The sequence below is a fragment of the Aulonocara sp. 'chitande type north' Nkhata Bay genome, linkage group LG3 (assembly GCF_057382095.1).
Source record: "Aulonocara sp. 'chitande type north' Nkhata Bay isolate Kocher_YH1m ecotype deep benthic linkage group LG3, A_spYH_male_GT1.1, whole genome shotgun sequence".
Lineage (NCBI taxonomy): Eukaryota > Metazoa > Chordata > Actinopteri > Cichliformes > Cichlidae > Aulonocara > Aulonocara sp. 'chitande type north' Nkhata Bay.
This window is the reverse complement of record NC_141346.1, coordinates 25,832,546-25,895,639: the sequence shown is the minus strand read 5'-3', so window position 1 is coordinate 25,895,639 and position 63,094 is coordinate 25,832,546. Positions and strand designations below refer to the sequence as shown.

At 41.8% G+C, this 63,094-nt stretch overlaps 3 protein-coding genes and 1 pseudogene across 7 annotated transcripts; 1 reads left to right on the top strand and 3 right to left on the bottom strand.

Moving 5' to 3' along the window:
- Positions 1 to 2,412: 2,412 nt before the first annotated feature.
- Positions 2,413 to 4,089, bottom strand: LOC147334808 (tripartite motif-containing protein 16-like). Of its 5 annotated transcripts, none has more exons than XM_086287420.1 (3): positions 3,348 to 4,089; positions 3,155 to 3,221; positions 2,413 to 3,037 (listed from the first exon to the last, which is right to left on the bottom strand). In XM_086287420.1, the coding sequence occupies exons 1-3, from the start codon at positions 4,087 to 4,089 to the stop codon at positions 2,413 to 2,415; spliced, it is 1,434 nt and encodes a 477-aa protein (XP_086143546.1). The 5 variants fall into 5 exon arrangements, with proteins under 5 accessions (XP_086143546.1, XP_086143545.1, XP_086143542.1 ...); XM_086287419.1 differs by having other exon boundaries at positions 2,413 to 3,548; positions 3,621 to 3,919; positions 4,055 to 4,089; XM_086287416.1 differs by having other exon boundaries at positions 2,413 to 3,548; positions 3,621 to 4,089.
- A 26,259-nt stretch (positions 4,090 to 30,348) lies between these two features.
- On the top strand, positions 30,349 to 31,609 carry LOC147334807 (tripartite motif-containing protein 16-like protein; annotated as a pseudogene).
- A 6,214-nt stretch (positions 31,610 to 37,823) lies between these two features.
- On the bottom strand, positions 37,824 to 40,363 carry LOC147334806 (tripartite motif-containing protein 16-like). The gene has a single exon (XM_086275298.1). The coding sequence runs from the start codon at positions 40,330 to 40,332 to the stop codon at positions 38,665 to 38,667; it is 1,668 nt and encodes a 555-aa protein (XP_086131424.1). The 5' UTR covers positions 40,333 to 40,363; the 3' UTR covers positions 37,824 to 38,664.
- A 4,791-nt stretch (positions 40,364 to 45,154) lies between these two features.
- On the bottom strand, positions 45,155 to 58,918 carry LOC147334805 (uncharacterized). The gene is made up of 7 exons (XM_086275285.1): positions 58,870 to 58,918; positions 51,110 to 51,291; positions 50,676 to 50,901; positions 50,515 to 50,581; positions 49,964 to 50,107; positions 49,020 to 49,169; positions 45,155 to 48,203 (listed from the first exon to the last, which is right to left on the bottom strand). The coding sequence occupies exons 2-7, from the start codon at positions 51,241 to 51,243 to the stop codon at positions 48,070 to 48,072; spliced, it is 855 nt and encodes a 284-aa protein (XP_086131411.1). The 5' UTR covers positions 51,244 to 51,291; positions 58,870 to 58,918; the 3' UTR covers positions 45,155 to 48,069.
- Positions 58,919 to 63,094: the final 4,176 nt, after the last annotated feature.

Genomic DNA, 63,094 nt, shown 5'->3' with positions numbered 1-63,094 from the left:
TTGTTTATGTTTTGCACTTGTTGACTTGTAAAAGCCTATATGACATATTTTATTTCATAATTCATTAACCGCACAGAGAAGGCATCATTTAAATATGTTAAATATGTTTCTTTAAGCAAGTTCTTCATAACTGCGCTAAGTGTCCTCTTTTTTGGAAATCAAAATATGGTCACCCTAGACTATAATCATAACACAGAAAAGCGCTATTAGATTAATAAATCAGGAGGAGTATAGGGCTCACACAAATGCACTCTTTATTAAGCTGCAAACTATAAAATTCCAGGATCTGGTGAAGTTTAAAACAGTGCAAATAATATATAAGGCAAGGAAAATGATGCTCCCAATCGAAATAAGTAAATGGTTCTTAGAGAGGGAAGGGAGGTATAATTTTTGAGGGAAGTGGAATTTAAAAATACAAAGAGTAAGAACAACATGAAAAAGGATGTCTATTTCACTAGCGAAGTTAAATTCTGGAATGAGTTAAATGAAGAAATAAAGGTCAGTAATGGGGCCAGCCCATTTCCCAGCTGCACTTGTTTGTTGAATCTTTGGCCACAGCAAAACTCACGACTACCTGCCAGTGCTGAAGAGATCTTCTATAAAGCCAATGGCCATTTCTTTTACAGATGGCAGGTCTTGGTCCGCTTCCAGAGTGTGTCTGTTTATTATGAAGAAGAACTGAACAAGAATCTGCCTGGTTTTGTTTTCTTCACGATTGCTTAGACCAGTGGTTCCCAAACTTTTTTTGCCCCCCTTTGTTTTACAAGAAAAATGTTCGCCCCCCCCGCATGCGCGCACGCACATATCCTCCAACCACACACACCCATATTTTGCTCCATTGCGGTTTATTTCACACCTCAAACATTTAGTAAACAATTAAGCAAATAAAAGTAATCTGCAATAAATGACAGGCAGTAATAAAATACACTACTAACTCTTTTACGCTACGTCCACACCTACACGGGTAGGTGGGTAAACGGGTTGCGTTTACGTGTGGACGAGGAATACAGAGTTCGTCATGCAACATCAAAGGTATGTGCCTTCTTTCACGTCACGTTGTGCGCCACGTTATTGTTTACATGAGATGAATTGCAGAATGGCAGATAGAGACAAAATACTGTTAATCTGACTATCTGCAGGTTTCACACACTTACATTTACACACGCAGTTACTGTCCCTCCATTTACAAAGGCAGAGGCATCACGGTGTGACTATTTTAAGTGTAGTTGGGTTTTTTCCTTGTGTAATAATATTCAACAATGCAATCAAATCAAAAAATGCCTCTCTGTGCAAAATGGGTTTAAAAACATAAACAGCTGTGGGATACTGTTTGTCTGTGACTTGAACCGGGGAACAAATCGTGGCAGGATCAGCCTGATATTATTTGTATCCCACTGTAACTTTACTGTATAAAGAGCTAACATCTCCAAAATGTCAGGAGTAGTTAGTCATTACAACAAGTGTTCGTGAACTAAAAATCAAGAATGTGGGATACTGTTTGTCCGTGATTTGAAGAGCCCAGCGAAAACCAATTCTGCAGGGGAGAACTACCTTGGCACTTGTGCAGGTGAAACCAAAGGGCAGACATGCTTCACCATATTTTCTAGTCTTTGGCTTAGAATGAAGTTGGTTTGGAAACATATTCAGCCTCCTGTTTTGCGTTTGTGTAGGCGCCCTGTGCTAGCAGTGTCCAAGCGTTTTGTTTTTTTGCCCCCCTTTTCATACCCCCCCCCCCCCCCCGCCATGGCTTTGCATCAGATTTGTGGAGACGCTCTGCCTGCCAGACACAGCTCAGGGCAAAGAAACATGTCTATTTTCCACAATATACAGGCCTGTGTTATTTAGTTTTTATATTTACATGTATAAATGATCGAGTGTGATCAAACTTTACATCTAGAAAAATGACGTTAAATGTCATCACTTACATGTTACATTTTAAAGGTTCAAACCTCAAAGACATTAAGTTTACAGTCATATATGATCAAGAAAATCAACAATCTTCACATTTCAGAAACTGGAACCAGCTTTAAATGTGACTAAAATAATGATAAAACAATCAATTCTCTAATCATTGACTAACTGATGAATCACTGCAGCTCCAATATATTGTTGCATTTGACAACCCACTACAGCAACTACAGAATAAAAGCACTAACCAGACTGATGACAGATTTCAAACATGCTGAATATGAAGAGTAGTATCATTTAAACTCACATGATTATCAGCCATAAGAACAAATTCAGATTTATATTGATGTAAGGTATATAAATGTAAGTACAGTTTGAATCAGTGCAATATTATTTTCACACATCAATGGACCACTGAACTTCTCAGCTTCTAAAATGTAAAGCCTCATTTAGAAACTACACAAGTACATATAATGGTCAGGGATCAACATGAACCTGTCTTCTCTATTTGACTTTAATCAACTCTGCAGTGGCTCCAGCTGAAGGATAAAAACAAAGTCCAGCATAGAGCGGCTGAGTGAATGTGGTCTGGACTCTGTGGAGGAGAGTCATGGTTTCAGAGACGCTGTAGAAAGACAGAATACCTACTCTGTGATCCAGGTACACTCCTACTCTGGAGGACCGAGGACCTGAGAGGTCAGTTTGGAGATTGTTGTGCCAAAATGTATAACTGCTTGTGTCACAATCTAATGCCCAAGATTTTTCATTATATCCAAAAAAACATTCATTGCCAAACCCTGCTCTGCTGATATTCTTGTATACAACTGCTACATAAACTCCTCCCCCTCTCCACTCCACCTCCCAGTAACAACGTCCAGTCAGACTCTCTCTACTCAGGACCTGTAGACATCCAGTGAATCTCTCTGGATGATCAGAATAAGACTGTTGTTGCTTCATAAATGTTACTTTTCTGTTCCCCTCAGATAATAACAGACGTCTGTTTGCTGTGTTTGGATCCAGTGTGATTTCATGTGAATATTGTAAGAATCCAGCTCTGGTCTTTGGCTCTGCTGGTGACAGTAAAACATCCTCTTCAGTGACTGTCAGTGAGATGTTTGTCCATTCCTCTCTCAGAATGTCCTGTAGTTTATCTCTGGTCTCTGACACAGCTGCTGTCACATCCTCAAAGTAGCTCAGAGGACGAATATTGATGCTGGATGAGTGTGTAGACTCACTGAGTGCTGACAGTGAGGGGTAGTTGTGTAGAAACTGGTTGTGATCCTCTGTGTGTGAGAGCTGCTCCAGCTCGCCGTCTTTCCTCTTCAGCTCAGCGATCTCCTGCTCCAGCTTCTCCTGAAGCTCTTTGACTCGACTCACTTCAGTTTCCTGCTGGGATCTGACCTGCTGCTTCACATCAGAGCTTCTTTTCTGGATGAGACGGATCAGCTCAGTGAACATCTTCTCACTGTCCTCCACTGCTTTATCAGCAGAGCCATTGATGGCCTCCACCTCCTGTTGAAGCAGCTTCACATCTTTCTCTCGCTCCTGGATTCTCTGCTGGATGTTTAGTCGTCTCACCTCGAGCTCCTTCTGCTTCTCAGTCCTTTCTGCTGCAGCTGGGACTGTTTCATGGCCTTTATGTTCATCCATTGTGCAGAGATAACAGATACTCTGCTGATCAGTACGACAGAAAATCTTCATCACCTCATCATGACGAGAGCAGATGTTCTCCTGGAGCTTCTTGAAGGGGGCCACCAGCTTGTGTTTCTTTAATGGAGCTGCATCATAGTGAGGTTGGAGGTGTTTCTCACAGTAAGAGGCTGGACAAGATAAACAGGACTTGATGGCTTTCAGCTTCCTCCCAGTGCAGACATCACAGGCCACATCTTCAGGTCCAGCATAGCAGTGATCAGCTGGAGCAGCTTGGAGTCCAGTCTTCTTCAGCTCCTCCACCAACTCAGCTAACATGGTGTTTTTCTCCAGGACAGGCCTTGGTATGAAAGTCTTCCTGCACTGAGGGCAGCTGTGGATTCCCTTCTTGTCCTCTTCGTCAAAGTGGGTTTCAATACAGTTCCTGCAGTAGCTGTGTCCACAGGCTGTAGTCACCGGATTTATCAGTAGATCCAAACAGATGGAACAAGAGAAGGTTTCTCGGTCCAGCTGAACTCCTTTCTGTGCCATTTCTCCTCTCAGTGTCAGTGACTGTGTGAGTTTCTCTTCCGTATAACTGAGACTAGTCTGAGCTCTGATCTCAACAAAATCTTCAGTAAATGGAGCCTATCAGATCCTACATGTCACCACATGTTGGTTACACCAATTGTAAGCGCCAGACGTCTGCTTTATATTTTTATTTACAATTGAGTTTATGTTTGTTTTATAATTCATAGATTCATTACATAAGTCATCTTTTCAGGATTAATAAATGTGAAAATATATGTGTTTACATAAAGTAATTTTAAGTCACTGTTTTGGGATTGGAACCTAAAAGAGGGAAGGGGAGGAGCATGGACAGAGAGGTTTCGGAGTCTCATGGTTTTCTGACCGTGTGCACAGGTAGTTCTGGATAACTGCTATTTTTCTGGAACTTTCATGCTTATTTAGGAAGGAGTTCATTGTTACATCTTCAGTTTGTAATAAATAAACAGTCTTCAAATCATAATGCAACTGGAAGCATTTCTTTTGGAAACCAGGAACACGCGTCAGCCATAGACTCCCTTTTTTTGAACTTGGTTTATTGGAAATTACCCTACATTTAGTCAGAAAACCCTCTTGCTCCTTTTTTGGGAAAAGAAATACTGAAAAGGATCATGCTTAGCAACGAATGGCCGTGCACTGTGGATTGACGGTAATAGCCTACTTGGAGGAAGAATCACGGTAAGCAGTGAAAACAAGCTTTGCTACTGTGGAAATTTGTCATAATGCATGAGAGTGATGAAGAACTAGTGTGTGGAAAAAGAGAATTAAAAAATGACAGAAAAGGCTGTCGAGGAAAAGCTGCACAGGTTGACCCAGTCTAGAAAGGCTAAGCTAGGCCACCTAACTAGCCAAGCTAATCAGCTCGAACAGCTAATGGAAGATGATGCTAACGTGAATGCTGTTAAGCAGAAATTGCGTTTAGACTACCAAGATTCATTTGGAGAACTGTGTAAGATAAATGATAGTTTGAGTATTAATGCATGAGGAAGAATTCAAGGTTCAAGGTTCCTTATTTGTCACATGCATAGTTATACAAGTATAACTATGGGGCGACCGTGGCTCAGGGGGTTGGGAAGCGTATCTGTAACCTGAAGGTCGCCGGTTCGATCCCCGGGCTCTCTGTCCTGGTCGTTGTGTCCTTGGGCAAGACACTTTACCCTACCGCCTACTGGTGTTGGCCAGAGGGGCCGATGGCGCGATATGGCAGCCTCGCTTCTGTCAGTCTGCCCCAGGGCAGCTGTGGCTACAACCGTAGCTTGCCTCCACCAGTGTGTGAATGCGAGAATGAATGAATAGTGGTATTGTAAAGCGCTTTGGGTGCCTTGAAAAGCGCTATATAAATCCAATCCATTATTATTATTATTATTATAACACACAGTGAAATGTAGCCTGACACGCTCCTCGACATGTGCAAAAATTGGGGGGGGGGGGGGGGGGGCTGTAGAGGAAGAACATTATATATATATATATATGTATATATATATATATATATATATATATATATATATATATATATATATATATATTAGGGGTGCAACGATACACAAAATTCACGGTTCGGTTCGGTTCGATACTTTGGTGTCACGGTTCGATATTTTTTCGATACAAAAAAAATGTTCATGCCTTTTTAATTTGTCATTTATTAAAATTATAAATATATATTTTAACTCAAAAGTACAGTTTTCACTCACATAAGCTCAGCGATTCTCTGCGCGATCAACCTCTCACATGTTTAAGCTTGCTGCGGGAGATTTCACTTGTCATGTTTGCATAGTAAGCTAACGATTAATAAGACGATGTCAGAGGAATTGGTGCACAAATTATCATCACTCACAGATCAGTGCTGTCGCTCTCTATACACAGTTCGCGCGATTGCAAAGTGAAAGCAAAAAAATAAGCGCAAATTCAAACGTGATTGCAATATGTCACATATTGACAGTGGCTCACCGATGCCAATGACATAATTACCCAGCTACATTTCTGAAAGAATGCAAAAGCATTGACATATATTTTTCCTTCCTACGGGCAGGGCAGCGATAGATTTTGGTAGCCCGACTGAAAAAAAATCGCTAGCCCCGGGACGTCGGGCTAGCGATATTGCGAGCCCTGTATCTGATTGAGGAATCACTCATTGGAAAAGAGAGTTTATTACAGAGAAATGTCTCTTTCCAAAATAAAAGCTATACTATCCGCTTCTTCTGGGCTATATTCTCAGCAGCATATTAAACAGCTGTCTAAATGACTCGGCTAAAGTTAGTAGCATGCTTGCTTGTTTTTTTTCTGCTTCCACTTGTCTTTGCACTAGGATGATGTCGGCGTAAATGTGCAGTCATATTCGTTGTGTTCCCACTAGTGCTTTCAGGTTAATCTCGTTGAAATGACCTTAACGCCACAGCACGGCAAATCTCCGTTAACGAGCTACCGCCGATCGCCCCGTGCATGGGGCTAGACGGCCAACACGTTAACGAGCTAACTGCGCTAACACACTAATTCCCACCCATGTAATTGAGCATTGCGTGGCACATCCAACATACTGTTTTACTTTAGTCCATGACTCGCTTACCTTCAGGGTCATACGTCACATGAAAACCAAAATAATTCCAAACGCCAGATCTGAATGAGGGTGGGGGAGGTCCATGTTACAAGGAGAGCTTAACTTCTGTCTCGCTAGCTTGCCCTGCGCTCTTCCTTCTGACGATGCTGTCTGTGTTGAGCGCTCAGTGAATCTGCGTTCGACTACTCCGCCTAGGCTGCACTGTCGAGCCTAGGCGGAGTAGTCGAACGCAGATTCACTGAGCGCTCAACACAGACAGCATCGTCAGAAGGAAAGTTGATAAAATAAATAACAAATGTTGTATTGTTCGATACATATGCGTACCGAACCGAAAGCACTGTATCGAACGGTTCAATATCGATACGAATATCGTTGCACCCCTAATATATATATATATAGTATATAGTATATACATTGGGTGAATGTGCAGTAGTAGCAGCAAGCAGGTGAATTCTGTACATTAATAAGAATAGACATCTGACTATTTTACAGGATAGACAATATAAACATATTTAAAATTAAAGGAATTTGAAATGTACATTGTGCCTTTTTTTAGTGTCTGGAAGAGAGTCCTGTCTCAGTCAATTATAGATGATGTGAAATGATGTGAGCGGGCGGGTGTGTGTGTTTAGGGCACGGATGGCTTGGGGATAGAAGCTCCTCTTGAGTCTCTCTGTCCTTGCCCGGAAGATGCGGAACATTCTACCAGATTGCAGAAGTTGGAACAGTTTGTTGCCAGGATGGGACGGGTCCTTCAGTATCTGCGCTGCTCTAGTCCGGCATCTCCTGGTGTAGGTGTCCTGAAGCGGGGGGAGAGCAATCCTGCAGCAGCGTTCTGCTGTACGGATCACTCTCTGGAGAGCTTTTTGGTCCTTCACACAGCTGTTCCCAAACCACGATGTCATGTTCTGTGTGAGGATGCTCTCCACAGCGCCTGTATAGAAAATCCTGAGGATCTTTGGAGAGACCCTGAACTTCCTCAGTTGTCGTAGGTGATACAGGCGCTGCCTAGCCTTTTTGGTCTGGACCTGAATGTGGGCAGCCCATGTCAGCTCTGAGGAGATGTGGACACCAAGATACTTGAAGGACTGCACCCTCTCCACTGGAGCTCCATTGATGATAATGGGCTTGTAGTCTCTGTGCTGACCCCTTCTGAAGTCCACCACCAGCTCCTTGGTCTTGCCGACGTTCAGCTGGAGGTGGTTGTCCTGGCACCATGATGCCAGATTCTTCACTTCATCCATGTAGGCCGTCTCATCGTTGTTGGAGATGGCACCCAACACCACTGTGTCGTCAGCAAACTTCACAATGGTGTTGGAGCCATGGGTGGCCACACAGTCTGAAGTGTAGAGGGAGTAGAGCAGTGGCGAGAGGACACATTCCTGAGGTGCTCCTGTGTTGATGGTGATGCTGTTGGAGAAGCACCTGCCCACCCTCACCACCTGAGTTCTGCCAGTGAGGAAGTCCAACACCCATGCACACAGACGGCTGTTAAGTCCCAGATCCCTCAGCTTTGTGAACAGTCTGCAGGGCACTATTGTGTTAAACGCTGAACTGTAATCAACAAACAGCATTCGCACATAGTTACCCTGTTTCTTGTCCACGTGGCTGAGAGTGGTGTGTAGGACGTGGGCGATGGCATCCTCTGTGGATCTGTTGGATCTGTAGGTGAACTGCAGCGGATCTGTGGTGTCTGGGATGGAGGAGGAGATGATGTTCTTCAGCAGCCTCTCAAACACCTTCATTACTACCGAGGTCAGTGCAACTGGCCGGTAATCGTTCAGGGATGAGGGTTTGCTGTTCTTGGGCACAGGGATGATGGTGGATCTTTTGAAGCATGTGGGGACCACAGACTTCGCCAGGGACTCGTTGAAGATGTAAGTGAACACACCTGCTAGCTGGTCAGCACAGCAGCGCAGCAGACGGCCGGTGATGCCGTCTGGCCCCGCCGCTTTCCTTGTGTTCACTCTCCTCAATGTCGCTCGGACGTCATGCTCCGCGATGCTGGTCACCGGTCTCTCGCTGATGACGTCACTGTCCTCGGTAGTCAGGTGGTAGATAGCATTAGCCGCCTGGCTAACCTCGAAACGGGCGTAGAACTGATTCAGCTCGTTGGTGAATGCTGAGTCGGCGTTGATCGGCGCAGTGTCCCTGGCTTTGTAGTCCGTAATGGTGCGTAGACCGTGCCACATACTCCGTGTGTCGCCCTGGTGGAAGCGGTACTCCACACGTTCCCGGTACCGCGTTTGGCATCTCTCACCGCGTGCCGCACGCCGTATGAGGCCGCTTTGTAGGCGCTCATATCGCCAGTGGCGAGACCCGCGTTGTAGGAGGCGGTCCTGGCGTTGACTGCAGTGCGGATCGATCTGTCCATCCACGGTTTCTGGTTTGGGAATGTGGTGACTCTCGCAGTGGGGATAATCTCCTCCGAATTTGAAAAGGACCAAAGTTCTTGGTATGAACCTAATGCTAGTCGTATTCGTGGATTCATGCAACATGTGGAAACGTGGGTTAAAGCAGCTGAGGAGCGCACAGAACAAGCTAGACAGTGTGATGCAGACATCCAGCCTTCCGACAGTGTTTCTGTGATGTCCGCTGCATTAAGCAGTAAAAGCAGGAGGCGCAGGTCAGCCGTTGGGAGCCAAGTGTTCACTGCTTCCTCAGTACGCCTCAAAGCTGAAATGGCGAGAGCCACATTGCTTGCACAAGCAACTGCTCTCAAACAAAAACAAGAGCTTGAACGACAGAAAACTGAGTTGAAAGCAAAAAGAGAGCAGCTTGATCTGCAAACTGCTATTGCCGCCTCTGATGCTAAATTAAAGGTATTAGAGAATTTTGAAAATGAGCGCTCGTCGCATGTGAGTCCTGCATACCCAACGACTATTGATTCTGGATTCATACCATTACCTGTAAGTCAAACTCCAGTCACCAACACAGAAAATGGTTATGGGGAATTCATGCCTTTACAAAATCACCCTATTGGTACGCAGCAGTCTAGAGTGGATTTTGCAGCAGATGAGCAAGCAGTTGAAACACTCTGTACTGTTATGACACGTCAGAATAATATAACTGAGCTGATGGTGAAACAACAAAAAATGATGACATTGCCACCTTTAGACATCCCTACCTTCAGTGGTGATCCTCTAGATTACAATACATTTGTAAGCGCCTTTGAGCACGGAGTAGAGTCTCACACTGAAAGGCCTAAGGACCGCCTCTACTTCTTAGAGCAGTTCACTAATGGACAGCCGAAAGAGCTAATAAAGAGCTGCCTTCATATGAAGCCAGATGTAGGCTATAACAAGGCTAAACAGCTCGTTAAAGAGCACTTTGGAAATGACTGCAAAATTGCTGTAGCCTACATGAACAAAGTCTCAAACTGGGCACCTATCAAGCCAGAAGATGCAGAAGCCTTAAATGCGTTTAAACTCTTTCTGACAGCTTGCTGTAACACCATGGCTGAAGTGAGTTACATGGAGGAACTTGATAATGTCGCAAGCCTGAAAGCCATTGTAGCAAAACTTCCATACAAGTTACGTGAAAGGTGGAGAACTGTTGTGTGTGGTATGCAAGAGCGAGGCGACAGAAGAGTCAAGTTCAAGGATTTGGTGGAGTTTGTTAATAAACAAGCCAAAATTGCACTTCACCCTGTTTTTGGTGACATAAAGGATAGCACCACTGCTAAACCATTCACCATTAAACAAAACAGTAACAAGGATCAGAAAAGGGTTGTAATGAAGAAGTCATTCACCACCAGTGCCACACCATTGGACATTCAGGAGAAAGACACAAAGCCAATGGAAAACACAAATTATGTGAAACCCACTCCACAGGCATGTCTGTTCTGTAATGGTGGGCACATCATAGACCTGTGTGGTAAGTTTAAGGGCAAGCCACACAACGAAAAGCTGGAATTTTTGAAAGGCAAAGGACTGTGTTTTAGCTGTTTGAAGCAAGGTCACATGAGCAAACTTTGTAAGAAAAAGGTGAGCTGTGAAGTATGTTCTCTTGCTCATCATACATTGTTGCATATCAAGAAAAGGGACACAGATGCTGACACAGAGAAGAAAACTAAGAACAGTGAAAGTCAAACGATCTTAAGTGCCTTTGTGCAGAGTCTGAGGATTGTGGGCCAACTGGGGCCGGGGAAGATGACTACACACTTGCAATAGTTCCTGTACAGGTCAAAGCCAAAAAGGGAAGTGTAGTAGTGCAGACTTACGCCTTCTTGGACCCAGGAAGCTCTGCCACATTCTGTACAGAGACATTAATGGACAAATTGAAGATCACTGGAAGGAAAACTGACATACTACTGAAAACTATGAATGAAGAGAAACCTGTCTGTACTCATGTAGTGTCAGGCTTGGAGGTCAGTAGTTTATCTGGTGACGACTTTATTGATCTGCCAGATGTCTTCACACAAAGGACAATACCTGTAGGAAAAGAAAACATACCCCTACAGAAGGATCTCGAAAAGTGGCCTTACCTTAAAGAAGTAAAACTGCCTCGAATTGAGACTGACATTGGATTGCTTATCGGAGCAAATGTACCTAAAGCAATGGAGCCATGGGAGGTTGTAAGCAGTGTAGGTAATGGACCGTATGCTGTAAGAACCAAGCTAGGTTGGACTGTGAATGGACCTTTGAGAGAAACTGGCTGTCATGCAGACAAGAGAAACCCAGCCAAGGCTAATGCAAACCGCATATCAGTGAGCCGTTTAGAGAACCTGTGGCTTCAACAGTTCATGGTGGATTTTCCAGAGGGAGGAAAACATGATGAAGTGGAAATGTCAAGAGAGGACCATTAGTTTATGGACATGGTCATGGAATCTGCAAAACTGATGGATGGCCACAATACAATATGTCTACCTCTGAAGAACAGATTGGTCACCATGCCAAATAATCGCTCAGTCGCTGAACAATGAGCACATAACATGAGGCTTAAATTTCTCAGGAATGACTGCTTCCGACAAGAGTACACAGACTTCATGGAAGACCTTCTTAAAAAGGGCTATGCAGTACAACTGTCAAATGATGAACTGGCGCACAAAGAAGGAAACGTGTGGTATATACCCCATCACGCCGTGTACCACCCTGTGAAGCAGAAATTAAGAGTTGTGTTCGACTGTGCAGCATCCTATCAGGGCACATCCCTGAATGATCAACTTCTTCAGGGTCCAGATTTGACAAGCAGTCTCATTGGTGTTGTCATACGATTTAGACAGGAACCTGTTGCAATTATGGCAGACGTTGAAGCAATGTTTCACCAGGTGAAGGTGCCCGACGGTGACTCTGACTTACTCAGGTTCCTCTGGTGGACAGGTGGCGACTGCAATCAAGCTTTGACTGAGCACAAGATGACTGTGCATTTGTTTGGGGCCACATCCTCACCCAGTTGCGCCAATTTTGCTTTGAGGAAGTGTGCTGAAGACCAGAGTAGGCAGTTCAGAGCTGAAGTTGTTCAAACAGTCCTGCAGAACTTTTACGTTGATGACTGTCTCAAGTCTGTCGCTACGGAGGAGGCAGCTATATCAGTGTGTCAAGATCTAATGAAAATCTGTGCCAACGGAGGCTTCCATCTCAACAAATGGGTGAGCAACCGAAGGAAGGTGCTTGACTCCATCCCAAAGTCTGAACTGGCAGCAGAAATGAAAACCCTGGACCTGGATCATGGCAAACTTCCACTTGAGAGGGCCCTTGGTCTCAATTGGTGTGTTGAGTCAGACACATTCAGATTTAAGATCAACATCAAAGATCGCCCATTCACAAGAAGAGGACGCCAGCAGTCTTGCCAGCAAAGATTATCCTGCAGGAATTGTGCAGATTGAAGATCGGGTGGGATGACGACTTACCTGAGCACATAAAGAGGCGGTGGACTGACTGGTTAACCAGCCTTCCTGCTTTGGAACACTTCTCAGTTGCAAGATGTTTCAAGCCCAAAGATTTTGGAAATGATGTATTTGCACAACTACATCACTTTGCAGACGCAAGTGAGGATGCATATGGCTCAGTCAGCTACCTACTCATGCGTAACACGAGCAATGAGACACAATGTGTATTTATGATGGGCAAGTCCAGAGTGGCGCCTCTCAGGCCTCCTACCATACCCCGTCTGGAATTGACTGCTGCTACAGTAGCCATTAGGATGGATAGTGTCCTGAGAAGAGAGCTACAACTGGACCTTGCAGAATCAGTTTTTTGGACAGACAGTACGGTGGTGCTCCAGTATCTCCGGAATGAGACCACGCGTTTTCGTATGTTTGTGGCAAACAGAGTTGCAGCTATCCTGAAAGGCTCTGATGTGAAACAGTGGAAACACATCAGCACAGACAAGAATCCTGCTGACTGCGCCTCAAGAGGGCAAAGAGTAGATGAATTTATGAAGAACAGAACGTGGGTGTCTGGGCCAGATTTTCTTCGCAGTCCAGTGGAGTTTTGGCCTAACACTCCACTGAATTGTTCGGAAATCACTTCTGGTGATCCTGAGATCAAGAGAGCCACAGTAAAGAAGATAGAGGTGGAGGAAAATGTTGCTCCATTCAAGAGACTGATAAATTACTTCTCATCATGGACAAAGTTGAAAAGAGCGGTGGCGTGGTTCCTGAAACTTAAAGCCTTACTTTGGAGTCTCTGTCAAAAACGTAAAGAGCAATGCGTAACCAGTGTGGAGAATAGCTTAGACAATGATCGACAGCTGAGGCAAAGTCAGATTGACAGTTTCAGGACAAGCTTTAAGCCTACACAAATTTCAGTGGAACACCTGAATCAAGCAGAGCTCGATATAATCAGATTTTGCCAGAAGGAGAAATTCTCGGATGAGGTTTCAGCTCTACACAAGGGACAAAGTGTGAAGCGCAATAGCCACTTATACAAACTGAACCCTGTACTACAGGAAGATCTGTTGAGAGTTGGTGGGAAAACTGAGCTGGGCAGCTATGCCGGAAATTGCTAAGCAGCCTATTATCCTGTCTAGAGACTTTTACATTTCTGACTTAGTCCTCCAACAGATACATAAAGAAACGGCATGGAGGGCTCAATCACATGCTCTCTGAATTGCGACAGAAGTTTTGGATCCCAAGTGCCAACACAGCCATTAGAAAGATCATCACAAAGTGTGTGACATGTCGTCGCTTGCATGGGAGAGTTGGGAAACAACTGATGGCTGATCTTCCACAAGAGCGAGTGTTGCCAGATGATCCACCCTTCACCCGGGTTGGTGTAGACTACTTCGGCCCATTCGAAGTAAGACGTGGAAGAACCATCTTAAAAAGATACGGTGTTATATTCACTTGTTTAGCGGTTTGTGCAGTGCACATAGAGCTGGTCTCATCATTAGACACAGATTCATGCATAAATGCAATCTGGTGCTTCATAGCACGGAGAGGACAAGTGAAGGAGATTCGCTCAGATAATGGGACGAATTTTGGTGCTGCCAGTCGTGAGCTGAAGGAAGCAATCACTGACTGGAACACTTCACCGTTTCAGCATCTATTTCAACAGCATGGAATTAAGTGGACATTTAACCCTCCCACTGCTTCACATCATGGCGGAGCATGGGAGAGGTTGATAAGATCAATACGAAAAGTGTTGAATTCTACTGTGAGAGAACAAGTTCTGGAAGAAGAATGCCTTCATACAGTCTTATGTGAGGCAGAGTCGATCATCAACAGCCGACCAATCACCAGGGCATCAAGCGACCCAAATGATTTGGAGGCTCTGACACCTAATCATCTTTTGTTGTTGAAAACAAAACCTTCATTGCCTCCAGGATTGTTTGACCAGAATGACCTCTACTCACGACGTAGATGGAAACAGGTGCAGTATATGTCCAATCTATTTTGGAAGAGATGGATTAAAGAACACCTACCTCAAGTTCAAGAACGTCAGCGGTGGGCCACAGCATCAAGAAACTTTGCAGAAGGAGATGTCGTTCTTCTTGTGGACGACTGTGCACCACGAAACTCATGAATTATGGGAAAGATCATCAAAACAGTTCCAGACAAGAAGGGTCTCGTTTGCCGAGTCCGGATAAAGACAAAGACTAATGTTTTGGACAGACCCATCACCAAGATTTGTCTGCTTGGGGAATCTAAAGGGGCTAGTGGTAAAGACTAAGCCCCTACGATAAGCCATGTGCTAGCAACCTCTGGCTCTTTCCTTCTTTCTCTCTTTCCTTCTTTTCTTTCTTATTCTTTTTCATCTGTTCTTTTGGAAATGAAGAGAAACCATCCTTAATATACTTTGCAAAGCTGATTGGCAAAGTATTGGACAATTCATTTGTCTATAAATAACATTTTGTCATATGTTTAAACATTGGATATGTCTAAACGTGGTTCATATTAAGTTTGTAAAGTTAAAAAACGTGGTAATTGTTCTAAGGCAATACATTATTAGAACAATTAGGGGCCGGTAATGTAAGCGCCAGACATCTGCTTTATATTTTTATTTACGATTGAGTTCATGTTTGTTTTATAATTCATAGATTCATTACATAAGTCATCTTTTCAGGATTAATAAATGTGAAAATATATGTGTTTCCATAAAGTAATTTTAAGTCACTGTTTTGGGATTGGAACCTAAAAGAGGGAAGGGGAGGAGCATGGACAGAGAGGTTAGGAGTTTCACGGTTTTCTGACTGTGTGCACAGGTAGTTCTGGATAACTGCTATTTTTTGGAACTTTCATGCTTATTTAGGAAGGAGTTCATTGTTACATCTTCAGTTTGTAATAAATAAACAGTCTTCAAATCATAATGCAACTGGAAGCATTTCTTTTGGAAACCAGGAACACGCGTCAGCCATAGACTCCGCTTTTTTGAACTTGGTTTATTGGAAATTACCCTACACCAATGTTCAAAGTGAAGATCTGAAGTGGAGGGAACGAGGAAACACATGGACAGAGAGGAGGTGCTGTGTTTAAGAGCAGGAAGAAGAGGGAGGGTTATCAGGCTGTGGTTCACAGAGGAGCAGTTTGAGAGCGATACAGCAGTTTTTTGTTTTTGACGCTGTCACCGGTACGAGATTTCGGAATGGCACCACTTACCTCAACATCCAGTTGTGAAAGCTGCATCAACCTGAGCCAAAAAGTGATCGAGCTGGAACAAAGGATATCCACGCTATACCAAATCCGGGGGGCTGAACCGGAATGAAAATGTCTGGAGCACACTAAGAGATATTTGGAGATTGTTTGAGAACTGGATATCAGCTCGTCTCACAGTTGCTATCCAGGCTTGACGCCTTCTTTTGGTAACATCCGATACATAAGCTTCCTCATGTTGCTTCCAGGTGGAGAAACAATGACAAGATAGCCCATTTTCAAGCTTATTCCCTTGCTGGTCATGCAATCTAACACAGCAAGAATGAACCATAGCTGGTGTTATCGTGCTATCGCTCCTCTTTCGCTAGCGCTTTGTTTGGCCCAGAAATATGGCGCCTCAAACAAAAATCCTGGCCACGCCAACTCCCGTGACATTACGCTCCAAAACCCTATCTGTTACTCCCTAAAAGCAGGTATCATATACTTTTCTTGCTCTGTTGTTGCCTCTGTTGTCTTTTGAATGTTTATCTCGGGAATAGAAGACAGCCTTCTCTCAGGACAACATACTGATCTTTGAAAGACCCTCACCAACCACTAATGTTACATCCACCAGGTATTACACAACAACCATTTCTTTGTCAAGCAGGAAAAATGTGAGTTTCACATTTATAGTGAAATTTCCAGGGTTCATTGCTGAAAAATGTCAGACAAGTGCTGACTGAAGGCAAGCACACTACCAGGACACTGCTCCAATGATTTCTGAGATTTGCACATTTCTATTGACTGTTTATAGGGACTATAAAGCTTTCTTCAAAGGGTGGCCTTCCTCTCTCGTAGAGATCGGGTGAAGAGTGCAGTCATTCAAGAGGGCTTCACTATACACTTTATACACATCTCCGTACAATTTTTCTATACATATTTCTGTACATTGTTACCTGAATATACGAACTTCAGTTTCTTATGTATATAGGGACACTTTGTGTCTTCCTTTTATATTTCATATTGTCCTTTCTACAAGAGCTGTGTAACACCCAAATTTCTCATCCGTGGGATAATAAAGGTTTACTCTATTCTTTTCTATTCAGAGTATAGCTGCTACACCTCCACACTGAAAGGAGCCAGTTGAGGTGGTTTTGTCATAATCCAGCTGTGTGCAGACAGGAGAGGACCCAGATACAGACTCATGGAAAGGTAATCTTCATTGTGTGTGTGTGTGTGTGTGTGTGTGTGTGTGTGTGTGTGTGTGTGTGTGTGTGCGTGTGTGTGTGTGTGTGTGTGTATGAGGGATTAAAACATCTAATAAAGTCAGGGAAAAGCTCTCAGCCTGACTCGCAGAGAGTAAAACTCAACATCAAAACATCCGGCTGGGACTCATTAAACTGTGAGGGTTTGTAGAAGATGCAGCACACACACACACACACACACACACACACACACAGAGAATCATGTTTTCATATCCTTGTGGGGACATCTAACTGACATAATGCTTTCACTAGCTGCTTATCCTAATGCCTAACCCAGTGTTTCCCAACCACTGTGCCGCAGCACACAGGTGTGCCGTGGAAGATTATCTGGTTTCACCTGATTGGTACTCTAAGCGACCAGCGTGAGTAATGGGAAGAACAATTACATTCTCTTCCACTAGAGGGCGGTACAATTACCAGCTCTAATTATATGAGTTGCCAACTGCCAGTAAAACAGAGGAAGACAAAGAAGAAATTACATAATAGTTATGCTGTGGGTGAGACAACACAGCACGTAATAACAATAGATAAATATTTGAAGAGAAAAAGTAGTCGGTCTGACCTGGGTCCTGGAGAAAATTCTGACCCAGATGAAGACCCTAGCATGAGTAGTGGTCAGAAGCAAGCAAAAAAGGCATTCAGGGAACAAACTGAGCCAAATCTGCTAAGCCACGTGTGTGTGGAAGATATTATTGAAATGCTTTTTGTGACATTTTTGTTTGGTGGTGAGCTGTGTGATTTTTTGTCCTGGAATTTATGATGAAGCTAACAGAACAGTAAGTGTTGCTTTAAATCGGGGGGTATTCAACAAAAAAGAAAAGACTTCTTACTTCTTAATGCAAAGGTTCAGATGATCATTATTCTAAATATTTAATTACTTTAAATGTTTTTATTTTAATAAAGACACAATTACTAATTCTACTGAAAAGTGTGTACTTTTAATATATATTGTATTATACATATTATATCTATATTTTAAATATAGAAATAAGAAAAATCATTAGAAAAAGTTGTTATTATTGGTATTATTAGTATTATTGCATATTAATGATGTATGTATTAATGTATGTATGTATATGTATATGTATATGTATTAATGATGAAGGAACTGACCTTACAAGTCACATAATCAACTTTTTGGTAAAAGGTTAATGTGGCAGTTCAACAGTTTAACCTGCGGAGGGAGCCAGAGAAGCTGTTTTGAAGTCAACATTACCAGGCAAAGGGCGAAGGGGGGGGGGGAGACTGTTGCCATAGTAACTGAATCTACTAAAGTCAGTAAGTGTTTGTCTTAATTAAATCACTTAGCTGTTCTTAGCTGTTAGTGTTCATCTTCAGGCACTGAATTCACTCACAACAGCCATCATATGGCTGACAGTGGTTTGATCCACTTCCTTTCTCTTTGATCTTAAAGTGATTCTCATGTGAAAATGTTGTATTAAATATTACAGCAAAAATAAACATCTTACTGTCTGATATAACGCTTGGTTTGGCCTCTGGGGATAGTTTCCATGAATTGTGTCCACTTTGACTTGTTGTAATTAAAGTGGAATTCTTTGTTGAACTTTCTTAAATTTCTTCTTTGAACACAGTGTTATCTGATTGTATTTACAGGCAGCATTTCACTTTCATTCGTCTGCTACAGTCACCACAGGTTTGAAAAGTTTTAATAAAAATCTACACAAACACATAAACATAATTAATTAGTACAGTAAAAGCCTGAAAATTCAGTTAAATTCCTAAAAAACAAGCAGTATTATCCAGGAACCTTTAAATGGTCTTCAGATCCCCAGGCCTGTATAAAACGCCATGAGGCAACTGCTGTTGTGTTCATTCACTAATTAGAAAATTTTATTGAATTGATTAATGATTATTAAATAAACAATCAGTATGCTTTTCTCACATAATATCTCAAAATGGTTACATCCATGAAATACTTGGCAGGTATTCTGTCTTCTGTCTTTCTACAGCTGAACCATGACTCTCCAGAGTCCAGCTCACATGCACTCAGCTGCTCTATTAATGAATAGAATAGAATAGAATAGAATAGAATAGAATAGAATAGAATAGAATAAACCTTCATTATCCCACGGATGAGAAATTTCAGGAAACACAAGGTGGTCCTATAAACATAAAAAACCAAAGTTTGTATATACAGGTAACAATGTACAGAATATGTATAGAAACATTGAAAAAAATTGTATGGAGATATGTATAAAATGTACAGGAAACAAAGAAGCTGGTGAGTAAGATGACCAAAAGAATGTTAAGCTGCATTAAAGAGTCTGACAGCTGCTGGTAAGAATGAACTGTGGTAGCGCTCCTTCAATCAATCAATCAATCAATCTTTATTTATAAAGCACTTTTCATACAGAGAAAATGTAGCACAAAGTGCTTTACATAGTTAAAAGCAGCCCACCCCACCCTCCAACTCACTCCCCACACTCTCAATACACATATATCCCCCCACCCACACACACATACACACACGCGCACACTTAAAGAGTAAAAATTGGGCTGGGCTCGCATGAGCCAAGTGAGGAAACACTATAACAGGGAGCCGTCTGCACCGGGAGCCGGTCACAGACCGCAGCCTCCAGGCTGGGCACACAGCAGGAGGGAGGCAAAGGAGCCCCCCAGCCAGGCTGAGAGGACCCCAGAGACCCAGCAGCCACGGTCAATAACAGCCCCGGTGCAGAGAGCGCCCTCCGAGGAAACACTGGAGATATGACGCAATACAATATATATAGGGTAAAATGATAAAATAAATAAGAACAGGATACAATATAAATATAAATAGAATAAGAAGATTAAAAAATGAATAAGAATAAAATCAAACAAATATTAGGTAAATCCTAAATTAATAATAGAATAACAGGATAGAATAAATAAGCATAAAGTAAATAAACGCTAAGTAAAAGCTAAATTAAAAAGGTGGGTCTTGAGCCTGTTCTTAAAAACATGTACGTTCTCTGCGGCCCTGAGCTCCTCCGGCAGGCTGTTCCACAGACGAGGACCATACCACTGAAAAGCTGCCTCTCCGTGAGTATGTGTCCTGACTTTAGGGACAATCAAAAGGCCAGTACCAGAGGACCTCAGGGTCCGCGAGGGTTCGTATGGTAAAAGCAGATCTGAGAGATAGGAAGGCCCAAGACCATTAAGACATTTAAAAACCAATAAAAGAACTTTAAAATCGATCCTGAAACACACGGGGAGCCAGTGCAGCGATTCTAAAACCGGTGTAATGTGGGCCCGCCCTCTGGTCTTCGTCAGCACACGAGCTGCCGAGTTTTGCAAGAGTTGTAAAGTTGAAATATTCTTCTTAGGAAGACCAGAGAGCAGGGCATTACAGTAATCAATGCGACTGGTAATAAAAGCATGCATCAGCATCTCCGTGTTGGCCCGAGAGAGAATAGGGCGGACTCTGGCTATATTTTTTAGATGATAAAATCCAATTTTAGTTACATGTTTAATATGTGGGATAAAACCAAGCTCAGAGTCAAAAATAACACCCAGGTTTTTCACTTGTAGCGAAGGACATAGTGAAAATGCCTCTAATTTAGACAAGAGTTTCTCTCTCTGAGCCTCAGGACCGACAATTAAAACTTCAGTTTTGTCCTGGTTAAGTTGTAAAAAGTTTTCTGCCATCCAAGATCTTATATCCAAGATACAGTTAAAGAGGGCATCCATTTGTCTGGTGTCATCAGGAGACACGGAGATGTACAGCTGCGTGTCATCAGCGTAACTGTGGAAGTTCACTCCATGCCTCCTGATGACACCGCCGAGAGGGAGCATATACAAATTAAAAAGTACAGGGCCTAGAACCGACCCTTGAGGCACACCACATGTCATTTTATGGATCTTAGAGGAGCATGTATCCATACTCACCATAAAAGTTCTGTCAGAGAGATAGGAAGTGAACCAGCTGTGTACAGCACCAGAGAGGCCCACCATGTGTTTCAGTCTGTTTAAAAGAATAGCGTGGTCTACTGTATCAAAGGCTGCGCTTAGATCCAGTAGCACCAGGACTGAGAGCTTTTGGGAGTCCCAGTTACATCTAAGATCATTTAAAACCTTTAGGAGAGCCGTCTCTGTGCTGTGGTTCACCCTAAATCCAGACTGGAATATCTCCAGGATCTGTCTATCATTGAGAAAATCAGTAATCTGAGTAAAAAAAAGTTTTTCTAAGACTTTACTTAAAAATGGTAAGTTGGATACAGGTCTGTAGTTATTAAAATCATTACAATCCAAATTGCTCTTCTTCAGAAGGGGCCTCACCACCGCCGTTTTAAAGGCAGCAGGGAAGACACCCAACTGAAGAGAGCAATTCATCATGCATAAAAGCTCAGCCTCAAAAAATCCATAAAGTGTTTTAAAGAGTGAAGAAGGAATTGGATCTAAAAGACATGTGGTGGGTCTCACTGTGGAGAAAACCTTCTGAAAGTTCTCAGCATTAACCAGGACAAAGCTGTCCAGTGTCTCCTCAGGTACAATCGAGCCCTCAGATGTATTTAAAATCATATCGCGATTAGATAAAATATCAGATCTGATGGCGCTGATCTTTCCCCTGAAGTTGTCTGCAAACTGCTCACAGAGCGAGTCTGTGGGGGTTCTTTGGGAGCTGTTAAAATCAGGGTTAAATAAGTGCTCTATGGTGGAAAAGAGGACCTTGGGATTATTTTTGTTAATACTGATTATTTTGGCAAAGTATGAATTTCTTGACTTCCTTAATGTATTATTGTACACTTTAAGTTGCTCGCAAAATATTTGATGGTTGATATTATTTTTAGTTTTCCTCCATCTCCTTTCTGCTGCCCTGCAATTTCTTTTGAGTTTTTTGACTTCTTCGTTTCTCCAAGGTGATGCATGTTTTACGTTAATCTTTTTGGTGGTGAGTGGAGCAACGGAGTCAAGGCTTTTCTTCAGTTTGCTGTTGAAATAACTAAAAATCAAATCGCAGGGTGCAGGTAAAATCACAGGGGGGCATTTGACTAAAACCCTGGTAAAATTTGCAGCCACTTCAGAGGTTAGATAGCGCCTCCTCACAGTTCGCACCGAGGTCTCCCGCTGAATAAAACCGGTGATGTTAAAAAACACACAGTAGTGGTCAGAGACAGCCAAGTCAACAACAGAGACGACGCTGGTGGACAGCCCATGGGTGATGACCAGGTCCAGAGTGTGTCCTCTGTTGTGAGTCGGCTGCGTGACATGCTGGGTAAAATCCAAACAGTGAAGAATGTTTAAGAATTCTTTTGTTGCAGGGTCAGAAGGATTATCTATGTGCAGGTTAAAATCACCGGTTAAAATTATCATGTTATATTTTGAATGTATGTTTGTTAAAAATTCTGAGAATTCCTTGATAAAAGCAGCGCTGTCTTTAGGTGGTCTATAAACTGTGACAGATAAAACTGGAGGGCTGCTGAAAACAATAGCATGGAATTCAAAAGTGGTAAAATGATCAAATAAAATTTGTTTGGAGGTGATTGTGTTGTTGGCTAAAGATGCAGTCCCACCACCTCTCTTACCACTTCTAATAGAAAAAGAGAAATTAAAATTTGGTGGGGAGGCCTCAGTGAGAACAACTGGTGCATCCGAACCCAGCCATGTTTCAGTTAAAAATAAACAGTCAAGTTTATTATCTAAAATTAAATCATTAATAATAAAAGACTTGTTCGACAGAGAGCGTACATTTAAAAGTGCCATACTGATTGAGACTGGTGGATTATTGACAATAGAGTTGAATGGATGTTGATATTTTTGAAGAGGCCGGAGGTTATTAATTTTTTTGGAGTTACTGGATTTATGATAATTCTGTTGCTCTCTGTTTGTGATTATGACGGGTATTGTGTTGACTGTGGGAGAGAAAGGTCCTAGTCCAGAGTTTTGTGTATTACTGTTAAAAGTGGAACAAATATAGGAGCTGGGACCAGGGGAACATCAGTCAGTGGCAGACGGATCAGCAGGTAATGTCAGTTTGGGGTAGTGACAGGGCGATGTGCGGGAGTGCTGTACGCCAAATGCCAAATTGGCGGACAGCAAACGGCGTCCCCAGGCGTTGAGGTGGAGCCCGTCTGCCCCAAAAAGATGCCTCCTCTCCCAGAAGGCATCAAAGTTGTTAATAAAACCCACGCCGTGGGAGACACAGGCGGAGGAAAGCCAGGTGTTAAGGCTGAGCAGCCGGCTGAAACGGCCTATCCCTCTGCCACAGGTGGGGGTGGGCCCAGAGATAAAAGCACTCACCTGCAGCTGACCAAGGAGGCTGAAGAGTTCGAGGAAGTCCAACTTCAGCAGCTCAGATTGCTGTTTGGGGATGTCATTGGTGCCGATGTGGATGATGAGCCGGTTAACCTTCCTACACTGCGGGTGTAAAAGTCTACTGCTGAACGAGCTGCTCAGTGCTCGTACAGTCTCATGCAGGGGGTGGGAGGTGTTGTCCATGATGGATGTTAGCTTAGACAACATCCTCTCCTCCCCAACCTGCTTGATGGACTTCAGCGGACTAGGACAGAGCTGGCCCTCCTGACCAGTTTGTTGAGTTTCCCCCTGTCCCTCTCTGCCATTCCACCACTCCAGCAGACCACAGCATAGAAAATAGCAGACGCCACCACAGTGTCATAAAATGTCCTGAGGAGTGTCCTGTTCACCCTGAAGGATCTCAGCTGCCGTGGCAGGTGGAGACGACTTAGACCCATTTTGTAAAGTGCATCTATGTTTGTGGACCAGTCCAGTTCGTTATTGAGGTGAAAACCCAGGTATTTATACTCCACCGTTTCAATGTCCAAACCCTGGATGTTGTGTGGCTTCTTGCTGAAGTCAATCACCAGCTCCTTCGTCTTGCTGGCAATGATGCAAAGATGGTTCTGTTGGCACCAGCTGACAAAGTCATTGATGACCCCTCTGTATTCCAGATCGTTTCCCTCCGACACCCAATCCCCAATGGCGGTGTCGTCTGAGAACTTCTGGAGATGGCAAGTGTCCGTGTTATAACCAGTGTTGGTCAAGTTACTTGAAAAAAGTAATCAGTAACTAATTACTGATTACTTCCCCAAAAAAGTAATCCCGTTGCTTTACTGATTACTTATTTTCAAAAGTAATTAATTACTTAGTTACTTAGTTACTTTTTAAAAACACGATTTACAACCTGAAGAGGTGATAAAGCGATAGATCTTTCAGCCCAATTCTACTTTTTCTACATAATCCATCATACAAAATGTAATCAAATGAAAAAGTCTCTTTTTAAAACTTGTTTTATTAGTTTTAATCTTTTAATTTTATGCATCAAGCAAAAATTTAATTATATGCAACATTCTCTGACTGGAAGAAATTTGTTCTGCACATTATAGCACATAAAATATATATATAAAATATAAATATAATATAAAATATATATATATATATTTTGTGTTTACACTCAGTCTTTCAAATAGATGCAAGTAAAACACAGCAGAAAATAAATAACATCAAAGACTAGCGGTCCTTTTGCTCTATTTTCACCTGTAAAGCAGGAGTGGGGTAGGTGGATGTTTGCCCTGGTGCAGGTGAGCCGCAGCGGTCAGTGGAAGAATCCACGAGTTTCTCTGTGAATTTCCCATTACGTCGTAGCGCACTCGTGCTTGCTTGGAAGTTTAGGGGTTTTTTTTCGATGTAAAAGGAAGTTTTCTTCCCACGTACAATGGACGCTAATGTTTTTGTCACTTTTTATGGAATCAAACTTAAAGTAAGGTCAGTACTTCCACGCTTTAAACGCTGCACGCTCATATTCTCTCCCGCACTCGATATATTATCCATTGTTGATCTGCACACAGCTGTTGTCACGAATGTCGCACTCGCTTACGTCACTGTCATGAGACATTCTCGCAATAAAAATCTCGGTTTTAGTAACGCAGTAACGCAGCGTTCCTACGGGAAAGTAATGGTAATCTAATTACCATTTTTGCAATAGTAATCCCTTACTTTACTCGTTACTTGAAAAAAGTAATCGGATTACAGTAACGCGTTACTGCCCATCTCTGGTTATAACTGAAGTCCGACGTGTACAGGGTGAAGAGGAAAGGGGCGAGTACTGTTCCTTGTGGGGCCCCGTGCAACAGACTACCACCTCAGACATCTTTTTATCAATCATGGAGACCCTGCTGACTTCACTAGTTAGTTAGTCGTTTGATAGAAATCCCACAATATGTGGTTTATATTGTCTGGAGTGATTTTCTTTTTCCTCTTTATGAAAGCTTGTTCTCGACTTGTGGATTTTATTGTGGTTTTCTCTGTTTGTCTTTGCTAATGCAAAGAGAAAATTAGTGTTGTGTCAGAGATTTACAGTTAACAAACAGTCAGGTGAATAATCAACACTGAGACACTTGTGTAGGTTAACGTGCTGCACGGATGAAACTCAGACAGAGAGTCACACCCAGCTGCAGTATTCGTTTATTCTTATAGTAGCAGGGTGGGACAAGCATAGCAGTTTCCTTTAATTTTGCATATGTGTGTGTGGGTGTATGTGTCAAGAAGTTCGTGTGTGTGCTAATAATGTCACAGGGTGAGCTTCCTGTTTCTGCAGAGTTGGTACACTGTATCTGGTGAAATATGTGAACATAAGCAGAACATAACATTTGAAGCATAATCATATAAAACAGTAAAAATTCCATAACATGTTGAAATATATGTAGACCTGTAGAAATAAAAAAAATCATCAGTTGGTCGTGTTTGTGTAGAAAAACAGTCAAATGAAACATTCTGGAAAGGGAAAAACCTTCCTGTATATGTGAGAGCAGTCTGATGAAAACACACTGATTTTGTCTTTTAAAAAACAGGGAGAGAGAAAAATGATTAATAAATTAATTGTTGTGACCAGTTGTTGTGTTAATGTGTTAATAAGAGCAAAACAATGAAAATCTGCACATAAAATCATTTCATCATTTAAATTTTTTTCCATGTACCATCTATATATTTAAGGATGGATGTTAATAAAGTTTTACTGATGCTGGTATGGTTTGCAAAGGTGGGACGTTAATAAAGTACAAATACTTAAGTCGATTTTTCATGTATGTGTACTTCACTTGAGTGTTTAGTTTTACTCCCTACATTTTTAAACAAAATATCTGTACTTTCTCCTCTTTACATTTCCAAAACAGACTTGTTCCTTTAAGTTCATCTAGCGTTTATATTCAGGGATTAAAGTAGGCTGGAAAGACAGGTTAGTTTGCGTTCATGTGGTGAATTCACTATAAAACACTGATGGACTGCTTATGATTACATCAAGTGTAGCAGAAATTAATTTGCATTTAAGATAATGATGCTTAGATTATTTAACTGAATTGAAACTTTATTCTAGCTGTATACTGTCTAGTGTGAAGCCGCATAGTGTGAGTGTAGGGGATGGACATCAGATATGATAGCTGGTGAAACTGTGTACATGTTGTTAAGTTCAGTTGTGTAAATCCACAAAGAGCAGCAGGTCAGCTGATTGCAGCCTTTACACTAAGAAAACTTTATGAAGCTTACATCAGAAATTATTGTGGGCCATCATTTTTTCCCCACACTGAGCGCCATTACTAATTTTAGAGTTCCTCCAACTGCTGAATTCACTTCAACCCCTGACTGCTCATTTTCCTGTTTAGAGGCAAAGTCACCCTCTACAATGTAGGCAACAGAAAATAGTTATTGTTTTAAAATATTTCACTGCATGTTTCCCACATAATAGTTTCAAAATAAGCACATTCATTAGAATTAGAATTTAGATTAGAATAATATTTGTATTCTTGTGCACTAATAATATTTTATGATTATATTCTTATATTAATATAGCACAAGCTTTAGTTACCTTGTAACCTGTAAACTGTACTTTTTCACTTTTACTCAAAGAAGTTGCTTCAGTGCTTTTACTGGAGAATATTTTTTAAAAACACGGGTATCTGTACTTCTACTTAAGTAAAGAACGTCTGTACTTTTGCCCCCTCTGATGGTCTGTGTAACTCATTACTATCATCTTCACATCATGGGGTGTTTTTGGGGGGGAAACCAAGAATCGAGCTCTCTGTGAAAACAACAGGAAATGAGCAGATACACTGTCAGAGTGGGGGTACAGATACTGAGTTTTATTTAGAGGCAGTGCCTGTGTGGTTATGACTGAATATGTACTGTTAACAGTAATTTTGGGGAAACTCCAGAACTGACACCCTGTTATGGAACCATAAGTCATAACAAGATGATGAGCTTTGGGACTGTAGTGAGGACAGTATGCACATGTTCAGATGCTGTGTAGGTGTTCAAGTCTCTGATTTTGATTTATCCAGAAAAAAGATTCTGCTGTTGGAAGATTATGTCAACTGTATTTGATTTTATGTGAGCAAGCCCCTCCAAAGTCTCCCACTGCCCATCTTAATGTGACCAGAGGTACAAAAAGGCAGAGATGCTTCTGTGTGCACAGGTGCTCAAGTGTGAACTCAGAGCAACAATTAAAACAAACACACTCCAGATGAACCTGCTGTGATTCATGCAGATGAGTCAGGATGTTGTTTATGGTGTTTTTATTCTCCCTGTTTTTCCTTTACAGCTCCCTTTATTATGTGTTAGCTGCTTAAGTGCTGGTGTCCTGGTTCTCTCTGCGATTCTCCTTTAGTTAAACAAGCACGTCTAATGTATCTGCTATTAGTGATGTGTTTTAGCAGGACAGAAAGAAAAGGTCATTACTTCTGTTAAATCTGTTGGATTTTGTTCCTCATTTGCATATTTTCTGCTTTGCTGCAGGAAGCGAAACAGTCACTGTGTGCCACACTGTCATTATATCAATGCTGCTATCCTGTATATATTGTACATACTATTGTTTGAGTACTTACGATTGTTTTTTTTTTTTTTGTTGTTTTTTTGTACTTTTATATTTTACATTTATATTTATTATTGAAACTTGCACCAAGGGAGCGGCACTCCAATTTCGTTGTACTCTGTACAATGACAATAAAGGCTATTCTATTCTATTCTATTCTATTCTATTCTATTCTATTCTAATGTTTCCCTGTGATGCTTGCAGTGGTGTTTTTGTGGACTTTCATCGTTTTACAGCTTTATAGCCTAAAAACACGACTGATTATAGAGGGATTGCAGATGGTGAGGCATTTAGTGAAGAGCTTACATTTTGTTTCAGTAACAATTAAATTCACCCTGATTATTTTCATCTTGGTTTTACTGCAGCTGTAACATTACAGTATTTGTAAAACGACACTGAGAGAGAGCCTGTTTCTGCGTCTTTGTGCTGCTCTTACAAAGGTTAAATGTTCAGATGATGATTCCAGCTGTTCTTCAACCTGCAGAAATCATCGTAAAGCTACTACATCTGGATTAGAACAAATCAGTGTTTTTAATATCAGTTTAGTCAAGTTTATTGTTTCTGCCCAGAGATCAGGTACAAAAACTCATCTCAGAGATGACAGCATCTCAAATTAGCATCGTCAAAACAGAGCAACAATAAAATAAATACATGCACATCTATGCAAAACAAACAAACAAACGAGGCAGTTACTGAGCTGAAACATAGTTAACAATGTACATGACAACAGCTCGCACACTGCAAGTCTCCAAATTTACCAGTTGTTTTGCTAATGTTTCCAGCACTCGTGATCTTCATGCACTGAGTATTTCTATTTATTTCTGAGTTAATCTATTAACTTGTGAATGACAGGACAACTGCACATTTGTCATGGTCCCCGTGCCTCGCCAGCTGACCCCTTGTTAGGCAACATGTTGGTTTTTTTTGGTTTTTTTTGTTTTCTGCTCTCTCTCTCTCTCCTCTGCTGGGGCGGTGCTTATTACGGGCTCCCGCCCTTGGCCCACGCACCTGCGTTCAATCTCCCCACCTGCTGCTGATCTCCACTAATCTTGAGCCCTTCTTAAGACAGTAGTGCTTTGCTACTCATCGTTGGATCGTTGAGCAATCTGTGTCAGGCACCCTTTAATCTGAAAACTAGAATCCTTGAGTTGTTGTCGTTACTAACTGACGCTTCTTTGTGTAGATCTTTCCTAGACCTGCCTACCTGAAATCCTGCAAGTGAGTGTGGAAGCATGAGAGCCTGCTGAGGAGAGTGGAGTGTGATTTGGAGAGGAGTGGAGCATGTTTGATCCCTTCCTTTTCCCCCACGGTCCCTGGAGCCCCTCTAGAACATTGTGTATATATATAATCACTTGGTGTTGTCACTGTAAATACATTCACTGTCTTTTCTGCAAGGATCCCTCGTCTGCGCCTGAGTCTGTTTAGGAACTCTGACAACACTGGAGTTGGACACATGTAATCTTTAAAAGCTTCTCATAGTGTTTAGGTCTGGAGGTGCAGAGTGCACATGACCATTACTCCTAAATGTTTTCCTCCTAGTGAGGAAACAAAATATTCACATTTTGCACAGTGAAAGCTGACAGTCAGTTAGAAAACTGGTATTTTAAGCATACTGACCGACTCATGACGTCAGCACGTCTTTTTCTTTTGGCTGCTCCATTTAGGGAATCACCACAGCAGATCCTCTGCCACCATCTCATCCAGTCCCTAGCATCCTCCTCTGTCACATCCTTAACGACAAATAAGAATCTTGTATGTGGTCTTACTCTTTTCCTCATTCTAGGTTTGACAGATTTTCAATGATTGTATGATCATTGATCAGAAATTACAAAGTAAGACCTGAGGTGACCAACATTTTTAAATGTATTCTATATGTATTCTGTTTAATACAAACTGCGACTCCTATATTCACTGTTTTCCGAGGTTTCAGCGTTCAACGTTCAAAGACATGAAAATGTTACACAAGCTCCTCAATTAATCTCAGTTTTATCTATATAGCGCCAAATCACAACAACTGTTCACTCAAGGTGCTTTATACTATAAAGACCCTACAGTGATGCAAACATATGACTGATTTCCAGGCATTGCTGTAGTTTCATACAGAAGTCACATTAATTAGCAGGTGCCACTGTGCCACCCTCCTGGAAGGAGCTGAGGAGAGCCCCAGACTCGGGGTCACCCAGCAGCCACGGTGCAGAAGCTACAGGGACTATATTTCAATTCACTCTCCTCTCATTACTATATGCGAATCTGCCTGGGCTGGGAGCCACCACTGCTATTCTGCTCTGAGGCCTTCCCCAAACATTTGTCTTAATTCATGCTTATGCCATCTGCCTTTACGTATGTGAAATGCTTTCAAATCTAAATGAGAATTTGGGCCAGCTAAAGAATTACAATGCAGAAGTTGTCATTACAGGATTGGTGTGCTTGCAATGTTTTACATGTGTTGCACAGTATGGAATCTTGTTGTTTTTAAGGTTGCTGCAGTTACAGTGGTTATTCAACTGCAAAAGGGATCACTTTCTGTTGTTGGTTTTGCTGCCAGAGGTTTCTGTAGTTTCCATTGATTTTGTTAGTTGCAGGTATAGTGTCAATGGTTGCTTGCATCACTCCAGGTGTTTTGTTAGTTTCACAGGTTTGTTACCCTGCAGATTTTTGGGAGATTGTGGGAGTTGCCTTGTGTAGTTGTAGGCAATGCTGTAGACACAGTTTAGCAGTTTTGGCAATTTCAGTGACAATTTTAGACGTTGTTCACATTGGTGTTGTTAGTTACACTGGTTTCAGATATTGCTCTAGTTTAATTGCTAAGTCATTTTTTTTATAAGGGTTGCCGTAAATGCTGCAGTGAGAGAACTGCTGAATTCATTTAAGTCGCCTGTTTAAAGGCACGATTAATCAGAAATTGCCACCTAAAAACTGAGCCGACCAAAATGTTTAAATGTAAGACTCACAACTCTTACCTCATTTCACTGAAACACAGCACCTCCTCTTGGTGATGTCACCTCATTCCCTCACCGACAGCTATCAGCCTACAACACATATGTTGGGTTTAGATTAGTTTCACTTCTACAAAGAGGAACCTACACTGTCATTATTACTGAGAGGAGAAATGGCGCAGAAAGGAGTTCAGCTCGACCGAGAAACCTTCTCTTGTTCCATCTGAGCTACTTTGAGGATGTGACAGCAGCTGTGTCAGAGACCAGAGATAAACTACAGGACATTCTGAGAGAGGAATGGACAAACATCTCACTGACAGTCACTGAAGAGGATGTTTTACTGTCACCAGCAGAGCCAAAGACCAGAGCTGGATTCTTAAAATATTCACATGAAATCATACTGGATCCAAACACAGCAAACACACATCTGTTATTATCTGAGGGGAACAGAAAAGTAACAAGAATGGAACAACAACAGTCTTATTCTGATCATCCAGACAGATTCACTGCATGGCTTCAGGTCCTGAGTAGAGAGAGTCTGACTGGACGTTGTTACTGGGAGGTGGAGTGGGGAGGGAGAGGAGTTGGTGTAGCAGTCGCATACAAGTATATCAGCAGAGCAGGGGGGGGGGCGATGAATGCAAATTTGGATTCAACGACAAATCTTGGTCTTTACGTTACGATTCAAATGGTTTTCAGTTTTGGCACAATGAAGTCCGAACCAACCTCTCAGGTCCTCGGTCCTCCAGAGTAGGAGTGTACCTGGATCACAGAGCAGGTATTCTGTCTTTCTACAGCGTCTCTGAAACCATGACTCTCCTCCACAGAGTCCAGACCACATTCACTCAGCCGCTCTATGCTGGACTTCGGTTCTTTTATTATGACAGTGACACCGCAGAGTTGATTAAACTGAAATAGACAGAAATGATTGAAGGACACTTGGTTAAAACAGGTTTTTCGGTTTCCACTTTCTTTGGTCTCTTTCATTGTTGCTCAGACGTTATTGATGTGCTGTTGCTTAGCCTGTCAGTAACACTTTATAGGTGCGACTTTGACATTGCATTATTTGTTGTCTAGTTAATGATTGGCTTTGTTTTAATGAAGGAAAAGTGTTTCACTCTGCAGAAACAATACAGCCTCATATATCTTTGTAAATGTTGTATGTTGTTCTAATTAAGGTATTTAATGTAAAACATCCCATTTCTAGTTTGTTATATCTTCTACACAAGAGTTATTCTTTATGGGAAACTGTTTTTCATTTATGTGCACTGTCATGTTTCAATTTAGAGAAGTGATCAGTTTGGTTGGGTGTTTTTGTGTTATTCTCTGGTTGGTTCCTTTTTCTTTTGTTTAAGAAAACTAGCCATTGAAATATGCGCAACCCTGTGAAAAGAAGAAGTAATATGCACTCAAACAACTTTGTATGGAATAAAATGACACCTTATATAAAACTTCCTCAGTTAATCACTGTATTGTGTTCCAGTAAAATTTGACTGAGTTAAAAGTTTCATCTCTGAAAAATATTGTTAACTTGATCAGACTGATATAACAGTTCAATAGTTCAGGCCCTGAAGTGCCGGTGATGATTGTCCGGAGTGAGGCCCATTTAGTCCAGCACAACTCTGCAGACGTCTGCGAATCTGCCCCGTGAGGTTGGCGGCAGACTCAGGGCCGCCATCTCAGCCCCCCCGACAGCAGTGGAAGCTGCTGTGGTGCCCAATCTTGCACACTTCTGCCCCAGGACTAAAAATATGTCATATCCTGGATTAATCACATCACATCCTGCATTGGACAATTCCTGACTGAGTCTATCAAAGTCATAGTGGTAAACACGAATAACTTGGATGTGAAATAGATTCACAAAGACATTTGGAAGGAGGTAACCCAGACAGACATGAAACCATACATGAGTCATTTGATTTGTACAGATCTAGAAATGAATCTACCAGAAGTTCATGCAGAGTCTGGCTGGACAATCTTTTGGGCCAATCACTCAATGAATTTCCCATGTTGCCATGCGTGATTCACTTTAACAACTGTGATTCAAGACCAGGCCGTCATCAACAAGACAAGCTGGCAGTCAGTGGATGGCGTGCCTGCCCCTCATTTTTAACCCAATCCAAACATCAGTTGATGAGCATCTAGTCACTTTTAGGGGATGCTGCCCTTTTATACAGTATATGCCAAGAGTGCCATTTAAATGTAGCATAACGATCTGGGCAACATATCATGGCAGGACAAGTTATGCCTGAAACATTCAAGTATGTACTGGGAAACATGAAGACGGTGTTCCTCAAAAAGAACCAAGGGCAGCACATGGTTTTGGAGATAACTGCAACTATCATTGGGCCATTCTGGATTACAATAGGAACAAAGGTGGATTTGACAACCATGCTAAGGTATGCTTATTTTTGTACTCCTTGTCTATCATCAGATTGTTTGAAATGGACTATAAAGTGCTGCGCCAGCTGGCCCGGCCTCCACAGTCACCTGACCTAAACCCAATCCAGATGGTTTGGGATGAGATGGAGCGCAGAGTGAAAGCAAAGGGCCAACAAGTGCTCAGCATCTCTGGGAACACCTTCAAGACTGTTGGAAGAACATTTCAGGTGATTACACATTGAAGCTCATCGAGAGAATGCCAAGAGTGTACAAAGCAGTAATCAAAGCAAAGGGTGGCTATTTTGAAGAATCTAAAATAGGTTTTGAGTAATTTCAGATTTTATTGCTTACTGCATAATTCAATACGTGTTAATTCATAGTTTTGATCATGAAAACAAGAAAAAACATTAAATGAGAAGGTGTGTCCAAACTTTTGACTGGTAATGTACACTCACATCAACGAGACATATGGATTATGAACAACAAATAACAGTTCAATACATGGGTAGCACTTTATAATAATGTCACACTAGTAAGTATTAGTGAGGTATTGGCAGGTGCTTCATTCTTACTATGCCATTTATAAATACAGTTATGTTATGTTTATCCATCTGTTACTGGTACACCATGCACAGCTATCACTGCTATTACATCACTGCTAGTAAAACTGATAATCATAATCATATCCTTTCATTCATTTCCGCTTATCTTTTTTCAAGGTCGAGGGGGCACTGGAGCCTGTTCCAGCTGTCTTAAGACAAGAGGCAGGGTACCCTTGGACATGTCGCCAATCTGTCCCAGGGATAACCCACATACACAGACAACCATTCACACTCACATTCACACCTATCCCCACTAATTGCATGTCTTTGGACTGTGGGAGGAAGCCGTAGTACCCGGGGAGAACCACACAAACACGAGGAGAAGAGAACTCTAAACAGAAAGACCCCGGCCTGATAATGAAATTGATTTTGCTGCAGTTGCTATATGTAGTTTCAGATGCTAGTTTAATTGCAGAAGTTACCATGTTTTGTAGAAGATGCTGCTGTAGTTTGCAGGTTTTGTGGTTAAAACTGTTACTATACTTTGCTGATGATGTTGCTTCTAGTTTCAGTCATTGAATTAGTTGCAGACGTTGCCACTGCTTCAATGTGTTTGTTGGGTTGCAGTAGCTATGCTTACTTACAGTTTTTTTGTGCTTGTTTTACATTTGTTATCCAAGTTGGAATCTTTAGTCACATGTTTTTAAGGTTGCTGCAACTCAAATAAAGTTGCAAAAGTTGCCAAAGTGATCCTTGTTGTTGTGCTATTGTTGCTATTGTTGCTATTGGCATTGTTAGTTGCAGGTGTACTGTCAGTGGTCACTTTCTTCATTGTAGGTGTTGCATTAGTGTCACAGGTTAGTTTAGCTATAGTGTCTGATTAGTTGTGGGAGTTGCCTTGTGTAGCTGTAGGCATTGTTGTAAACATGAGGGGTTTTTATGTAATTTTTGCAATTTCAGTAACAAACTTAGTTGCAGATTGCAGTTGCAGTTTTTCTGATAAGTGTTTGTTACAGTGGTTGTAGATATTTCTGTAGTTTCATTCAGAAGTCATTTATTTATTTAAAGATGTTACTGTAAATGTTGCAGTGATGGGTTTGTTTACCTCATTTAAGTGTCGCTCCTATCAGAGAGCCCATTCTGATTCCATTTAATAACAATTTTACGGGTTTTCCTGAATTTACCACCTAAAAACTGAGCTCACCAACATTTTTTAATATACTGTTTATAAAAAAGGTATTTACTTCAAACTCAAACCTCATCCTGGAATACACCAGATACTGATAACTCCTCCCCTTCTACCTGACAGCACCTCCTCTTTGTCTGTTTCCTCATTCCCTCCCATTCAGTCTATATTTTGAAAATGGGCATAACCAACATCTGTTGACGTGTAAGAGCAGACAGCCTCCATTTCCCACGTAAACACCTATTGATTAGGTCACAGCTCAGAATAGTTTCACTTCTGCAAAAGACAAACCAGCAAGTCATTGTTACTAAGAAAAGAGAATGGATGAAGAAAACATTTCTTGCTCCATCTGTTTGGATCTACTGAAGGATCCGGTGACTACAGCCTGTGGACACAGCTACTGCATGAACTGTATTAAAACCCACTTTGATGAAGAGGACAGGAAGGGAATCCACAGCTGCCCTCAGTGCAGGAAGACTTTCACACCGAGGCCTGTCCTGGAGAAAAACACCATGTTAGCAGCTTTAGTGGAGCAGCTGAAGAAGACTGGACTCCAAGCTGCTCCAGCTGATCACTGCTATGCTGGACCTGAAGATGTGGCCTGTGATGTCTGCACTGGGAGGAAGCTGAAAGCCATCAAGTCCTGTTTATCTTGTCCAGCCTCTTACTGTGAGAAACACCTCCAACCTCACTATGATGCAGCTCCGTTAAAGAAACACAAGCTGGTGGCCCCCTCCAAGAAGCTCCAGGAGAACATTTGCATGGTTTCAGATATACAAGAGAAAGTGACAGACATCTCATCAAGAGTTGCTGAAGAGGATGTTTTACTGTCACCAGCAGAGCCAAAGACCAGAGCTGGATTCTTAAAATATTCACATGAAATCACACTGGATCCAAACACAGCAAACACACATCTGTTATTATCTGAGGGGAACAGAAAAGCAACAACAGTGAAAAAACATCTCTGAAACCATGACTCTCCTCCACAGAGTCCAGACCACATTCACTCAGCCGCTCTATGCTGGACTTCGGTTCTTTTATTATGACAATGACACTGCAGAGTTCATTGAACTGAAACAGACAGAAATGATTGAAGGACACTTGGTTAAAAACTTTTTTTTTCTAGTTTCCACTTTTTGTCTACATTGTTGCTGCTTAGAGGTAATTGATGTGCTGTTTCTTAACCTGCCAGATCTGCAAATAAAGTCATTTTACATTTGAATCTTTTGGACAGATGTTAACAGGGTTTTGTTGATGCTGGTGTGGTACATGTAACTCATCACTCGTGTTTTTATATTGTGTGTTGTCAATATTAAAAAGGTTAAATACAGTGTCTGCTTCAAATCAATCCTCTTTCTGGAATACATCAGAGACTGGTAACCCCTCCCCTTTTTCTGCCTGTTACTGGTCTGTCTGTAATACCTCCATATGTCAACCTGTTTCCCCCCCTGGTTGTTTTCCTGTGAGTTATCAACACGTTCTCACTCCCAACTCGTCAAACGTGTGACGCATGGTCAGGCTCCCTCTGCTTCACTTATCGACGCGCAGGGTACCCCCTGGCGTCGGGAATTGACGTGCAGGGTCCTCTCATTGAATACTATAGAGCTCCCTAAACGTTGCTTATTGACGACAAGAGATTGCCGCGGAAGAGCCTGTTGTTCGTATATTTATACATTTCCAAAATCACATTGTAGTGACCTATACAAAACACAATAAATTATATAATGTAAACAACTACCTGAGAAACAGCAGATACAGCAGATACATTAATTATAGGCTGTTACTTTTGTATCGTTTATTGCATATGGAGGGAGTGGTGTATGCTGGGTAATGGCACAGCTAGCTACTGGGTGACTTTATTCACCTGCTTCGGCTGTTATCAGTCCATACAATGGGCGTTATTAGCACAAATCAGTCCCATAGATATGGGCCATCAAAAATAAAGTTTGTATTCCCATCTAATAATATTATTTTATTCTTACATACCTGTAGCACAATCCGTTCAGTTAGCTTCACACAAAAATAGCTGGTAGAAATGTCCTCCAAAGATTATCTTTGTTCACCTCTGAGGGGGTATTTTGATGCTGATCCTCTTCATCTGTTCACTGCCTGCTGGAAACCTGCTTGCTGCTGCTGCTCTTCTCTCGGCTTCCCAGAGTAAATCTGAAAAGTCACCTGCCTGCCCTCCTGCCTGCCACAACACACCTCTGCTCTAAAAAAGAAAAGGTCAGACATGTTGTTCTTCTCTTTACTCCACCACACACCCAGAGAAACTCCCGTCTCTGTAGCTTTGCTTCAGCCTGTAATACAAGGAGGCAAAATCTCCTTTCACTCACCTCACATCGTACTCACCTTTAACCTCATCTAGAAATAACTCACCTTCTCCCTCTGTTACAGTGAGTCCTGCTCTGTGGAATTCCCTCCATGTCTCACCTCAGCCTTTCTGATCCGTGCGATAAATAAAGTTTTCCTTCAAATCAAACAAACATGTACCGAGTCAGCTTTTGGCTCCAACCTCTTTACACCGGCTGCTTGGCCTTGACAGCACAAGGTCCTGGACCACGTTTACATGTCTTCATAAGTTAACAGATGTGAAGTATTTTCACATACGGCCCTTAAAGCTTCTGTTAAAATGCTCCACAACACTTGGTTCAAGCTGGCTTTATGCAGAGAAATGTGTGATGTTAAACTGAACCATCAGCTGATGCAAATGTTTATTATTAAACTCCTCGCCTTCATCTGTTGGAAGTTTAACAGGTACACGTCCTTCACTCAGAACATCCTCAAAAGCAGATGCAACAGATGTTCCTGCCTTGGTTTGAAGACACCTGCATGCATACTTAGAAAATCCATCTGTACATGTCAGTAAGTGTCTCACATCATCATTACTAATGTGTCTGTCATCACTATAACTGCATGTGTACAATGTGGAAATTGATGTTATGTAACGATGATACAAAAACAATATCAGAACATAATTTGATTCAGCAAATCCTATTTATTAACAACTATTAGTGTAAATAAAACATTCTGTCATCTTTTAATAGCAAAACACATTAAAGCAGACGTGTGTCCAAACCTCCTCCACTAACACATCCGTTTCTATGGTGCTGTCATCAGCTCGAGGCACAGCTGCACCCTTACTAACTCCATCAGGCACATTTAAGTCACTACAATCTTTTCATAATCCCCCATCGTTCAAGAGTCAGGTATCTCTGAAGGTTTCCAGAGTACTTTTTCACACACATCCAAGTCATGTAGTTGCAGTACCTCGACCGCAGCATTGTCCAACTCATTCTGAGTCGCTTGTCTGATGGATCCTGTGTTCTGCTGTTTTAACCAGTCCAGCTGGTGCTGGAGGACCGAACACTGGTGATGGACTGCACTGTGCTGAGACAGATTTTGTGTTATAGGCTTCATGTTATGGACGCACAGTGTGAGCACTCAGGTCGCATCAGAGCATCGGGCCGTATAGTGTGAGACCCCCATCGTGACCTACAAACTTCTAACCCCTGTGATTCAGTCATACAGTTTGAGCTGAATAACACGACTGAAAATTTTTTAAAAATAAAAATTAATAAATCACATAGTGTATGCCCAGCTTAACCAGACTGATGACAGATTTCAAACATGCTGAATATGAAGAGTAGTATCATTTAAACTCACATGATTATCAGCCATAAGAACAAATTCAGATTTATATTGATGTAAGGTATATAAATGTAAGTACAGTTTGAATCAGTGCAATATTATTTTCACACATCAATGGACCACTGAACTTCTCAGCTTCTAAAATGTAAAGCCTCATTTAGAAACTACACAAGTACATATAATGGTCAGGGATCAACATGAACCTGTCTTCTCTATTTGACTTTAATCAACTCTGCAGTGTCTCCAAGTCCAAGCCAAAGTCCAGCATAGAGCGGCTGAGTGAATGTGGTCTGGACTCTGTGGAGGAGAGTCATGGTTTCAGAGACGCTGTAGAAAGACAGAATACCTGCTCTGTGATCCAGGTACACTCCTACTCTGGAGGACCGAGGACCTGAGAGGACAGTTTGGACTTTCTTGTGCAGAAATATATAACTGTTTGTGTCACAATATAATGCCCAAGATTTGTTATTGTTTCCAAATCCACATTCATAGCCCCCTGCTCTGCTGATATTCTTGTATGCGACTGCTACACGAATGCCTACACCTCTCCACTCCACCTCCCAGTAACAACGTCCACTCAGACTCTCTCTACTCAGGACCTGAGGCCATGCAGTGAATCTGTCTGGATGATCAGAATAAGACTGTTGTTGTTTCATTCTTGTTACTTTTCTGTTCCCTTCAGATAATAACAGACGTCTGTGTGCTGTGTTTGGATCCAGTGTGATTTCATGTGAATATTTTAAGAATCCAGCTCTGGTCTTTGGCTCTGCTGGTGACAGTAAAACATCCTCTTCAGTGACTGTCAGTGAGATGTTTGTCCATTCCTCTCTCAGAATGTCCTGTAGTTTATCTCTGGTCTCTGACACAGCTGCTGTCACATCCTCAAAGTAGCTCAGAGGACGAATATTGATGCTGGATGAGTGTGTAGACTCACTGAGTGCTGACAGTGAGGGGTAGTTGTGTAGAAACTGGTTGTGATCCTCTGTGTGTGAGAGCTGCTCCAGCTCGCCGTCTTTCCTCTTCAGCTCAGCGATCTCCTGCTCCAGCTTCTCCTGAAGCTCTTTGACTCGACTCACTTCAGTTTCCTGCTGGGATCTGACCTGCTGCTTCACATCAGAGCTTCTTTTCTGGAGGAGACGGATCAGCTCAGTGAACATCTTCTCACTGTCCTCCACTGCTTTATCAGCAGAGCCATTGATGGCCTCCACCTCCTGTTGAAGCAGCTTCACATCTTTCTCTCGCTCCTGGATTCTCTGCTGGATGTTTAGTCGTCTCACCTCGAGCTCCTTCTGCTTCTCAGTCCTTTCTGCTGCAGCTGGGACTGTTTCATGGCCTTTATGTTCATCCATCGTGCAGAGATAACAGATACTCTGCTGATCAGTACGACAGAAAATCTTCATCACCTCATCATGACGAGAGCAGATGTTCTCCTGGAGCTTCTTGGAGGGGGCCACCAGCTTGTGTTTTTCAAAGGCAGGAGACTCCAGATGAAGCTGTATGTGTTTCTCACAGTAGGAGATCAGACACACCAGACAGGACTTGATGGCTTTCAGCTTCCTCCCAGTGCAGACATCACAGGCCACATCTTCAGGTCCAGCATAGCAGTGATCAGCTGGAGCAGCTTGGAGTCCAGTCTTCTTCAGCTGCTCCACTAAAGCTGCTAATATGGTGTTTTTCTCCAGGACAGGCCTCGGTGTGAACGTCTTCCTGCACTGAGGGCAGCTGTGGATTCCCTTCCTGTCCTCTTCATCCCAGAAACTTTTAATACAGTTCCTGCAGTAGCTGTGTCCACAAGCTGTAGTCACCGGATCCTTCAGTAGATCCAAACAGATGGAACAAGAGAAGGTTTCTCGGTCCAGCTGAACTCCTTTCTGTGCCATTTCTCCTCTCAGTGTCAGTGACTGTGTGAGTTTCACTTCCTTATAACTGAAACTAGTCTGAGCTCTGATCTCAACAACATGTTTCTGCAGTGAATGGAGCCTGTCAGCTCTTACATGTCACCACATGTTGGTTACACCCATCTTCAAAGTGCAGATCTGAAGGGGAGGGAACGAGGAAACACGTGGACAGAGAGGAGGTGCTGTGTTTAAGAGCAGGAAGAAGAGGGAGGTTATCAGGCTGTGCTTCACTCCAGGAAGAGGAGCAGTTAGAGAGTGAAACTGTGTGTTTAACCCTTTTTATTTACTGCTTCTTCTATATAAATAAATTTTAAAATCCAGCTTTAATGAACGCTGGACAGAAACGTCTCAGGTAACAATAACCGTCAGAACAGCAGAGGCTGCTGACCTAATCAAAGCATATGTGGAGAGCAGGGTTAGGTTAGCAGACATATGCTGGTTGCTTTTATTTATTTATTTATTGCTTTTATAGGCAGTAATCAATGTTGCTGTAACAGGATGAGAACTAGATAAATGCCACTGCATTGCTTTGAACAGTCAGCAGAGTCTGCACATATAATTACAGATATTCCTGCAAAAAGTTAATTACTCAAAAGAATCTTGCATTTTAGTTTTGCATTTATAACAGCTGCTGCAACAGAAATAACCATGTTCTTTACATTAAAATAGCAACAAACCTTTCTGGAACAACTTTCAAGGTTCATGGCGAAGACAAAGATCTAATGACATGAAGACTCCAGTGAAACTTAAAGTATTAGGAACCAGTTTTAATGCGTGACCAACACATTTCCCCCTGTGGCCTTCACCAGGGTCATTGCTAAATACCCTTGTGATTGTGAAAAGACTACTGGTCAAGTCAAAAAGGAGTGTATGGTAAAATGACCAATGACCATGTGACAAGATCAAGCAAGCATTTTTCTGATGTGTTCACCGCTCAATGGTTTGTTGTCATATTGAACAAAATATTAGGTTCTCTTTGTATATTACACTCAGGCATCAGGAAAGAGTGGTAACTAGTTCATAGTTTTTAGCTAATGACATGTCAATCACAAGACATTGCTCAGAAAACGTGCAGATTCTCAGCTAGATCCACCTTCCACTCTTTACTTACAGTTTCACAACAGCAAACAAACACACAAATAAGTTGAAGTAATTGTTTCCTGTATGACTTCACTGGTCTCGCATCAGTAAGGACTTTTGCTCCTTGTTGCTTGAGTTCATTGAGGTGGTGAGCATACATTTATCCCCAGACATGTCCATGTACACAAACATTAAACAACTTCTTTCTGACCTTTTTCACACTTTTGCACCACTTCAGAGGAATCCCCTTAACCTCAAATCACTGTTTTCTTAAGGTATGACTTACCTTCACAGCTGTGTGGATTACGCATCATGTCACAGAAGGTCCACAAGCATAGATGCACGTGTGTGTTCATGTCTGTAAGCTATTATTGTTTCATCTCACTGAAAGCACAAATGCCATCCTCTCTCTCTCTATTTTTATATGAGGATGGGGTGGACAAAATAACAGGAACACCTCACAACAGTGATGGCGCTGAGTTGCAAAGCTGCCTGAGCTGCATTAGAGACTGCGCTGGTGTTATTCACCTATAACGTGCTACAGTTCGTGCTTCCCTGTGTGTGTCGCTTACAAGAAGGTCAACAAACACACCGCAGTGCTGCAGGCAGAACATACATAATCAATCAGCCCTCAGTGCAAGCTACAAAAATAAAATATGGGTTACACACACACACACACACACACACACACACACACACACACACACACACACACACACACACACAGTCATGTTTTCATATCCTTCCCTAGATGTTTATCCTAACACTAACCCAGTGCTTCCCAAAAACGGTGCCGTGGCACACAGGTGTGCCGTAGAAGATTATCTGGTTCCACCTGATTAGTACTCCAAGTGACCGCAGTGAGTAACAGGCAGAACAATTACATTGTCTTCCACTAGAGGGCGGTACAACCACCTGTTCTAATTAAGTTGGTTGTCAAACAGAAGAAGATATTACATAATAGTCATGCTGTCAGAACACAGCACATAATAGCAATAGATAAATATTTGAAGAGAAAAAGCAGTCAGTCTGGGTCCTGGAGAAAATTCCAGCCCACATGAAGGCCGTCATGAGTGATGGTCAGAAGAAAGCAAAAAGGTATACTGGGGACAAACTGAGCCTATTTTGCTAAGATAAATGATCAAAATGCTTTTTGAGACATTTTTGTTTGGTGATGTGCTGTTTGATTTTTCTAATGTGAAATATGTGCTGTGGCTCCAAAAGGTTGGGAAACACTGGTCTAACCTATTTTCTGTGCCCATAAGGGCTGTTGGTCCCCACAAGTATGGTAAACTTCCAATTCTTGGACCCCACACAGGTATGTAAACATGGTACACACACACACACTTTTTCCTAGCGGTACATGTGTGTGCATTTAGCCGTATTACTATTTTAGTGGGGACTTTTCTATGTCGTCACCCTTTGGGGACAGAAAAACAGGCCCCTGTAATATAAATCATTAAATCATAGGATGGAGCCTGAGTTTAACTCTGTCTTTTAGTAGATCTCCAACTTTAATTTGTCATGTAAATATCACAGAATTCAGTCTTAAGGAGATTAATTAGTTACTTTAATTATCTGGATACAAATTATAGCACTATGTTGGGCTGGTGTTCTGACTCCAGAGTGGATAAGCAGAAGATGGATAGATGACTTCTTCAGTCTCAGCTGAAGCCTCCACGGCTTTTCATTTGCTTTCTTTTATTTACCTTTTCCTTACTTTGCATCCTATTCTGTTTTATAACCTCTTTGTCCTTATTTACTTTATTTTTCCTCTTTTGTTTCTTTTTATCCTTCACATTAATGTACTTTTGTTTCTTCATCTTATTCCACTTTCCTTTGTCTTCGGTGTTTCCATCATTCCTGCTTCCACCTTCATTTACTTAGCTTGTCTTCATGTGTTTTTCTCTTTGCTTTATTTCCTTCCTCACTTGTCCTTCCCTATATTTCATTTGTTTCTCCTCTTTGAATTGTTTTTCTTTCCTTCATCTTTCTTTTGTATCCTAATCAATGTTTTCCTTCCTTCCATTTCTGCCTCTTCTGTTTCCTCTTCCCCTCTGCCACTTTCCTCCCTTCGTCTTTTCTTCTTTCCCATCTTTGGTCTTTCTGGTTCATTTTTTTCACTCTTCAGCTGTTTTTGCTCTCTTTGTTTGGGATTTTGCAGTCGTCTGCCTGTTGTTGTGTCAGCTGGCGGTACGTTATCAGGCTACTACAAACACACATCAAACTCTACACACACTTTCACGCTGCACCTTTCATTTCCAGCAGCTTGTAAAAATAGAAAGCCCATAAAATCTGACTCTTTCATGTCGGAGCATTAGGCAGGAAGAAAACCATCCACATGTGCAGAGCACTGATGAGCAGCAGCACGGACCTGCTGCACAGCTTAGATTAAATCATTAGTTTTATCAATGAAGCTCAGAGAAAAGGAAAAAAAACACCTACATGCTTCAGTTTTCCTCGTACGGGGTGTTGCAGCCAGTTCTGGTTGCATAATATTATCTGCTCTCCTACAAACTCCCACATACTGAAGCAGAAAGCTCGGTGCGAGGCTCAGACAGGAGATGTGTGGGAAGACAGAGATTCAAAGTCAGAGTTCGTCTCATCCTGGTTGAGAATAAATAAGCTTCCTTTAAACGGATTCTGAGTGTAGTAGAGTCTACTCCAAGACGCTGCTAAAATAAACTCGACTCATTAAAGTCTGGGTTTCCGCTGCTTTAATGAAGCGCAGTTTCTACATTCCTCCACGGAGATCAGATTCAGTCTCGTACCAGTGAATTTGGTCCAAAAAACCTCAAGCTGACGTTAGAGCTCGCTACATTTCCAAGTTCAACGTGGCTTTACGTTCACTTCCATCTGTCAGTCTCTTCTCCTTCCTTTCTCATATTTTTCCTTTTACTCTCTTCTTTCATCTTTTCCTTCCTCCTTTTTCCCTCCTCTTCCATTTTTCCTTCCTTTTCCCTCTCCCATTTTTTCCCTTCCTACCTTCCTCCATCCCTCCTCCCCCATCTTTTCCTTCCTCCTTTCCTTCTCTCCCTCCTCTCCTTGTCCCCCTTCTAGCCAGTTTCTTTTCCTCTTGTTGAATATGAGCGTTTGCAGTAAACAAACATTAAAATGACCAAGGAAGGAAGGAAGAGAACGATGTGTGCTTGTCAGCATTCAGCTCACCTGTAAATTTCAAGTGACGACTTCATTGAGGTCGTATGAGCCATTCTTTTACTTTGGTAAACCAGAGTTTACCTCAAAGCAGCTCTGTGTACACGGCATTTGGCCGTCTTTGTGAGGACATTCATCAACATCAGTGGGTTTCCCCGTGTATTTAGGAAGTACTACTAAGTGCTTAACTAAAACTCTGACCACAGCCTCATTTAAAGTGGTTTTTGTTTTTGTTTTTGTTTTTTAAATTATTTGGTTTCAGTGGCAGACACCTTCAGCTCACTCATGTTTGGACATTTGGTGCTCTCTCCTCTTTATGATCAGCTGCAGGTGAAACGTTTAGAGGACATCTGTAAATTGCAGACACATAACCTGCAGTGTTAATACAACACAGGTGTGCATCAAGAGTGAAATCCAACTACCATAAAACTGAGTTACAAATTCTTCTGGGTCACTTTGGTTTGAGTTTTTCATAATAAAAGTCAGAGGAGCTGTAAGAAAAGCAGCAGAAAACTCCCATCACATTTCAAAAGCAATGTTTAAAACACAAAAGACAAGCAGTCAGCACTTTATAAAACTCATCTTTATTGATTCAGAGTCATCCCTCCATCCACGACAATATTTTCTCTGCTGTGCTCTTATAAAAAGCTGAATATGTACATCCTCTTGTATTTACATTATTTTACATGATTACATCGTCAGAGAGCCTCACACCTGCAAAAAGGTCAACTCTCCTGCCTGAAACGTATCACCTGTTGTCAGGGGAAATGAACAATAGAGCAACTTGCTCCTGGGTTGTTGCCTGGCAACAGCAGCTTATCGGATTAATATCGGTAAAGAGGAATTGTTTTTAATTATTTATCTTATTTTTCTAAATATTTCACAAGCTTAGAAAAACATGCGGAGTGACCCCATGTGCTGTGGCAGGGGGTTGGGAAAAACACAAATTAAAAAAGTAATGGAACATATAATGTAGTGCAATGCAAGTTTCTAATGTGAAGTCGTGACGAAAGTACAAACTAATAACAATAAAGTCGATGCACGTCAAAGAGTTTTTGTGCACTTTACATAAACACACAGTCTGAGGAAAGTTTAACAACAAAAACTGTAGCTAACACTAGGCTGCTAAACATCTCCTCATCAATCAGCTTAGTCCTGCACAAGAAGGTGAGAGGTAAAAATGATACAAAATACAGGGTGGAAAAATGTCCTAAAAAATATACACAAACCACTGATCAGACTTAATGCTGATTATCTGATAAATCATAGAAAGACATCAAAAGGTGGCTGGAAAACATAATGTGGAGAGCAGACTCAGAGCATAAATGTGGCTCTTTAAAACCTGCTTTGTTCTCTAATGAGAAACAAAACAGGTTTTATTTTATGTCTGTAATATGACTTAAAGTAAAAGCACATAATTACTTAGGTATAAAAATATTTTATCCATGGAGGCAGAAAATGTTCACCGAGGTCATGTGAAGTGTTCAAGGGTCGTTTTCACTTTTCTCTTCTTTATTTTAAAAACTGTGTTAATGCTAATGTTAGCAGCTATGTGTAAAGGCGGGAGAGGCCCCAGTCATTCAGGTCTTAGAGAGTGGTGTGCGATTCCGTGGCAACTACTGGTCGCTATGGAAAAATGTGTATTCCCAGACTCGTTGGAGAGTAGTTTCTAGCAACTGCCTGTAGTTTGCAAGGAAGGCGTCGCCTTGTCTGCAAACATCACCAACTATGCAGCTGTTAAACTGAGAAGCACAACACAAACTGGAAACAGAGATAGTTCACCTTTGAAATAAAAGTTGAACCTTTTGAAATGTACGTAGTAAGAAGCAAATTTTCTGTTTTGTGTTGGGGAGCAGTTGGCTAGTGTTTGCAGACAAGTTGGCAACTTCCAAGCGAACTACGGGTGACCACAACAATTTGCTAGCAACACAGTCACAAGGTGGTGCAGCTCAGCCTTCGTGATCAATTTCACAACAGGTAAGTGGTTCATAACCTCTGCACAGCTGAATGAATGACAGGTGTGCAGAAGGAAGAAAAATGATACATATAATAAAATAGTACCTAGCAGCAGTCAGCAATCACTTAGCAACCAGTCAGGGGAATATGCAATTTCCCCTAGCAACCAGAGGTTTCCATAGTATCAACAACTGCTCTCTAAGCCTGCGTGACCGAAGCCTAAGCTTTTAAAACATTCAAGACTCTCTCATTAATACTGAGCAGAAAAAAGGCCTCTCTCACACACAGAATGAGTTTAACAGCAACAATAACTCCGTACTTACAAAAGCTCGTGTGTGCAGCCCCCACCCCCTCCAGCCCTGACGAAGAGTAAATAACCACAACCCTGAAACTGAAGGCGCTAAATGGAAGTCAGCCACCTTTTGAACTGTTAACTCCTGTGCTTTCCCCACTTTAATACTTCAGTGTCTCAACAGAAACAGGCTAATGCCAGAGCTGAGCAGCAGCCACCCCTTTGAAAATGTTTAGGCTTTTGGCAGAAAGTTGTTGCACTACAAGTAAAACTGCGGCATAAATCATTTGGACATGTGCGTCTGCGAGTGATTTAGCGTGCAGTAAACCAGAGTAATCGCCTTTCTCTCTTTAAAAATAATGTTTCTGTAAAGCTTGACAAAGTTTCCAGTGTTACAACCATTGCAGATGTGAGGCTCTGCCTGTGGCCAACATGTTTCGAGGGTTTAGTCTTCCCTCTTTTTAATGATGGGAAAAGAAGCTTTAATTCCCGAATTTCACCGTTTCCAACGAATCCCAAGCACCAAGCATGTAACTCTGCCGCAGGATCAAAACACGCTGTTTAGAGGCAACAGAGATGAAGAATTTGGCTCAGCTGCTGAGAATAAATGTGAAACAATGTGATGGTTTAAAAAAAATACTGACTAAATGTGAGGTTTGGTTTATATGCTGTGACATCGCTCATCGCTGTTGCCTCTAAAAGTTGCCCGTGTCTCTCCAGCTGCCAAGATTTGGTACATTTGCATTGGTTAAACAGCATCTTTGACCTCCTTGTTGGTTCAGCAGCAAAACAAACAAACAAACAAACAAACAAACAAAAACAAATTGTTTGCCCTCGTTCTTCCTCTCATTGGATACATTCAAGAAATCCAACACTTCTCTTACAAGCCGTCCTCTCTGGGCCATTTTGATTGAAATAAATGCACTTGTTTGTCCATTTACATCCATGTTTTTTGTCCTTGTGGATTTATCAGTCACACTGTTTGAATTATCCACACTGGGTTCATCCACCCGCCTCTGCCAGCCAATCAGAGACGAGCTGTAACATTCACATCTATCAGTTTGACTGACGAGAAGAGTCGGATCCAGTCAGGACTTTGGTCAAAAAAGTCAAAGTGTGATGAGTTTCTGTTACTTTTCTTTAAAAAAAATGAAATAAAATAGCCGACCCCCAAATCCTTTAAAAAAAAAAAAAAAATCTGGGCTTTAACCGCGTTTGATGATGTCACTTCCTCCTCAGTCCGTCTCTTTCTTCTTTTCGTCCAGGTCAAAGTCCAGCACGAGAAGTTTGGTCTCCTCAGTGCCGTTTCTGCTGCCGGCGGCGCACACCAGGCGAGTGTCGGACGCTCTGATTCGCCACACGACTCCACCTGGATCAAAGACGTGATTGGTTTAGCCACAGACATGTGATAACAGGTGAGGACATAAATAAAGTTCAGGTACGTATATTTTTTCTTAATATTTAATAACAGAGTGAATACTGCATCTACCTGCACCATTACAGTTCATTTAGCGTCTTTTCTACTGAAATGTGAATGTATTTAATCTGTTTGTTAGTTCCACATTAAAATGTTGACACTACAAAAAACCACATAATATATAATTGAGTCAGTTACTAAAAATATCTTCTTTGTATCATTTTATATGATGATGAAGTTGAGAATTTATTCATTTTTAATTTGTGTATTTGTTGGACTGGGAAACACCGGTTGCTATAGAAACGTGTACTTTCTGACAAGATTGGGTGAAACTGGTTCCAAAGAGGTATATGAGCTACACCGAACACCACACTGTGACTGATTTAGTTGCTAGCAGACCGCCACGGTAACCTGTAATCTGCATGGAAGGCAAACCACTCACCAATCACGAGTGAAATTGTGAAAAGTGCAGTGCGAATGGGATACAGGCTGCTTGCTTACAAATTAAACGTTGTGCTGTCATGCACGTTTCCAGCTGTGCAGGATGGAAAAAGTGACTGACTGCCTTCAAAGTGAAAGAAACCCCTGTGTTTGCAGTTTGTGCATTTTCAAACTTTCACTACAATTCAGTGAATGGCAATCACAGCAGCCTTCTAGCAAAAAAACAGAAAAGCAAGCACCACATACCTCTTTGCAAATGAATTGACTCAGTAACAGCCAGAAAAATACATTTTTCCCTAGCGACCTAAGGTGGCGCGAACTCCTCACCTGATCCTCGGCTCTGCAGCGCCACCACGTCCCGCAGCCAAGCTCCGGTCCGCAGGTCCCACAGTTTGACCGTCCCATCGTCAGAGCTGGACAGGACCAAGCCACGACAGAACTGCAGGCACGTCACCGCCGACTGGTGCTTGTTGGGACCTGAAAAGTACGCATCATTACACCGTGACCCTTGACCTCAACCAGTTGTCTTTACATGAGCAGCCTTTCTTCTCAGCGGTATCACTTTATGCATCCTTTCTTATATGAGCGTCAGCATGTGCATCTTGATATAACCTGATTTCACTGAGTTGTAAATTCTCATATTGAATCATTTCCTCCTTCTTTGGCTCTAAAATATTTGCTGCTTAAAATATTTCCTGCTGGACAGATTTCCAAAAAGAAAAAAAGAGAGAAATTACATGGACATTTACAGTCCCAGAAAATAAAGTTCAATACCACTGGCAGCGAGTCCAATTTTTCATCCAGTCACCAAAAACCCTTGAAACCACTCACATTCCCTTTAGCTGTACTTTCTGGCTAAATCCATGTGGCTCGAATTGCCCGCACATGTGAGCTGAACAGATGAAAAGCAAACGCTGTGAAATCCACAACCATAAAAGACTAAACAGGCCGTCACAGACTTTGCATGAAAGTATCCTCAGAACTCGTAGCAACAAACACCCTGTGGTTTGTTTTATTTCTCACGAGTCTGACCACAGATCAGGTTCACTTTCTGCCTCAGACCTTAACATGATTATTCACTTCATCTCAGAGCCTTTACAATGCCCCCTGTTTCCTCACTTCCTCCCAGCGGGTTGCGGACTTTTGAGTCAGCCTGTTTTATTGCCGAGTCAGCGATCTGGCGCAGAAGTTCCACGGCGACCCTCACCTTCAAGCTGCTCTCATTGTTTAAGCGGACAGATTCCCTCTAAGGGACGTTACCAGCTTCTCACCTTGCAGCGTGTGGAGACACTGTCCTGTCCGGATGTCCCACACTCGCACCGTGGAGTCGGCATTCCCGGAAACCAGGATGTTGTCTCGAAGCTCCATGCCGCTGGTCAGCGATTGGTGGCCCGTCAGCGTGTGGACACACCCACCTGAACAAGAGACACTCGTTTAGCTTAGACTGACACCCATGCGTTTCATTTTTATATGATTACAGCAGGTTACCACCAACAGGGGGCGCACTGAGCATCACTGTATTTATTCTGTTTAAATTAGATAAAAGTGAAAAGAGGCGATTGCAGCAGCTTTCTGCATTATTTGCCACAAACCATTAAAAATCAACCATATTTGTTTTTTTTCTTCATTTATCACAGAGAAAGAGGCGGTCGTGTTTCAGTTATGTTCCTATGCGTTATATGTAAAGCAAAATAAATCTATAGTAATAATGATAAACTCAGCCCGTCATCCAGAGTTACTGCCCCCTAGTGTCTGAATACAGAAATAAACTCATTAAATAACTCCAGGTTCACAGTGAGAAAACAGAGTCCGTGAGGTCTACCTGTCTCTGGGTCCCACACTTTGATTGAAGTGTCCAACGAGCCGCTCACCACGAACACGCCGTCAAACTGCAGAGAGGGGTGGGAGAGGTGGAGTCAAAACCAAAACAAGGAGCTCAAAGATGCTAAACCGCCTCATGTAGAGCTCTGTGTGTGTGTTTACCTGCAGCGAGTACACTCTGTTGGTGTGTCCCTGCAGCGTGTGCAGGCACACCTCTGTCTCGGGGTCCCACACCTTCACCATGTAGTCGTAGCCGCCCGACACCACGCGGCGCCCGTCGTACTGAACGCAGCGCACCGCCGCCAAGTGGCCAGTCAGGACGTGCTCACAGCGGCCAGTCGACACGTCCCACACGCGCAGCGTGGTGTCCCGAGAGCCCGACACCACCCTGAGAAAAAGAGAGAGAGAGAGGCATTACATCGCTGCAGTGACAGCCAATCAGGTCAAGGTGAACCAGAGGTGTGTGTTTGTGTCTCTGTTAAAGCTGCGCTGACCCAGTTCTATGAGTTCATGTGTAACATTAATTTGTGTGTGTGTGTGTGTGTGTGTGTGTGTGTGTGTGTGTGTGTGTGTGTGTGTGTGTGTGAGTCTGTTACCGGTTGCCGTTGAGATGCATGCAGCGCACGGTGGACGTGTGTCCGTAAAGCGTGTGCACGCACTCGCCGCTTTCGGCGTCCCACACGCGCAGCGTCCGGTCTGTGGAGCCGCTGATCACCGTGGTAGCCGCCATCTGACTGCACCACACCCCACCGGTGTGACCCGTCAATGTCCGCAGACACTGAGGGAGAACAAAAGAAGGATACATGATGATTAAACAGTGTTATGATTGAATTTAAACTTTGCTTTTAATTTAAATGATAAAACGCATGAAAACGTTCACACATGAATGCGACATGAAGACCAGTGATTACAGATAAAGTTGCATTTTTACTGCACTTTAAGATCAAATATTAGAGTTTGCATTTGGAACAGTCGAGGTCGAAGAAAAGCCAACACGTTCTTCCTCATTCACTTAAGATAAAGGAATAAAGAAATAATCTGCTGCTCTTATCTGGGCCAATGAAAGCTGTTATTCTGGGTTTTTCCTGCTTGGATCAAATTAATTAAACGCAATCAAAGCCTGCAGTTTGCACAAACACAGCGAACATTAAACGTCTCTCTCATTGTTTGCGAACGCGTGTGAGTCAATGTTTATTCCACTTTCATGGACAGCCTTGAGAGACAAACGCAGTTTCACCTTGAGGGTGTTGTAGCGATAGTTGCCATGGTAACAGTGGCAAAACTTTGCCTTGGCAACTGTTGCGGACACGGAGGAAGACACTGCGGGCGTCGACACGAGCGCTCGCTGTTACTACACGACTGTCAGCGGCTCGTACGCGGCGGCGCACACGCCTCATCACCCCCGCAGAGTAAAACATCGTGAGGGTGTGTGTGTTTTTCTTTCTGCAGGGAACAAAATGACTTCACACACACACACAGGCAGGTCTAGGCGGATGAGCGAGCAGGTGTGGCGGATTAAAGAATGTTTAACCGAAACCAGATGAACGACCTGAGTCTGCGATCTCTCACCACATACTGAGTCCTGCGAGGGTTACTGTGGTTTATATAGTACACTCAAGGTATCCCACAATGCCTCACTGTGAGTAATGTACAACCAAGGGTCACTATCCACGCATTGTATCCCATCATGCATTGTTGCTGGAGTAAGAGGCGCTGGTTGGTTTACAGGACAGAATTTCATGAATGACAGGAATTCTTCAAACCCTGAACGCAAACACACACTGGAGCTTCATCACAGAGTGTGATTGTGTTCCTGTTATGACACGGGTCAGCAGAGATGAGCTTCCTCTGAAGGGTGACCGGTCTCTCCCTTAGAGGCGGGGTAGAGACTCGTGAAACGAGCCATGGTAAACGGCACCTCACGACAGAGTTAATGTCAAACTGTGGCTCTACCGCCTGAGCCACATGTAGAGCAGCTCATGTGTGAATGTCAGACACAAAGCACTCTGGCGTAGAGAAAAACGCCTGTTGCATGGAGAGCTTTGAGCGCTGCATAAGAACCAGACCATTTATCATTTTCCAAAATGACGTCACATGTGCTGTCGTGAGCCGCCGCAGTCCTGCATGTCTCACATTTTACAACTTTGTGTGTTTTGATGCTGCAGCTCGGTTAAAGACGTGAGTGTACCATCGTGTGGGTTTAACTGCAGTTTTAACAATGCACCAGGAGCTCACACATTACACAGACGGACATGCGGCAACAGTGTGAAAAAGATGAAACTTTGTGGAAACTGCTCAAATTCTCATGATGTGGAGGTTTGTCTGAGTGGCGACGCCCGTCGGTCTGCAGAATGCTGCTGCGGCTAACAGCAGTGATAAATGGATGTGACCGTGTGACGTCACCGTGCCATGCAGTGTCCCACGCAGCGGGTTTGCTGAGGCTTAACTCTTTCCACCTTTGATGCTTACAAGGATTTAGCTTTGTTTCTCTTTTCTGAACCGAGTAGTTTCTGTCATACTTCATAACAACAGGTGAGCGTGGTCGCTGCCTACACAGCTGTCCTCGGAAAAAAAAACAGAACCTGTTCGTCCGTGTAGATTCTTGGTCATAAGGTCAAAGTAGTCTAACGAGCTTAAAAAGAAGACGACAGGACTTCTGGAAGTTTTTCAAATTCATGTACAGGTGACAGAACTCATCATTAAGGGTACAAGGGAGTTGGTCTAATACCATCTTAAGGGGAAAAGAGTTGAGGAGCTCGGTTACTCAGGGGCGTCCTCCACACTGACAGGAACCCTGAGGTGGTTCAGGATGGGGTGTGGATGCCTCCTGGGCACCTCGTTAGGAGGACACAAGCTCTCAGCTGGCTTGGGAACACAGCGTCACCAGAGCAAAGAGGACGGAGGAGGTGAAGGTGAAGGAATCACAACAGTCTGCTAGTGTTTTAAGCCCGAAACATGTTCAGGATTGTTCTTCTGGTATTACTCTCCTTTTCTTAAAGTGGACTTTCCTTATAAAACAAGATGAGCAAACAGTAAAAACACTGAAACCAGGAAATCAAGAGCACAAGATTGAAGCAAACTGGTATTACATGAGCCCGGCCTTAGCTTAACTTCAGCTGAAATCTCTTCAGCACAATCTAAGATGTCTTTGGCATCCTGCTCATGGCTACTTTTGGAGGGTTTTAAACTATTTTAAAAGGACCTGCAGGGACCCATAAAACTGTTATTTGGTGTAAAACAACCTCCTCTTGCAGAACATTTTGCAGAGTTAAATTAAGATGATCAGTTGCAGCACGGACGTGCACTTGCAATCAGACAGCTTCTTGGCTTCTGCAGAGAGGGCTGCACTTTATGTCAACATTACATTATCCTCGTCTTGGTGCAGCGGGTAGACCGAGAATCTGCAACAATGGCGAAAGCTTAGCTGGCTTAAGATGAGTCCGGGCATCTTTTCTCTGAGGACAAAGGAGGGATTTATATTCCAGCAATGTTCCCTGTTTATTTAAGGAGCTTTTCATGGTCTGAAATAAGGTAAACGAGAGCCTGTCACCTTTCTGAATCCACTCTGATTGCATATTGTGTGTTTAACAGTCTGCGGGTGTTAAACAGGAAGGTTTACAAAAACACGCCAACAGAAACAGACACTTTCTCTACACCTTTAACACAAATGTGAGTATTCAAACAGAGATGCCTCGGGTGGTGTATGTCTGTGTGTGTCTGTGTGTGTGTACACAAATAGCTTCCCAGCGACACACCCCGACTGACACGACTGCTCCGCCTGTGTTTAGTCCGTTTAGCCACTCTGAGCTTCTCACTGTCCTATTAGGTCACGCTGGCCTACATATTAAAATCTTATTCAGGTCAAATCTGAAGCTGAGTGCAGCTCGCACGCAGGAGTCCCATTATTTCATGATAATGTCTTTTACTGACGATTCTCAAGGTCACCTTGATTAAACACTTGATAGCTTCAAATTTAAACCCAAACATATTTGAGCTCTGATTCTTTGAAATCGGAGCTTGAAATGTGGTAAACATATGTTTGACTTCCAGACGATTAAGCCCACAGACTGACGGTTTCCTCTCGTCGCACCCCGATGTTCACATTTCCAGGCTGAAGTGAAATTTGTCCATGAACTCGAGCACCTGTTGTGGACTCGAAAGTCCTTCTAGAAGCAAGTCTAGCAACTCAGCAGCCATTCTGGATCAAATCCAGGGAGTTACTCATTCCTCTGTATGAAAACATGTGAATGAGCGCCCGCTTGCTAACTTGATCTACAGGTAACTCACTTCCTCCTGATGACAGCCTCCTACACAAGTACCTGCCCAGGACAAAAGATTCACTCATTCATCTTTCGCTCAACCAGCCACACCTGCATCTACCTGCAGCTCTTCCATGTGCTTTGCTCACCAGTCTGAAGGCGTTCGCAGGAGCGTTTCACTCTTTAGTCTGAACTGGTTTCACATGTTTATGTCAGACACAAAAGCACTCCACATCACTCTCCTCACATCCTGTAGAGCAGGGATGTCACATTATAGTGTTTCTGTTAGTTTTTAACAGATTAAAGATAAACATCGCCTTCCTGTATTCCCCTGATGGAGGTGCAGACACCAAGTTGGCTCCTGAAGCAAAACCCTTCATTTCTCATCCCAGTTCAATTATCGGTTTCCAAAGAAGGAAACATTGAGATCTGATAATGGTGTGCAACAGCATTATCAGATCTCAATAATAATGCTGCCCATAATGATGGGCAGACACCACCCTCACTGATGCACATCCAGTCATTTTGTTGTTTAAGGGGGATTGAAACAGTTTCAGGTCAGACAAGAGCTTCACAGGTTACTTCTAGCAGACGTGTTTCAGGGTATGAAGATATAAATCCTTGTTCTTGCTCGATGAACTTGGGCTCATGGATTATGCAATATTTAGATCATCTTTACAGAAGATTTCATGGCAGTTTCTTAATCTTAATTTTGTCAAAGTCTATATGGTTTGTTTATTTTTAGGTTGGTGCTAAATCATTTATCTGATAGGCTTTATTGTGAAGTACTACAAAATAAAAGTCATATTTGTACCGAATTTGACTTGCAAAAATAAAAGTCACTGAAGAGGATGTTTTACTGTCACCACCAGAGCCAAAGACCAGAGCTGGATTCTTAAAATATTCAAGTGAAATCACACTGGATCCAAACACAGCAAACACACATCTGTTATTATCTGAGGGGAACAGAAAAGCTATGTATACCAAAGAAGAACAATCCTATTCTGATCATCCAGACAGATTTACTGGATGTCTTCAGATCCTGAGTAAAGAGAGTCTGACTAGACGTTATTACTGGGAGGTGGAGTGGAGAGGAAAAGGAGTTGAAGTAGCAGTCACATACAAGAATATCCGAAGAGTAGGAAAATCAGACGTGTTTTTTTGGATTCAATCAAAAATCGTGGTCACTGAAGTGTTATATCAACAAATATGAATTTTGGCACAACAAAATCCAAACTGTCCTCTCAGGTCCTCGGTCCTCCAGAGTAGGAGTGTACCTGGATCACAGAGCAGGTATTCTGTCTTTCTACAGCGTCTCTGAAACCATGACTCTCCTCCACAGAGTCCAGACCACATTCACTCAGCCGCTCTATGCTGGACTTGATTTTTTGGATCATGAAGATACTGCAGAGTTCATTACACTGAAATAGACAGAAGCCACTGATGGACAATTGGTTAAAATGTGTGTTTTATTTTCCACTTTTTTTTGTCTACATCATTGTTGAGATGGGAGTTGCTGAGAGCTCACAGTTGTGCTGTTTTTACTTTGCACGGAGATCACCTGTCAGTCACACTGAATAGCTGTTCCTTTGACCTTTTGTTATCCGTTTTCTATATTTTCCTAACATTACGTTTATATGCCATTTAAATGTTGTTCTTGTACTAATTAAATGTTAAATATATCAAAAAGAAGTCAAAGTGGCACCAAAAAGTTATTTCCTGTTTTCTTTTAATAAAGCGCACACCCTTATCCCTAATGACCATTTTGTGCCACGCCCCAAAAACTGCTATAAAAACATTATATATTCATATTTTTTTCCACTTTAAATTAGCCAATCTTTTAAAACTACTTCTCCCTGAAATATTTATATAAAGTTTTAAATATATTTTAATTATTTATTTATTTTTAATCGTAGTTTAATTACATGAGCGCCCTGTTTTTTTAGCCCCAAAATACAAAAAAACTAAATATTTTCAAAAAAAACCATTTGAAGTAATATTTGATTGTTATTATAATTAGGCCTTCAGATGGACCAAAGATTGGCACCAACATTCATTTTGACCTGCCATTATTTTTTTTTGCAGGAGCACATTAAAAAATGCATGCCTAAGGACAATTCCCCAAAAAGTGCAATAAAAATATTAAATATTAATTTTTTTTTCACTTTAAATTGGTCAGTCTTTTAAAACTACTTCTCCCTGAAATATTCATATAAAGTTTTAATTATATTTTCATTGTTTTAACCCTTTAAATCCCAGTTGTATTACATGAGCGCCCTGTTTTTCAGCCCCAAAAAACAGAAAAACTAAACATTTAAAAAAAAAAAACATTTGAAGTAAAATTTTATTGTTATTATAATTAGGCCTTTAGATGGACAAAAGATTGACACCAACATTCATTTCGATCCATTTTTAATTTTTTTTGCAGAAGCCAAAAATGGTCTCCAGGCGGCGCTGCTGCTCCAGCTCCCCGGGGAGGAGTGCCTCTGCCGCGGGTGTGTCTCGCGCAGCGCCGGGGCATATGGTTCGGTTTCCGTGTCTGCAGCACACACTTCCACTACCACGTGAAAACAAATACGTCATTTCCTGTTGATTTAAAAAAAAAAAGCGCCATCAAACGATCCTAAGGGAAGGAAATGGTCCAGCCCGGTCAGCGGGCCGAGCAGCCGCTGCATGCAGGGAATGAGTGTGCCTTTTCCCGCGAGTGTGTCTCGAGCAGGCCGCTGGAAAGGGGTATTTCCGAGCAGGCGTCAAATGTGAAACAAGGGCGCCACCTGGTGGACAAATAAAAAAATTACAACTCTAAGGCCTCTAGTACAAAACGAAACCTAAGCTGGATTCATGACGATCCCTTTGACCGTAATTTTTTAGCCGTGAAAAATAGCGTTTATAATGGAAGTCAACGGGCACAAAATGACCACTAGGGGTATGGGTGTGGGGATTTTTTCTGCTCAGCCATTTTAGGCTGATTTAAGAAATTAACACTGAAATATTAAATCGGACAGAAAAAAAACTATCCTTTAACAAGTTTGGTTATATTCCACTGAACACAGTGGAAATGGCAGCCATTTAACACATGTAAGTGGCAACAAATGGCCCCAAGAAGGCAGGAAGGTTCAGTAAATTCAGAAGGTCATATTCATAATAAAAAATAACCTCAGTTTGTAAATGTCAAAACAATAAAAGTATTGTTTTGGGAGAATAAACTCACAGATCAAATGTTAGATACTGAAACATTATTTCAGTCCTTCCAAGATACAGAGTTATAATAAAAGTTTGCCAGTTATCTGTCCTGAGTCTGACCGCTCTTACATCTGTGTTCTTCATTAACGTCTTGTCTTCAGGCTTATAATTTGGCCGGTTTCTCTTAAATATTTGTGAACTAAAGACAGCTTCAACCCTCTGTGTGTTGACCGCACTGCATTTTCTTGTTAGTAATAGCAACACCATTGTAACGACAGAAATACTAATTAGTTAGATTACTAGTTACTGAAAAACATTTAACGCCATTATTCCCATTTGTGCGAATTTACAAAACATTATGTAAAGATTGCTGGTATTTTTGTGCCCTTAAAAAGTGGAAATAATGATGAGAGCTGAATGAATGATAGTGACACGCAGATCTCGTTTTCACTCGTCTGTATTGAGTGTTACAAAAACAACACAACCCAAACCATATTCTCTCTGCATGGATACACTCAGTCTCAGGACCACAGTTTCCAAACTAAGTTGCCCTGTTTTAACTTATGAGAGTATTTAGACGCTGCACAACTTGAACTGTAACATAAGGTAAATACATCTTTTTAACTCACATATGTTAGCTGACACATTCTCTGACTTTCAACAGTAATGAAATAATACTTTATGCGCTGTATATGTCTTTCAGTAGTTAACTTAAATACAGATAGTGGCAGAAAAACTGTCATTCAATAAGGCGGGACACCAGTGAAAGCTAGCTTAAACAGCAACGGAGTTCACCTGAAACTTCTCAGCAAAAACTGTCCACAAGTCACCTCTTTCCTTACAATAAACAATGATGGTGGGCTAATAGTCAACTGTAATACACAGAGTTCACAGAGTTCTGTGCGTGCAGTTACCTTAAACAGGGGAAACGAGGAGAGATGAATGATGATACTGACACAAAGCGCTGGCTTTCACTCGTCTGTACAGAGTGAAGGACAAGAGGCGCGAATCCCTCTAGTGGAGCCCTGAGGAATTACCAATGGATCGATGCACAATCAATCCAGGACATTGTTCCTTCTCGCAAATTGAAAGATATTTCATGCACTGTTATTTATAGAAGGCTTCACACTGTTCCTGCTAACCATAAATATTGTTCCTAAAGTTTTATCCAACTGTAGACAGATTTCTAAACTCCCTTTTACTTAAGTCCTGTTGAAACTTGTATTAGAAAAAATATTACAAATTATTTAAAGTTATAAAGCACAGCACAGAACTGAAATGGCACAGTAGTTAACTTTACAGTTAGGCTGGGGTACAAATTTCCTCATAAAAACCCTGCTCTTATGTGGAATGACTCAGGGGTCCATTCTTGGCCCAGTATTTTTTCCCTCAATTTATGGGTTCATAAAACCTTTATAAAAGTGACTAAATGCTAGGTATAATAGGTATTTTGTCTGCTTTGGATTTTACTTCTACATTTCACCTTTAAAAACCGTTTATCTTGTCTTGTTTGGTATCATTCTTTTCAGCACACCTTAACATGTCAAAATTTACAGCTATTTTTTCATTTTGAAATACTATATTAAAACAATTGATCTCAAATCAGACAAAAAACATAAAACTCGAGTATAAAAAAGTAGAATTTTTTTCCACTAATAGAAAGCCAAGGTTTTTTCTTTCTGGGTTTTTTTTTTGTCACAAACAGAGAATACTTTCAAGTGCTTCCCTTCCCGCTGTAAACACAACGTTAGTATTCAGGAAAAAAAACATTGCGCATATTTTTAATCATAACTCTGGTTTTATGTTACCTATCAACACAATTTAAAAACTGGTAGTTTGAAGTCCACACTTTTAACACAGAAATGGAGAAACCTCTTCTGTCCGCCGATCCAGGAACTTGAATTCTTTGAATTTCAGGATACTTTTTCTTAATAAACGGTAAGCATTATACATATTGTCCTTACAGAGGTGGTTTCTCTTCTCGCAAGTGAAATAGATTTTTTGAAGGCGTTTGTTTTTTTCGAGGTCGCGGATGACGTCAGGAGAAGGTGATTGGTCACTTGCAATGTTGAACCTGGAACAACATTATTTATGATGACGAGGGAACAACACCAACACAAGGATATCAGATCGTCTGGACACTCAGGGTTGTCTTGGGTAGCATCTTGTTGCTATGTCATCTTACAGTAACTTGGTCAGTAGTTTACCATGACTACTTTATTCTTCCTCAGCCAATCAGCAGCACTTGTGCAATTGTAACCTGTTGTGTATATAAACCTTCATTAACTGGTTTGAGAAATCCTTTAAACCAGTGACAGGAAAGTTGGATCACAGTGGTAATTATTAAAGGACATTGATGTTTGATGTCTCATTTAATTCGTCATCTGTCATTGAAATTATCAGAGGAGGCCTGAAAGGCTCGCACTAGCTGTACAACCACTCACAGCAGCCCATTCATTCATTTTCATTACTGGATACCATGACACTGGATTGCCCAATCAAATCTCTTAACTTGACCAGCCCATCCCCAGCTTGTAGGAAAAGTTCAGTGTGGAAGAAGTGGTGAAAAGATTGAGCTGAAAAGCTGAGCGAAAACAATAAACAGAAACTACAACTATTAGCCAGACCTTACAGTCACACAGCAAATCAAGGATTAAGGTCAAATGATTGGCTGCTTTCACCATGAACCACTGCTAATTTTTAAAGTGTAGCATTTAATTATTGTCAAATGCTTTTAAAAAGAACAATCACTGCTTGTTGTTTTAAAACTGATAACTTAAGCATGTTGATTGACTCATCTTCCTTTCCGCCTGCCTGGAGGCTCCCTTAACACCTCTCTCTGCCTCCTAACAAACCTTCCCCCTCTCATCTCGCTTCATCTTTGGCCTACAGTAGCACAGTTTCCACCAACACCTTGCTGGCCAACAGAAACTCGTACCTTAAATGAAATAAATGATATGGAGCACTCCAATCATGCTTTCAAAACTACAGCAACTGTTAAAGAAAGAGGTGATAAACATGCCCCTGCGCCTGGTTCTTGTTGAAATGAGTTACTAACATGATTTCCCCTTCATGTATGGTGATAGACTGGCCAAAATATTAGGAATGCTCTGGAATTTCTAATGCAGCCAACAGTAAGTGTTGCTTTAAATCGGGGGTATTCAACAAAAATGAAAAGACTTCTTACTTCTTAATGCAAAGGTTCAGATGATCATTATTCTAAATATTTAATTACTTTAAATGATTTTATTTTATTTATTTTATTTACTTGTAATATATATTGTATTATACATATTATATCTATATTTTAAATATAGAGATAAGAAAAATCATTAGAAAAAGTTGTTATTATTGGTATTATTAGTATTATTGCATATTAATGATGAAGGAACTGACCTCACAGGTCACAGAATCAACTTTTTGGTAACAAGTTAATGTGGTAGTTCAACAGTTTAACCAGCAGAGGGAGCCAGATAAGCTGTTTTGAATTCAACACTAACAGGCAGAGGGGGAGGAGGAGGGACTGTTGCCGTAGTAACTGAATCTACAAAAGTCAGTAAGTGTTTGTCTTAATTAAATCACACTTAGCTGTTAGTGTTCATCTTCAGGCACTGAATTCACTTACAAGAAACAGTCCAACAGATTCACACAAGGGGAACATGTTCGCTGTTTTTTCTGCAGCTGTGAGGACTGTTAGCCTGGACATAACAAGCTGTGTGGCTGCCCCACTGTTCAAACTTCAGGTTCTGAGTACCAGTTTTAGTTTTAGAGCTCAGCAGACCCAGTAGCTCATCACCACTGCTCCTCCATAACAACAGTGGTGAGGCTGAAACTAATGTACATGGAAAAGAATCACTGTAAATAACACTATATAATGTTTGATGATAATACAGTCTGAAGGTTAAATAAACATGTTTACTGCCTGGTATAACACTTGGTTTCGTCTCTGGGGATAGAATTGTGTCCACTTTGACTTGTGGTAATTAAAGTGGAATTTTTCACTTGGTTGATTTGTTGAACTTTCTTAAATCTCTTCTTTAAACACAGTGTCATCTGATTGTATTTACTGACCATTTTAGAGATTTACAATCAATAACTGGGAAACAGGAAGCATTTCACACTCTGCTACCGATGAGTCTCATGGTGCTTTCACCACAAGTTTTTTAATAAAAATAATAAAAATCTACAAAAACACACGAACATAATTTATTAGTACAGTAAAATCCTAAAAATTCAGTTAAATTCCTAAAAAACAAGAAGTGTTCATCCAGGAACCTTTAAATGGTCTTCAGATCCCCAGGCCTGCATAAAGCACCATGACGCAACTGCTGTTGTGTTCATTTGCTTATTAAAAAATTGAATTAAATTGATTAATGATTATTAAATAAACAATTATTATGCGGTCAGCACGGTGGCATGGTGGTTAGCACTGTTGCTGCACAGCAAAAAAGTCCTGAGTTCAATTCCACCATCAGGCCGGGTGCTTTCTGTGTGGAGTTTGCATGTTCTCCCCGTGTTTGTGCAGGTTCTCCCCGGATACTCCGGCTTCCTCCCACAGTCCAAAAACATGCAATAGGGGGGATAGGTTAATTGGTCAATCTAAATTGCCCATAGGTGTGAATCTGTGAGTGAATGTTTGTCTGTGTCTCTATGTGTTAGCCTGTCTCTTGCCCTATGACAGCTGGGATAGGCTCCAGTGCCCACTGCGACCCTGGAAAGGAGAAGCGGATGGATGGATAATTATTATGCTCTTCTCACATAATGTCTCAAACTGGTTACATTCATAAAATACTTGGCAGGTATTTTGTCTTTCTACAGCTGAACCATGACTCTTCAGAGTCCAGACCATATGCACTCAGCTGCTCTGTGCTGGACTTTATCTTTTTATCAATCATGGAGACCCTGCTGACTTCATTAGTTTGTTAGTTGTTGATAGAAATTCCACAATATGTGGTTTATATTGTCTGGTGTGATTTTCTTTTTCCTCTTTGTAACAGGGCAGCCCTTAGCGGCTGGAAACACAGTGAGACAGACCAAGGCAAGTGTAGTGGAACAAAGTATTTATTTGCTATACGGCTCTCCTTAAAACAATTAACTTGTCGAGCTTCTTCACAGCACAAAAATCCATCCTCTAATGAC

Bases quoted from the DNA above. Each gene is read 5' to 3' on its own strand.
- LOC147334808 (XM_086287416.1), bottom strand. From the start codon at position 4,089: ATGGCACAGAAAGGAGTTCAGCTGGACCGAGAAACCTTCTCTTGTTCC. The intron at 3,549-3,620 runs ATGATGAGGTGA...CAATGGATGAAC, and splicing joins GGAGAACATCTGCTCTCGTC to ATAAAGGCCATGAAACAGTC.
- LOC147334806 (XM_086275298.1), bottom strand. From the start codon at position 40,332: ATGGCACAGAAAGGAGTTCAGCTGGACCGAGAAACCTTCTCTTGTTCC.
- LOC147334805 (XM_086275285.1), bottom strand. From the start codon at position 51,243: ATGGCGGCTACCACGGTGATCAGCGGCTCCACAGACCGGACGCTGCGC. The intron at 50,108-50,514 runs GTAGACCTCACG...TCTCTTGTTCAG, and splicing joins AGTGTGGGACCCAGAGACAG to GTGGGTGTGTCCACACGCTG. The intron at 49,170-49,963 runs GTGAGAAGCTGG...CGTACTTTTCAG, and splicing joins GTGTCTCCACACGCTGCAAG to GTCCCAACAAGCACCAGTCG.